The following is a 58193-nucleotide window of genomic DNA, read 5'->3' as shown; positions in this document are numbered from 1 at the left end:
GAAATAGTATGATTAAGCATAAATACTACATTTAGTAGAAATACTATGTTTTAGCACAAATAGTATAAAAAGCAGAAATATTATAATTTAGCACAAATAGTATAAAAAGCAGAAATATTATAATTTAGCACAAATAGTATAAAAAGCAGAAATATTATAATTTAGCACAAATAGTATAAAAAGCAGAAATACTACATTTAGTAGAAATACTATGTTTTAGCACAAATAGTATAAAAAGCAGAAATATTATAATTTAGCACAAATAGTATAAAAAGCAGAAATATTATAATTTAGCACAAATAGTATAAAAAGCAGAAATATTATAATTTAGCACAAATAGTATAAAAAGCAGAAATACTACATTTAGTAGAAATACTATGTTTTAGCACAAATAGTATAAAAAGCAGAAATATTATAATTTAGCACAAATAGTATAAAAAGCAGAAATATTATAATTTAGCACAAATAGTATAAAAAGCAGAAATATTATAATTTAGCACAAATAGTATAAAAAGCAGAAATATTATAATTTAGCACAAATAGTATAAAAAGCAGAAATATTATAATTTAGCACAAATAGTATAAAAAGCAGAAATACTACATTTAGTAGAAATACTATGTTTTAGCACAAATAGTATAAAAAGCAGAAATATTATAATTTAGCACAAATAGTATAAAAAGCAGAAATATTATGATTTAGCACAAATAGTATAAAAAGCAGAAATATTATAATTTAGCACAAATAGTATAAAAAGCAGAAATATTATAATTTAGCACAAATAGTATAAAAAGCAGAAATACTACATTTAGTAGAAATACTATGTTTTAGCACAAATAGTATAATAAAGCAGAAATACTATAATTTAGCAGAAATACTGTATTTAGCACAAGTACCAAAAAGTACCAGAAATACTATGATTTAGCAGAATAACTTACAAAATTACAAATATGGAGGCATATTGAAACAGAAATGCAGAGAGGGACACACAAACACAGGCTCTAATCCAGTCAATCAGTCTAACTATATTCAATTTAAATCCTACAATGACATGCTGCCAAATAAGGGCAGGGTCCTCTCTCTCCCACTAAACACACACACACACACACACACACACACACACACACACACAGAGGGAGAGAGCTGCCGAATTTAAATCCACCAATCAGAGTGGCTGTTTACGTTTTCCCGCCAAAAAAGGTGCATCTTTTTACACACGCAGCAGAGAGAGGCACAGGATTATTGCAGTCTATTTCTCATAGTGACGACTCCCCTCAAACAAATGACCATAATTTCCTAACCGTAGGGGCTAGAACGGTCATTCTTACACCGTTTTGTTCAGAAGACATGGGGGAATCTTCCAGTGTTTACAATTTATCATTAAAATATGAATTATTAAAGATATTTGACTTCTAATGCACCATAACTGAGTAGAGCGAAGCAAAAACTGCCTTGACTTGCCCTCAAACAACGCTTTGTAACTTGAAATCTATTTGGAGTATCGATATCATTCTTTCACCGTAAGAGACAGCAGGCTTTGGTGAACAATCATGGAAATTTTCAGGTCTCTGTGGAAATCCAACAAAAAGTTATGATGAGAGAAAAAAGTGGTTCATTTCCAGACTTTGAAATCTGAAGAAATCTGAGCGAAGGACGAATTTCCTACCCTCAAACAAGTCCAACTCATTTCAGAACGGTAATAGTTGAGAAAGAAATTCTTGAATTGTGAGCGTCAGGAGTGTCTGAAGATATGCCGGGACAAGCCTCATGTCTTAACTTTGCTTCGTTAAGGAGATATGACGATTCGAATATGCCTCTCATTACAGAAATGGAGTGGTGATTTTGAACAAACTCTCCATTGACTTTATATGGAGAGTTTTCTGACCTTGTGTTAGTCTGAGGAGATTTGCGAAAGTTCTATGAATACCACAACAATGATAGTGACATTTTCTGAAAGCCAGAAAAAATACCTACGTTTTGATGTATAATTTGTGGAAGTTGAGTGAATATTGAGCAAGTAGCAAACAGTTGTTCGGACATGAAGAGAAGACTGCAAAAGCTTCAGTGGCACACTGGAAGCCAAGAGCATAGCAACCATAACAACACATGTATTTTGTGAAAAATCACAATTTTGCAACTCAAAACTTTAAGAGGCATAAAAGTAAAACAGTAAAAGATTTGAAAAAGCTGAATCATACCTGAATAGCTCAATAATTTGTGAACATTTTAAAATTTGAATGGTTGTTCTAGGTGAAAGTATGAGGAAGTAGTTAAGTTTCAAAAACAAGCAAATTTTAGCAGAATTGCTGAAGTTTCCCATTCATTTCAATGGGACAAATTAAAGGAAAAAAGTGGAATATTTTAAAAAGTATAATAGTTAAAAATAGCAAAAGTCATAGCCGGAAAGAGCAAAAATAGCTGAATAGTTTAAAATTTGAACGGTGAAAATCGGCTGAAAATTGTGGAAGTAGTTTAACGGCGAAAAGTGTACGGAAGTCCTAAGAATAATAATAATAATAACTAGAAAAATTTGCATTTCCTGCGAAAATGCAGTGTGGATGCTTAAAGCTGAAGCTGTATGCAAAAAGTAGCTGAAAAAGCTGAAAAGTTGCAGAAATTGTAAAAACTTTGCAGAAGCAAAAGAAGTTTGCTAAAATGGAATAACTTAGCAGAACTGCAATATCTTAGAGGAAACATAACACTTGGCAGAAATACAATAGCATAGCAGAATTTAGCAGAAATATTGTAACTTACCAGAAACATGATAACTTCTCAAAAATACAAGAATTTAGGAGAAATAGTATAAGATAACAGAAAGAATATATTTAGCCAAAAATACTTAAACATTACAGAAACACTATGATTTAGAAAAATAGTACAACAGAGCAGAAATATTGTGATTTACCAGAGACACTGTGATGAACTATGAATATTGTAATTTTAAATTAAGACTATGTTTTAGCACAAATATTATAATTTGGCAGAAATACTATAATTTAGCAGAAATACTATATTAAGCACAAATCCTATAAAAAGCAGAAATGGTATGATTAAGCATAAATACTACATTTAGTAGAAATACTTTGTTTTAGCACAAATCCTATGAAAAGCAGAAATACTATATTAAGCACAAATCCTATAAAAGCAGAAATAGTATATTAAGCACAAATCTTATAAAATAGCAGAAATAGTGTGATTTAGCACAATAGTAATAAGTTAAAAAGAAAAATTGGAAAATCAAAATGGACAGCTGAAAAAATGCTGAACATGCTGAGGTTCCCTCAAATATACTTGTTAAATGACAAAAATCAGCAAAACAATTTATGACTGCCACACAATTACAAATATGTACACATGAGGAAACACACATGCACAGAGAGACACACACACAAGATCCAATTCAGTCAACCAGTCTAAATATATTGAATTTGAATCTTACAATGGGATCATCCCATTAAAAGGCTTTCTCTCTCTCTCTGTCACACACACACACAAACACACACACACACACACACACACACACACACACACACACACAGGGAGAGAGAAGTAAGTTTCTAGGTCAGCCTGGGAGCTGGTGAATTTGAATCCACCAATCAGAGAGGCTGTGCACTTTTCCCCACCAAAACAGGTGCATCTGTTTACACACGCAGCAGCACAGAGAGACACAGGATTTTTGCAGTCTATTTCTCATAGTGACGACTCCCCTCAAACAAATGACCGTAATTTCCTAACCGTAGGGGCTAGAACGGTCATTCTTACACCGTTTTGTTCAGAAGAGATGGGGGAATCTTCAAGTGTTGACAATTTAATATTAAAATATGAATTTTTAGAGATATATGACATGGATGACTTGTTGACTTAGAAGCCACGAATTCCCCAATATGCAAATTTGAATGCCTGAGACCACATATGTGATTGGCTGGCTGGGAAGCCGTGCAGGCCCTGATTTGTGGATTTGAATTCCTCAGCCCTCAGATATGATTGGCTGGCTTAGAAGCCACGAAGGCCCCAATATGCAAATTTGAATGCCTCAGGACACTTATTTGATTGGCTGGGAAACTGTGCAGGCCCTGATTTGAAAATTTGAATGTCTCAGTCCTCACAGAGGATTGGCTGCCTGGGGACCTGGCAGAAATATATAGAAATACTATTATTAAGCATAAATACTACATTTAGTAGAAATACTATGTTTTAGCACAAATATTATAAAAAGAAGAAAAACTATAATTTAGCAGAAATACTATATTAAGCACAAATCCTATGAAAAGCAGAAATAGTATGATTTAGCAGAAATACTGTATTTAGCACAAGTACCGAAAAGTACCAGAAATACTATGATTTAGCAGAATAGTAATAACTTATTGAAACACAAATGCACAGAGGGACACACAAACACAGGCTCTAATCCAGTCAACCAGTCTAACTATGTTCAATTTAAATCCTACAATGACATGCTGTCAAATAAGGGCAGGGTCCTCTCTCTCCCACTAAACACACACACACACACACACACACACACACACACACACACACACACACACAGGGAGAGAGGACTAAGTTTCTAGGTCAGCCTGGGAGCTGCTGAATTTGAATCCACCAATCAGAGAGGCTGTTTACGTTTTCCCGCCAAAACAGGTGCATCTTTTTACACACGCAGCACAGAGACATAGACCTGCTTCTTTCAGTTTATTTCACATAGTGAGGATTCCCCTCAAACAAATGACCATAATTTCCTAACCATAGGGGCTAGAGCGGTCATTCTTACACCATTTTGTTCAGAAGAGATGGGGGAATCTTCAAGTGTTGACAATTTATCATTAAAATATGAATTTTTAGAGATATATGACATGGATGACTTGTTGACTTAGAAGCCACGAATTCCCCAATATGCAAATTTGAATACCTGGAGCCCACATACATGATTGGCTGGCTGGGAAGCTGTGCAGGCCCTGATTTGTGGATTTGAATTCCTCAGCCCTCAGATATGATTGGCTGGCTTAGAAGCCATGAAGGCCCCAATATGCAAATTTGAATGCCTCAGGACACATATATGATTGGCTGGGAAGCCGTGCAGGCCCTGATTTGAAAATTTGAATTTCTCAGTCCTCACAGAGGATTGGCTGCCTGGGGACCTGGCAGAAATATATAGAAATACTATGATTAAGCATAAATACTATAAAAAGCAGAAATACTATAATTTAGCAGAAATACTATATTAAGCACAAATCCTATAAAAAGCAGAAATAGGATGATTAAGCATAAACACTACATTTAGTAGAAATACTATGTTTGAGCAAAAATCCTATAAAAAGCAGAAATACTATATTAGGCACAAATCCCATAAAAAGCAGAAATAATATGATTAAGCATAAATACTACATTTAGTAGAAATACTATGTTTTAGCACAAATAGTATAAAAAGCAGAAATATTGTAATTTAGCAGAAATACTATATTAGGCACAAATCTTATAAAATAGCAGAAATAGTATTATTTAGCACAATAGTAATAAGTTAAACAGAAAAATTGGAAAAGCAAAATGGACAGCTGAAAAAATGCTGAACATGCTGAGGGTCCCTCAAATATACTTGTTAAATGAAAAAATCTGCAAAAAAATGCACAGGGAGAGAGAAGTAAGTTTCTAGGTCAGCCTGGGAGCTGCTGAATTTGAATCCACCAATCAGAGAGCCTGTGTACTTTTTCCCGCCAAAACATGTGCCTCTTTTTACACACGCAGCACAGAGAGGCACAGGATTATTGCAGCCTATTTCTCATAGTGAGGACTCCCCTCAAACAAATGACCATAATTTCCAAACCGTAGGGGCTAGAGCGGTCATTCTTACACCGTTTTGTTCAGAAGAGATGGGGGAATCTTCCAGTGTTAACAATTTATCATTAAAATATGAATTATTAAAGATATTTGACTTGTAATGCACCATAACTGAGTAGAGCGAAGCAAAAACTGCCTTGACTTGCCCTCAAACAACGCTTTCTAACTCGAAATCTATTTGGAGTATCGATATCATTCTTTCACCGTAAGAGACAGCAGGGTTTGGTGAACAATCATGGAAATTTTCAGGTCTCTGTGGAATTCCAACAAAAAGTTATGACGAGAGAAAAAAGTGCTTCATTTCCACAGTTTGAAATCTGAAGAAATCTGAGCGAAGGACGAATTTCCTACCCTCAAACAAGTCCAACTCATTTCAGAACGGTAATAGGTGAGAAAGAAATTCTTGAATTGTGAGTGTCAGGGGTGTCTGAAGATATTCGGGGACAAGCCTCATGTCTTAACTTTGCTTCGTTAAGGAGATATGACAATTCGAATATGCCTCTCATTACAGAAATCCAGCGGTGATTTTGAACAAGCTCTCCATTCACTTTATATGGAGAGTTTTCTGACCTTGTGTTAGTCTGAGGAGATTTGCAAAAATTCTATAAATCCCACAACAATGATAGTGACATTTTCTGAAAGCCAGCAAAAATACCTACGTTTTGATGTATAATTTGTGGAAGTTGAGTGAAAATTGAGCAAGTAGCAAGAAGTTGTTCGGACATGAAGTGAAAATTGCAAAACCTTCAGTGGCACACTGGAAGCCAAGAGCATAGCAACCATAACAACACATGTATTTTGTGAAAAATCACAATTTTGCAGCTCAAAACTTTAAGAGGCATAAAAGTAAAACAGTAAAAGATTTGAAAAAGCTGAATCATACCTGAATAGCCCAATAATTTGTGAACATTTTAAAGTTTGAATGGTTGTTCTAGGTGAAAATATGAGGAAGTAGTTAAGTTTCAAAAACAAGCAAATTTTAGCAGAATTGCTGAAGTTTCCCATTCATTTCAATGGGACAAATTAAAGGAAAAAAGTGGAATATTTTAAAAAGTATAATAGTTAAAAATAGCAAAAGTCATAGCCGGCATTAGCAAAAATAGCTGAATAGTTTAAAATTTGAACGGTGAAAATAGCACAAAAATTGTGGAAGTAGTTCCACGGCGAAAAGTGTACGGAAGTCCTAAGAATAATAATAAAGAATAAAGAGAAACAGGAACTCAATAGTGTGGATGCTTAAAGCATCCACACAATAACTAGAAAAATTTGCATTTCCTGCGAAAATGCAGTGTGGATGCTTAAAGCTGAAGCTGTATGCAAAAAGTAGCTGAAAAAGCTGAAAAGTTGCAGAAATTGTAAAAACTTTGCAGAAGCAAAAGAAGTTTGCTAAAATGGAATAACTTAGCAGAACTGCAATATCTTAGAGGAAACATAATACTTGGCAGAAATACAATAGCATAGCAGAATTTAGCAGAAATATTGTAACTTACCAGAAACATGATAACTTCTCAAAAATACAAGAATTTAGGAGAAATAGTATAAGATAACAGAAAGAATATATTTAGCCAAAAATACTTAAACATTACAGAAACACTATGATTTAGAAAAATAGTACAACAGAGCAGAAATATTGTGATTTACCAGAGACACTGTGATGAACTATGAATATTGTAATTTTAAATTAAGACTATGTTTTAGCACAAATATTATAATTTGGCAGAAATACTATAATTTAGCACAAATACTATAAAAAGCAGAAATACTATAATTTAGAAGAAATACTATATTAAGCACAAACCCTATAAAAAGCAGAAATACTGTACTATGATTTGGTAGAAAAAACTATAATTAATCAGAAATACTATATTTGGCAGAAATACGGTATTTGGCACAAATCTTATAAAATAGCAGAAACAGTATGATTTAGCACAATAGTAATAACTTAAACAGAAAAATTGGAAAAGCAAAAATGGACAGCTGAAAAAATGATGAACATGCTGAACGTCCCTCAACTATACTTGTTAAATGAAAAAAATCAGCAAAAAAATCTATAACAGCCACACAATCACAAATATGTACACATGTGGAAACACACATGCACAGAGAGACACACACACAAGATCCAATTCAGTCAACCAGTCTAAATATATTGAATTTGAATCTTAGAATGAGATCATCCCATTAAAAGCCTTTCTCTCTCTCTCTCTCTCTCTCTCTGTCACACACACACACACACACACACACACACACACACACACACACACACAGGGAGAGAGAAGTAAGTTTCTAGGTCAGCCTGGGAGCTGCTGAATTTGAATCCACCAATCAGAGAGCCTGTGTACTTTTTCCCGCCAAAACATGTGCCTCTTTTTACACACGCAGCAGAGAGAGGCACAGGATTATTGCAGCCTATTTCTCATAGTGACGACTCCCCTCAAACAAATGACCGTAATTTCCAAACCGTAGGGGCTAGAACGGTCATTCTTACACCGTTTTGTTCAGAAGAGATGGGGGAATCTTCAAGTGTTGACAATTTAATATTAAAATATGAATTTTTAGAGATATATGACATGGATGACTTGTTGACTTAGAAGCCACGAATTCCCCAATATGCAAATTTGAATGCCTGAGACCACATATGTGATTGGCTGGCTGGGAAGCTGTGCAGGCCCTGATTTGTGGATTTGAATTCCTCAGCCCTCAGATATGATTGGCTGGCTTAGAAGCCACGAAGGCCCCAATATGCAAATTTGAATGCCTCAGGACACTTATTTGATTGGCTGGGAAACTGTGCAGGCCCTGATTTGAAAATTTGAATGTCTCAGTCCTCACAAAGGATTGGCTGCCTGGGGACCTGGCAGAAATATATAGAAATACTATGATTAAGCATAAATACTACATTTAGTAGAAATACCATGTTTTAGCACAAATACTATAAAAAGCAGAAATACTATAATTTAGCAGAAATACTATATTAAGCACAAATCCTATAAAAAGCAGAAATACTATATTAGGTACAAATCCTATAAAAAGCAGAAATACTATATTAAGCACAAATTCTATAAAAAGCAGAAATACTATATTAAGCACAAATTCTATAAAAAGCAGAAATACTATATTAAGCACAAATTCTATAAAAAGCAGAAATACTATAATTTAGCAGAAATACTATATTAAGCACAAATCTTATAAAAAGCAGAAATACTATATTAGGCACAAATCCTATAAAAAGCAGAAATAGTATGATTAAGCATAAATACTACATTTAGTAGAAATACTATGTTTTAGCACAAATAGTATAAAAAGCAGAAATATTATAATTTAGCACAAATAGTATAAAAAGCAGAAATATTATAATTTAGCACAAATAGTATAAAAAGCAGAAATATTATAATTTAGCACAAATAGTATAAAAAGCAGAAATACTACATTTAGTAGAAATACTATGTTTTAGCACAAATAGTATAAAAAGCAGAAATATTATAATTTAGCACAAATAGTATAAAAAGCAGAAATATTATAATTTAGCACAAATAGTATAAAAAGCAGAAATACTACATTTAGTAGAAATACTATGTTTTAGCACAAATAGTATAATAAAGCAGAAACACTATAAATTAGCAGAAATACTGTATTTAGCACAAGTACAGAAAAGTACCAGAAATACTATGATTTAGCAGAATAGCAATAACTTACAAAATTACAAATATGGAGGCATATTGAAACAGAAATGCAGAGAGGGACACACAAACACAGGCTCTAATCCAGTCAATCAGTCTAACTATATTCAATTTAAATCCTACAATGACATGCTGCCAAATAAGGGCAGGGTCCTCTCTCTCCCACTAAACACACACACACACACACACACACACACACACACACACACACACACACACACACACACACACACACACACACACACACAGACAGACACAGAGGGAGAGAGCTGCCGAATTTAAATCCACCAATCAGAGTGGCTGTTTACGTTTTCCCGCCAAAACAGGTGCATCTTTTTACACACGCAGCAGAGAGAGGCACAGGATTATTGCAGTCTATTTCTCATAGTGACGACTCCCCTCAAACAAATGACCATAATTTCCTAACCGTAGGGGCTAGAATGGTCATTCTTACACCGTTTTGTTCAGAAGACATGGGGGAATCTTCCAGTGTTTACAATTTATCATTAAAATATGAATTATTAAAGATATTTGACTTCTAATGCACCATAACTGAGTAGAGCGAAGCAAAAACTGCCTTGACTTGCCCTCAAACAACGCTTTGTAACTTGAAATCTATTTGGAGTATCGATATCATTCTTTCACCGTAAGAGACAGCAGGCTTTGGTGAACAATCATGGAAATTTTCAGGTCTCTGTGGAAATCCAACAAAAAGTTATGACGAGAGAAAAAAGTGGTTCATTTCCAGACTTTGAAATCTGAAGAAATCTGAGCGAAGGACGAATTTCCTACCCTCAAACAAGTCCAACTCATTTCAGAACGGTAATAGTTGAGAAAGAAATTCTTGAATTGTGAGCGTCAGGAGTGTCTGAAGATATGCCGGGACAAGCCTCATGTCTTAACTTTGCTTCGTTAAGGAGATATGACGATTCGAATATGCCTCTCATTCCAGAAATGCAGCGGTGATTTTGAACAAACTCTCCATTGACTTTATATGGAGAGTTTTCTGACCTTGTGTTAGTCTGAGGAGATTTGCGAAAGTTCTATGAATACCACAACAATGATAGTGACATTTTCTGAAAGCCAGCAAAAATACCTACGTTTTGATGTATAATTTGTGGAAGTTGAGTGAAAATTGAGCAAGTAGCAAACAGTTGTTCGGACATGAAGAGAAGACTGCAAAACCTTCAGTGGCACACTGGAAGCCAAGAGCATAGCAACCATAACAACGCATGTATTTTGTGAAAAATCACAATTTTGCAACTCAAAACTTTAAGAGGCATAAAAGTAAAACAGTAAAAGATTTGAAAAAGCTGAATCATACCTGAATAGCCCAATAATTTGAGAACATTTTAAAATTTGAATGGTTGTTCTAGGTGAAAGTATGAGGAAGTAGTTAAGTTTCAAAAACAAGCAAATTTTAGCAGAATTGCTGAAGTTTCCCATTCATTTCAATGGGACAAATTAAAGGAAAAAAGTGGAATATTTTAAAAAGTATAATAGTTAAAAATAGCAAAAGTCATAGCCGGCATTAGCAAAAATAGCTGAATAGTTTAAAATTTGAACGGTGAAAATCGGCTGAAAATTGTGGAAGTAGTTCTACGGCGAAAAGTGTACGGAAGTCCTAAGAATAATAATAATAACTAGAAAAATTTGCATTTCCTGCGAAAATGCAGTGTGGATGCTTAAAGCTGAAGCTGTATGCAAAAAGTAGCTGAAAAAGCTGAAAAGTTGCAGAAATTGTAAAAACTTTGCAGAAGCAAAGGAACTTTGCTAAAATGGAATAACTTAGCAGAACTGCAATCACTTAGAGGAAACTGTAAAGCTGAAGCTGTCTGCTGAAAATAGTTGAAAATAGCTGAAGAAGCTGAAGAAATCAAAGTCAGCGTTTAAAAAGTTGTTGAAATTTTAATAACTTTGCAGAAGAACATCAAGTTAGCAAAAATGTAATAACTTAGCAGAAATGCAATAACTTAGAAGAAACATAACAATTCAGCAGAAATGTTGTAGTTTACCAGAAGCTACAACTTAGCAGAAATGTAATAATTTATTAAAAAATTAATAACTTGGCAGAAATATTACAACTTACCAGAACTGCTATAATTTTGCAGAAATGTAATTATTAGGAAAAAAATGTATACAGATAACAGCTGAAAACGATGACGTAACCTCAAAGTTACTTGTTTAACTGTGAAAAATGACCAGAAACATTAGAAAAGAAAGAAAACCAATTCAATTCAATTTATATAGCAACAAATCACAACAAAAGTCGCCTTAAGGCGCTTCATAGATACAGAGAAAAACCCAACAATCATATGACATATGACCCCCTATGAGCAAGCACTTTGGCGACAGTGGGAAGGAAAAACTCCCTTTTAACAGGAAGAAACCTCCAGCAGAACCAGGCTCAGGGAGGGGCGGCCATCTGCTGCGACCGGTTGGGGTGAGAGAAGGAAGACAGGAATACCAGCCAGCAGATAAACTGATGTGAAACAAAACCAAGGTAAAATTGCAGAATTTACACAGTTGGTGAAAGGTAAAAATGGCAACAAAAAAACCCCAAACAAACAAACAAAAAAAAACAAACAAACAACATTTAGTTAATAAGTGCACAAGATGATTCGATGATAAATATGGTGAATAATAATCACTGCCCTGCGTTAGAGAGTGACTTATGATGATGTATTAATTGGCTTAACTTTACCTCTAACAGCTTTTCACATAGTGCTGTGACCAGGGTGAAATCCATCATAAAGTAACTGTAAACAGTAGAACCATTAGCATGAATGTTATGGTTCTACTCTGATCAAAACTCAAGTCAGCTGTGTGACCTGATATAAAATGATAAAGAGGAACACATATAAATGACCTTTATGAACTTTTCAAAATGACTTTATATGTCTGACCCATTATCTATATATATTAGAGCAGATGTGGAAAACCACTGTTAGACCTACTCTATACTAACACAAACACAGTCAAAAATTCATTGCTAGTGTGACATGTGGTCCTTTTTGCCTTTGACCAATGATATGCTGGTTACTTGGACCAGTTTAGTATTTGCTGTCACAGAGGAATGTTAACCATAAATCCAAAAGACAAAACTGAAAAAATATGTTAATTGCAAACATGTTTTTGCTTAGTAAGAGGATTGAAATTACATGGAAACTGTCACCTTAAAGCCTCATTGTAAATATCATCACAAACAGATGTTTTCCACACGGTTAACAAAGCTCCACCACATCCAATCACTGCATATAAATCTAAAAGAAAACAACAACAAATAAAATGTAATTAACACAAGTGAAGTCTAAGGAGCTTGGAAAGAAAAGCGTCTGGACTTCTTTGAGTTCCTTGAAGACGTTTCACCTCTCATCCGAGAAGCTTCTTCAGTTCTAAGGGTCAATGGTGGAGAGTCCCAGATTTAAACCCAGTGGGAGTTTCCCCCCAAAGAGGGACAAAGAACCCCCTGATGATCCTCTACCTAATCACATGAGCCAAGGTGTGAAAGTGGGTGTGGGTCCCAATCAGCCAGGGTTTCGGGTGAGCTCATTGTGAAACCTGGCCCCACCCTATCATGTGATTTCCCGAGGTCAGGAAATCACCCACGCCCACTCCCAGGATGTGAGTGGACGTTACGGTGTCTGGGGAGGGAACTCAAAACTGGATTATAGATGGCAGACAGTTGGTGTCGTAAACCACCGCCTCTGTTTAAAGATGGTCGCTCACAGTGGACGTAAATGGCTTCTTTCACTCCTCCATCTGTCCAAAATGTGAACATTGGCATCCTCAAAGACTGACCTTTGTCCTTTAGATGCAGATGGACTGCTGAGTCTTGTCCTGTGGAGGTGGCTCTTCTATGTTGTGCCATGTGCTTGTGAAGTGGCTGTTTGGTCTCTCCGATGTAGAAGTCTGGGCATTCCTCGCTGCACTGTACAGCGTACACCACATTGTTAAGTTTGTGTTTAGGAGTTTTGTCTTTCGGGTGAACCAGTTTCTGTCTGAGTGTGTTACTGGGTCTGAAGTACACTGGGATGTCGTATTTGGAGAAAACTCTCCTGAGTTTTTCTGATACACCGGCTACATAGGGGATGACAATGTTGTTGTGTCTGTCTTTCTTATCCTCCCTCGCTGGTGTCTGATGTTCTTTTCTGTGAAGCTGGAATGCAGGCACACTGGACGAGCTTATTCTAAAAAATACAGAAAAAGGAACATTTTAGTTGTGTTAAGGCCTAAAAACTACAAATAAGTTATACAATGAACAATATTGAAATACCTTATAGGTGCTGCAGGCCATATAACCAGAATCCAGAGCAATCTCACACTCACATGATGGTGAGGAAAGACATGAGCTCTGCAGTGAGGTTTGAATGTCTCAGTTGGAACACTGAAGAACTCAGAAGACAGCAATACCTGCACAGAGAGACAGAGTAGAAAAAGCATAGATTTGTAATCCATAATGTGAATTAAAACTCAAAAAGTGTCAACAAGTATAATCATTTGAGTGTGGAATTATTTATGCAATAAACAGGATTTAAATTAATTAATTGAATTAAAAAACACTGACATGTGTCCTAATTACTCCAAGTTTGTGTTCCAGAGGGTGATGGGAGTCAAAGAGGAGGTACTGGTCCGTGTGTGTGGGCTTCCGGTAAACTTCGATGTTGAGTTTGCCGTTCTCTTCAATGTGCATAGCGCAGTCCAGGAAAAGCAAACAGTCGTCCTTTGTGTCTTCCCTGGTGAACTTGATGTTTTTATCCACGGTGTTAATGTGCGCAGTGAAGGATTCCACTTCTTGCCTTTTGATTTTGACCCAGGTGTCATCTACATATCTGTACCAGTGGCTGGGTACTCTTCCTTTGAAAGAGCCAAGAGCCTTCCTTTCCACTTCCTCCATGTAAAGGTTGGCTACAACAGGTGACACAGGGGAACCCATGGCACAGCCATGTTTTTGTCTGTAGAAACCCTCGTTGTATTTGAAATATGTAGTGGTGAGGCAGAGGTCTAACAGTGTGCACATCTGATCGGGTGTGAAGTTGGTCCTGTCTTCCAAGGAGCTGTCTTCTTGCAGTCGTTTTCTGACAGTCTCCACTGCCTCTGTAGTGGGTATGCAAGTGAAGAGAGAGACTACATCAAAGGACATCATGAGAACCTTCACAGACATGACACAAGGGAAGACTTTTGATTTAATAACTAAGCTTAAAACAAGTGTTACCTTTGAATATTTGTGGGAAAAATCTGATGCTAACCCAAGAATACAAAGCCACACTGGAAATGATGACAGGCTTGCAGCCCTCTGTCTTCCTGGAGTGAGGTGCCCGATCAGTAGAAGTGAATTGACAGAAGTCAGTGTCTGTAAGAGTGGCCAAACACTGATACTCTGTCCACTTGCGTAGAGTCTAAGAAGCTGGAATGCAGGCACACTGGACGAGCTTGTTCTAAAAAATACAGAAAAAGGAACATTTTTTTTGTCTGTAGAAACCCTAAAAACTACAAATAAGTTATACAATGAACAATGTTGAAATACCTTATAGGTGCTGCAGGCCACATAACCAGAATCCAGAGCAATCTCACACTCACATGATGGTGAGGAAAGACATGAGCTCTGCAATGAGGTTTGAAGGCCTCAGTTGGGACACGGAAGAACTCAGAAGACAGCAATACCTGCACAGAGAGACAGAGTAGAAAAAGCATAGATTTGTAATCCATAATGTGAATTAAAACTCAAAAAGTGTCAACAAGTATAATCATTTGAGTGTGGAATTATTTATGCAATAAACAGGATTTTAATTAATTAATTGAATTAAAAACACTGACATTTTTTTTTATCAAAGATAAAGAATGATACCTCTCTCTGCTCTGAGGATCACTGAGCATCTCTGACAGGAAATACAGTTTCCTCAGTAGGAGTCATCATTGATGGTCTCAGAGGTGTGTAGTGTGGTAGCATGATGATGGTCTCCAGATCAGGCAGGAGGTCAGGTGATGGGTGTGTCATCTTCTCCATTGAAGACACACTGGTATGGCAATTCATAACACAGCAGTCTCCTTGTGGCATGTAGTTATCTGTGCAGTCCAGCACTGATGGATCAGGTTTGGCTCAGCAGTTCATGAAGATGGTGTCTGAAAAAATATATCTAACAAAACACGTGCTTATAACACCACCCACCCAGCTCAGCCCCCAAGTGTCTATGTAATGCTGGTATGGGGTGTCGGTTACTAAGTCTAATTAGTGCATCAGAAAGCGGGAGCTACACCTAAAGCCCACACTTTTTGATGTCTTTGTTTATTAGCAGCTTTTTCCAGCTGCTCAGAGCATTCTGACTTGGCCTTTATCCACCCAAACCCAAACCCACCCGGATAAAGGCCAAGTCAAACTCACACACCATACCAGCATTACATAGACACTTGGGGGTTGATCTGGGTGGGTGGTGTTAAACTGTAGTCGGGAACTTTCAGAAAACTATCCATTTACTTCTAAATCAGTTTTTATACATATTCTGTAAGCTGTACTAATGTTTTTCTCTACATAATGTATCATTATAGACATCTCTGGTAGCGTAAAGATAGTTTATAACTTTTGACATTTTTTACCTGTAAAACATGATAAGCAAAACCTCATTCATCACAAAAACTTTTGATTCTACAAAAGCTACTATAATCAAGAAAATATAATTGTCTGTATTTATTCATGTGAGCCATAATAAATACCTGCATTTATGTGGGATTTATTTATTTACTATTTCATATTTTCAAGCCCTTGGAGGGGAAGATCTCGTTTGTTGAGCTACATACGTCACAGTAAAAAGATTTAGTCATTTAAAACATGAGAATAAAAGAAATGATGTTGGTTTAATAAATGTTGCAGCACATTTCAGATCAGAGGTGCATGATAGCAGATGTTCTCTGCTCTGCATGAAGTTCAGCAATGATTTGGTGAAATGATTAATAACATTGCAATAAGAAAGGGTCTTCTGACAGACAGAGTAGGGAAGACCCTTTTTTCAATGAAAAATCTTTTTCATGCTCTACAATCAGTAAACTCTGTAACAAACATGATCTGTAATTGTTTCAAAACTCACCAGACGACTTCATGATTGGCTCGAGGACAGGACACAAAAGACAGGGTTGTGGTAACTGTAATATGATCTCAGAACACCTGAATACAGACATTTCTGTGGCTGAGAAATAAAAATGAGGTCAAGCAGGGTGTTCTTGTCTGTAGTGGCAGAAGTGATCAGCTGTGAATACCCTCTCGACTGAAACTGCTCCAGAATCTGTTTTCTTCCACTCTGCAACTGGTTCTCATTAAAATCTCCACACACAATGATTGGGTGACAGTCCATTATTTCAAGTGAATCTAAAAGACTTACCAGGTTTTGCATGAATGGTGTCAAACTGTAGTCAGGGGGTCTGTACACAACAGCAATGAGTACAGGGAATGGAGCCTGAACCTTCAACACTAAAAACTCAAGATCAGTGACATTATGCAGATACTGTTTTACCTGAACCTGAAAATGATTCCTCAAATACACAACAACTCCCCCACCACTTCTGCTGGCCATGTGAGGAAAGTTTGTGTAGGACACATGTCTGTTGCGTTTGAACATGGTGTAGCCGTCCAAATGAAGACTGTCTGCAACAAAGGAGCCTTGAAGGTGAGACTCAGTGAGACACAAAACATCTGCTAAACACATTTCATGATGACTCTTGATGTCACTGATGTGAGATGGCAAACCCTCTGTATTGTGATGGATCAGTGTAAGAGTGTCAAGTCTGCTGGCTGTTTCTCTGACCTGAAGAAGAGGCATCATTTCCTCAACACTGGCTTGTCTCATGGTTTGGAGCGCTGCAGTTACCTCGGGATTGGCGTAAATCTTTTTCTCATCCAAGTCCTGCAAATAGAGTCCACTGAGAGACGTCACCCTGCTGAGAGCAACATAAGCCATACCTGGTTCAAAAATGTTCTTCATTGAAACTACAGCTGTCTGTGTTGTAAGACCCTGAGTTTTGTGAATTGTGCAGGCGAATGCTAGCTTTACAGGAAACTGTCTGCGTACCGCTCCTTTAAACTTCAGACTCTCCTCTGCTCTCTCAATGTAAACAAGATCATCAGATGCTGCATTAGCATTGCGGTTGTGTCTCATAGGCTGCCGGTTGTCCATCCTGAGCCCCAGTTTAATTATGTGTCCATCATTTTCAGATCTCACCACCTTTACCAGTATACCAAAAGCACCGTTGACTAAACCGTTTAGTGTGTCCAAGTTTCTGGTCAGCATGACTCGAGCTCCTTCAGCAACATTCAGAGTGTCAGGTAAATCATTTCTCCCACCTGTAAATGGTTTGTCTCTTCGTTCCATTCTGCCTGTACATTTATCCTTCTGGAAATCGTCTGCATTGATTATTATGATGTTTGAATGAAGCTTCTTCAGGGTATCTATGTTGTGGGATTCCACATTCTTGTTGGTGGCATAAATGTGTAAGACCTCAGTTGGACATTCTTCTGGTGCAGTCACAGCCTGTGACAACAAATCTCTGTCGCACTGAGAAAGCTCATCTGTCTTTTCTTTGACTCTAATCCTGTTCAGCATCTCTGCAAAGGCCACATCATCTTTCTGACGCATGATCTCGGTTAGAGTGATCATCTGAAAATGTTCCTGCCATAGGTCAATCTGTTCTGGATCGTAAACACAGAGAGGTTTAGACTGTCGCACTGGTGGCAGCTGGTAAAAATCTCCAACAGCTAAAACTGACATTCCACCAAAAGGTCTCTGAGTGCCTTTGATTTGTTTCAGTCTTGCATCCACATAAGCAAAAAGGGGTTTTGAAACCATTGAAATCTCATCAATAACAATAATTTCAGCATTCATCAGCTCAGATCTGACTTCATCCAGTTGGTTACCAAGTCCTTGAATGGGTGGTTTCAGACTCCTGGGTAGTTTCAGTAGAGAATGTAACGTAGAGCCACTGATAGAAAAAGCTGCTGTACCGGTAAATGAAGTCAGTAAAACAGTTGGATTTGATATGTCAGCTTCTTCTGCATTAGCAGGCAGTCTGCTCAGGATCTTTGATGCTTCAGAATGAATACACTTAATCAGATGTGACTTTCCAGTTCCTGCACCACCGTTGATATAGAAGAAAAATGGATCTGGGTTCAAACCACAAACTCGCTGAATACACCAGTCTCTTATGGCATAGAACACGCAGGCCTGCTTCTGGTTCAGATTCTGATACATTACACGTACCACGGCTGGATCTACTGCAGATTGTTCTCTGACGGCTCTGATCTTTGTTACAGCATCAGACTGACGACTGTAGTCGGGAACATTCTCCTGTTCGTTCTCATCATCAGAATGTCTCTCAGGAAGATTCTCATCACATTGCAGCCTCACAACTTCAGATTCAGGAGCAAGATTACACCATTCATCAATCACAACATCCCTATTTTGTTCAAACTCTTCCAGTGCACTCTCAATATCCTCAGAGTTCTTCTCATACTTGTCTTTATTTCTTTTCACAACCCTTTTCACAGACTCACTGTGGTCTGAACATGGAAGTCGTACAAAACCTGAGTTGTAGAAGGACTGGTAGGTTTGGAACCCTTGTGGTTTCAGTTCCTGCTCTGATCTGTGTGGAAGGTAAAGTCTCAACAGTCGACCATAATATTGCTCAGGATCTTTTTCCTGTGAACAGTGGTAATACCGGATTATAGCTGGTTTATCATTCTTTCGCCTTTGTACAAATCCAAGCTGGTTTAGAAGAGGAAGCACATCTTTTCCTTCATTTGGACCACTCACCAACCTGCACAAGGCAGCAAAATCAGCCAGTGACATTTCCTCATATTCTGGGGTCTCAGGTCTGCATTTGTATTTATCACTCAAACTTGTCATCCAAATATTACAACTGTCGTGTGTTGTGCTTTCCAGGAAGCTCATGGGCCGACTCATTTTTACTGGGTTATCATCTGTTGGTACAAATACAACACTGCGGGAACATTTTTTCATTTTTAGGCCACAGACTCGAGTCACACACTCCTGTGCGCTGATCTCTCTCTTTTTTGAGTAAGCCTGCATCACAGCTCTCATTTCATCACATTCATTGACAGTGTTCTTATCAGAGTTGTCAATAACTGTCTTCAGGTATTCAGAGAGGCCAGATTCTTTCTTTGTTATATATTTACAGAGGTATTCTATACATGAATAGGCATTCAAAATGAATGAGACATCTAAATTAGAGTTCCAGGCTTCAAGCAGGTCTGGGTTGTAATTGTTGATCCAACACTCATTTGGGTCACGTTTCAGAATCAGAGCTGTTTTCTTGTTTATGTCTTGGAGGCATTGTTCATACTCATTCATTGTCAAGTTGCATCGTGACAGAATCTGCTCTATGGTGAGGGAAGCAGCTTCAGGTTCCTTCAGCAGGTTCAACAAAGGTCTGAGTTTGGCTTTTGCAGCTTCAGTGTCTGAATCCTCATCCTGTCTCACAATCATTGTTCTTGTGGCTGGTGGTTTGGGAAACCCAAATCTACAACCAGAGTTCACACTCTTAAAGCATGTCTTTGTGTGGTTTTTGCTGTGCTTTTGTAGCTCAGTGACTTTTTTGTGCAGTTCAGGTTGTTTTTCTGGATCAGGGAGTTGAGCTGAGATGTATCTGTCCACAAAGTCACAGACAGTTTGGTCATCATCCACATCTGCTTCTACCTTTTCTCGAATCCACAGCAACATGTGTATATGTGGACTACCTCTGTGCTGGAACTCAACTCTGTAAAAGTAATCAATGATCTCACCAAGGGGCTGTGCAGGAGAAAAAAGCAAATCTCTGAACAAAGCCTCAACACGTTTATCAAACATTCGCATGGTGGTTACTGGATTTGATCTTAGAATTTCACACTTTTCTGACCAGTCCAGGGCTTCAAAATCAACCTCTTCACCTTGCTGTCTCTTTATTGCTTGAATCACTTCAGGCCATCTCATCTCAGCAGCAGAGAAAGTGACAAAGAACTGAGGTGTTCCTATTTGGCGAACCATGCTGAATAGATCTCTGGTAGTTTTCTGCCAGTAAGCTGGAGTTCCTCTGAGTGGCTGCATAAATCTGATTGCATCTTTATTTCTTACCAGCTTCTCTACTTCTGTCTTACTTTGTAACATTCCTGATGTGATTTTGCGTCCATCTTTGGTCATAGTTTTACCTTTCCTTAGCTGTATTGTCATGCTGGAATTAGCCAAATGTATTTCAGTGACAAACTGTGAGAAAAACAGGTAATTTGTGTCTTTAGCAAATCTTGCATCAATGTTGAAAAGCCTTGACTTGAAGTAAGCACTTGGTGTGAGCTTGAGACGTCTCTTTTCATCCAGTGTATTCTGACCAGTAGGAAACTGCACAGGAAATGCCATGGCTTCCAAATGAGGAGTTCTGAAGAAGCTAACAGGATTGTTTCTTTCTGCAGGAGCCACACAATATGTGTTATCAGTGAAACAGAGAATCTCTTCTGAAATGTCTACAGGCTGCAGACAACTTTCTAGAGCAAAACCTCCATTGTTCAAATCACTTTCTGGTTCATCTGGATTTTGTTCCTCTGGTTGTTCATCACAGGATTGCATATTAATATCTTGGTCACTTTGAGACTCACTTTCACACAAAAGGGCATCTTTTTCATAGTTGTCAATTTCCATTAAATCTGCTTCATTATAATCATCACTTGCCATGCTGGCTTCATCACTGCTGTCATCATCAGGTAACGTTGGATCACAAAGCAATGCATCATCTCTGATAACAATATCTGTGTACTGTGGATGAATTTGTTTCAGTTTACGCAGAGCTTGAATGAGTTTAGACCAGGTGACAGTCTGGAACAGCTGATGGCCTTTGTAGCACAGTCGTCTTTTCAATTTCACCCTCATGATCTGTGATTGGCTTCTGATCCTCGGTAAACTGTCAACTGTTTGTTGGACCTCAGATGGTACACACACCACATTACCACGTATGAGTCTCTGTCTCCCCTTTGGAAGAGGAATAATCTTAGCAAATGGTATGCATTTGGCAATCAGATGTCTCTCCAAAATGTTGAGATCACAAAGTTCAGCTGGAATATCCTGCAGTTCTAAACCATTAACAGCAGCAAGCCTGGGCATGCATCCACTTTTGAGGGAACTGTGACACGTGTGACAGATATACTCTTTTTTTCTCTCAACAGGAAAGCTGCAGTGATCATTACATGCTTCATCACACACATGAACAAATTTACCAGTTAGACACTGCTGAGCTACAGTCTGGTGTTTTGAGTAATTTTGTCTTTTGCAGATTTTCACCTGATTAGGAAAAGAAGCTTTTAGACAAACAGTACAAACATAAGATGGTGCTGACTTAATGTTTGATCTGAAACGAGATATGGCCTCATTCATTAAAGTGTTCTCTGGATGACACTGTAAAGTCTCAGTTGGTCGATGCATCTGCCGATATTTCCGTTTTATATTCATTGCACATCTGATATTATGCATCTGTCTGAAAGAAAAACCGTTCCAATATTTTACTCTCATTCGTTCTCTCATCTTGTCCTTGTGTTGTTGCTGAAATTGTTTTTCTTCTCCATAACGCTTAGTCATATAAGATCGTTTTTTCTGTTTAAAATCTTCGCTTTTTTTATATAGGTTATATACATATGACCTCATGTAAGCTTTATGTTTCTCTCTGAATCCAGCACAAGTTCTGTATATTCTTCTTATACGCTCTTTCTGCTTATCTCTGAATATAGGAGACTCTCTATACGTTCTTGTTATACGTTCCTTCTGCTTTTCTCTGAATAGGGGATTGTCTCTATATGTCCTTATGACACGTTCTCTTTTTCTCTCTCTAATTTTAGCACTTTCTCTATACATCTTTCTCAAATGTTCTCTGTGTTTCTCCTTATAGGTAGCATTTAATTTATACAGCTCATTTTTGTACAGACTCCTTTTATGTCTGTGATCAGGATCATTACACTTCTTAGTTGAATTTCTTTTCTTTGTCTTGAAGCTTTCATCAAACCTGTACATCTGCCTTTCTTTCGTCTTCTGATTTTCCTTTCGTTGTGGTAGCTTTTGTTGGGCTAATAATCTTCTCCTCATTTTTTGCCTTTCCTGTTTATTACGTTTCAGCAGTTTATCTGAGAGTTCCTCTGTTATCTTAGTTGAACTGGAGGCACTGTTTGAATCATTCTGAGGAACAGAATCTGGTGTTACCGGAGTTTCTCTCACAGAAGATGCAGAGGTTTTCTTTTCAAAATAATCAGAATGATGTTTTTTTCCGGGAGCAGCTGTCTCATTTGAAGAATCAACTCTGGATGACATTACTTCACTGGTTAAATCTTTGGTCACAGGTTTCCGTGTCTGCTCAGTGTATATTTCGGAGTTTAATTCATGAACACGTTCATTTAAAGCTGGTGCTGGTGCACTTGTAGCTGTTTGTCTGTATTCGGTGGTTTGATTAGCATCTCTTTGGTCAGCAGCGTTTTCACTGTGAAACTCGATGGGCTGTAGCTCATAAGTGCAGCTTGGTGCGATGCTAAACATTCTGTACAAACGTTTGATCCTGTCAATCATGTCATTAAGACGTGTGAATTTCAACATAACTGCAGTTCCACCACTTACACTTAGCGACAATGGCATACCAGTAGACTTACGTGGGTGAGGGTCAAAATATGCATATTCACCTGAAGTCAGCCTGCTAACAGCGATGACTGTTCCTCCCATGACTAGCAAAGCGTAGCGAATGTCTGAAGCCAAACACTGTAGTCCCTGTTCAAGGCTCGGAAAGTGATCTGTACCATCAAATGTGCCGTAATGAGCAAACTGAGACATGTCGACTTGATACTCGTGTGTGCGGCTGGTAACAACTGAGGGAAGTTCATCGCAGGCTAGAAACACGCTGTTCACAAACCTCAGTCTGGCATCTGAATAGACGGCATGGCCTTTGTCCAACACACGGTTTAAATCTGCTCTGGTAATAAATTCATCCTCGTGTAAGAATGACAGGAAAACCAAACTGTTAGCCATGCATTGCTGATTCCGGTACTTTCCATACCTAGGAGAAGCCTGGCTTCGGGAAGCACAGACGCTACTCACTCGTGGACTTTCACTGTTTGTAACCTGTACATGAGACTGTCCTGGAGCTTGTCCATCATGCTGTGTTTGTGCAGTTAGCTGGGGTTCAGTCTGGATTACCTGCATAACTTCAGGCTCTGGGACAGACACTGAGGGAACACCTTTCTTTACCACATCTGCATAAGACACTGTGGCTGTCTCTCCATCATGCTGTGTTTGTACAGTTAGCTGGGGTTCAGTCTGGATTACCTGCATAACTTCAGGCTCTGGGACAGACACTGAGTGAACACCTTTCTTTACCACATCTGCATAAGACACTGTGGCTGTCTGAACACTGCTCTGCACTTCTGTGCTGGGAAAAGCTGAAACACACACCTTTACCTGCTCACTGCTCTGAGAAACATTCACCTGTTCTTTCTGCTTTTGCCATCTAAGCTTCTGGGACTGCGACCTTTGACTTTTTCTTGGCATTTTGCTGAAGTACAATCTGGAACTTATATGTGGTTATACACAAATATAAACAAAACTGAACCTTGAAACAGAAAAACTTATAACTCCTCAAGTTACTGTTAAATCTGAGAAATGTACTATTATACTATAAAATGTTTTTATGAATATATGAATAGATGTTAAAAAGCTGATTTGTACTCCAAACTCAAAAAATAAAGGAAATTCAAAGTTCTCTGGAAACAATTTGGTGCGTTTTATTGTACCTCTTTTAGAAACGGGGTTTCTTCAGCTGGATGTTCTGCAGCAGTCAGGAAACAGGAAGTCTGGGTCCTCAGGCACTTCTCGATGACAATACTAACTGAATACTTACACCGAGTGACAAAATGGGTTTGTCCTTAAATAATAGTACTATAAACTTGCAGTCAAATGTTATAGCCAATGAAACAGACTAACAGACTGGATCTAATTTATTATTTATCTGAATGTATGTATTACAAAATAACCAGATTATCTTATTACAAATAAACTTATAAAAAGGTGATATTTTATACAATTGATCAAAGTAAGCCAAACTAGCAGTCCAAACTAAAGTCTAATGCAAAATTAAAATGACAAATGTAGGGCTGTGTAAGTAGTTTCTACTATAAGTTCTACTGTACTGTAATTCTACTACTGTATATTCAACTTGTAATTTCCAGCAAAATGACTGAATGTGAGAGAGTTTAAAGACAGGAAAGAAAGAGCAGTGAGAGCAGAGATCTCTCAGAATTCTGTAACAGATAGATCAAGTTCTGGTAACTTGGATTTCTGAAAATTGGATTCTGAAAGGATTCTCAAAACTTGGATTCTCAAATTAGATAGAGCAGTAGAGATAGAGGGATACAAGATGGAATGGCTTTCAAATTAGATAGAGCGGTAGAGATAGAGGGATACAAGATAGAATGGCTTTCAAATTAGATAGAGCGGTAGAGAGAGGGATACAAGATAGAATGGCTTTCAAATTAGATAGAGCGGTAGAGATAGAGGGATACAAGATAGAATGGCTTTCAAATTAGATAGAGCGGTAGAGAGAGGGATACAAGATAGAATGGCTTTCAAATTAGATAGAGTTGGGAGAGTGATAGGATAGACAGAATTGCTTATAATGATAGAGAGAGAGAGGATCTTCTGCAGCAGGTCACCTGTAAGACACAAAAGGACTGGAATTAGTCGTATTTCCAATATGCTTGGATTTACCATATTCTTCAGACTATATGGCACACCTAAAATCCTGTCATTTTCTCAAAAATATACAATGTGCCTAGTGTATCGATTCTGGTTATGCTTACTGACCTCAAACGGGATTTCTGTGGTACACAGCGCTCAAAATTCTGTCAAATATTTTAGTAATACTTCGGTAAGCTACAAAGCTGCGCTGCTTGATGTATTGTCAGAGCATTATGGCTACCATAGTCAGGACCCTCGCAGAGTAATTCGTACGGTGCTTCAACATAACATTATGGTGTGTGTACAAGGACCTGGCATGTGCTAAGAGACATGCTTATGAAGCAGATTTCAAACTGATCAACCCATGAAGAGTTTGATGGATTTGTAGATGAGGAATGAACTGAAAAAGTGAGTGTATTGTTCTGTATTTTATGTGTTACAACTGAACAGTGTTGAGAGTTGTTGTGAATGACTTGAATAAAGTTGGACTTATCTGACTGTTTGTTCGGCTTAATCTGCCTTAAAAACAGGCTTGTTTATTGACATTATGCCTTATAATCTCAAAAATACAGTACATGTAGGGCTTTAAATACTAAAGAGTTCTACAGTAAATTATTGGAGTGAACAGAATGACAATGTTTAACAAATGATGGTGGAACTGTTATAAGGACATTTTTACATTCTATTAAAACAATAAACTAAGTCTAAACTCAAACCAAGACGTGCTGCTACAGTAACTTACTGTAAATATTATATGGTCCAACAAAACCAACACACTGAGGTTAGAGCAGACAGTTTCAGGCCACTCTGTATGAATTTTGGCAAAATGAGAAATTTGGAGACAGCTAGTTTCTACACAGCAGTTTCTACATATTTCAGTCACATTTGGGGCATGTTTGATACACAGCAATAAGCACTACACTAAATCTATAATAAACGTATCATAGCTGATATAAAGGCCTAATTACCATAATTTAGTATGATGATAATTTCTTTGTAGATCATTTCATGATAAAAAGAACAGAAGTGAGTGCTGTATCTGAGCTGTTGCATGTAAGATCTTTGCTGGAGATTCCCACATTTCTTAAACAAACAAACAAACATGACTTTCAGACAGTTCATCTTTTGTAAATTAGGGCAGGATTATTTTCAAAAAACAGCCTTGATAAAAAATACCAGGCCACTATAAAATGTCTTATGTTTATGTTTTCATCCCACCTATATTTTGCAAGTCATTATGACAAATTACAAAAAGCAGTTTTTAGGCAGTGATTTAAGGGAAGAAGCTTTTGAAATCCACCATGCCCTACCACCAGTGGTCTCAAACTCTGGTCGTTAAGGCCTGGTGTCCAGAAACTTTTCTATGTGTCCCTGTTGCAACACACCTGAATAACATTAGTAGGTCATTAGCAAAACTCAACAGAACGTGACTGCATGCTGAGGTGGTAATTCAGCCATTTGATTCATGTTATAGCAGCTCATGAGTGAATGAACATGATGCAATGAAAGTACTTTTAGAAGTACATTTTTCCAAACACTTAAATTACTTAAATTTGAACAGTCTTCGGGGATGCCACTTCAACACAGTCAAATTCTATACTCTCACTAATGACCTACAAATGTTATTCAGGTGTTTTGTAACAGGGACACGTGGAAAAGCTTCAGGACACCGGCCCTTGAAGAGTGGAGTTTGAGACCCCTGCCCTATGTGAATATTTAATTGTCCCTAAACTGCTAGTCGTGAGCTGCTCTAATGTGAAACAAACACATATAGTTCTGTAAAGGTTTACAAAGAGATTTCTAAGGATCTGGAGACCCCAGAAAACAGAAACCCTCCCAGACGTTGTAGCTGAACAGGCAAAAACAAGTTGCCTAATAATATCTCGATGATAACCAAGAGCTGTGCTGACTAACTGCACTAAACTGAATCATCTATAGTGAGAGAAAAACACCAGCATTAAAGTCAAACATGGTGCTGTTACTGTGATGTCCCAGAGTTCCTTTACTACTTCAGGACCTACATCAACTCATCAGGTCCTGGGCTTAAGTTTAATCACACTTAGGATCTGAAGCACACAAGCAAGTCCAATTGAATGAATGAAACAAAACACTTGGTGTAAACGAATCAGTCTGGACTTTAATGAAATTAAGATACTTGGTATGACTTGAAAACCCTATCCATCCATCCATCCATCCATTCGCTTCCGCTTATCCTTTTCAGGGGGCACTGGAGCCTATCCCACCTGTCATAGGGCGAGAGGCAGGGTACACCCTGGACAGGTCGCCAGTCTGTCGCAGGGCCAACACACAGGGACAGACAACCATTCGCACTCACATTCATTCGCAGATACACACCTAGTGACAATTTGGATTATTCAATTAACCTATCCCCACAAGCTGCATGTCTTTGGACGGTGGGAGGAAGCCGGAGTACCCGGAGGGAACCCACGCAAACACCGGGAGAACATGCAAACTCCACACAGAAAGACCCCGGCCTGATGTTGGAATTAAACTCAGGACCTTCTTGCTGTGCGGCAACAGTGCTAACCACCGTGGTACTTGGTATGACTTGAAAACCCTATAATTAAGACTTTTTTCTTTTCTCTTTTTGCCTGTCCTGTTTGGATCTAATTAAGACAATTCTGAAATTATAGTGGACCAAAATCAACCAGTGATGTAAACCAGTCATTACCAGTTACTGTAAATGCTTGATGGTAATTGTTGCTATCAGGGCATCCACAGCTGGGTATTAGAGACCAATATGTTTTTACATTAGACCAGGTTGTTCTGGTTCAAAAATGAAATCATCACTTTAAAACTGCTTTTTGTATTTATCCAGGTCATCCTTGTTAGATGATTTGAAACATGTGAAAAAAAGCATAAACAAAATAAATCTGCAAGGAAGAAAGACCTTTCTCAGCACTGTACCGCAGACAAAACCTTTACTTACCAGACTTGCGACGATCAGATCAGTATCCTAGAGAAAGGAAACAACACATCAGATCACTGTTTAATGACTTACACTGTTGAACCTCTTCACACACAATCCAATTTACTGTGACATGAAATAACTAGTAAGATCCTCAATTTCTTCAAGCCTTTATGAACTCACTGTAGTCTAAAGAGGACAAACTTTAGTTACAGAGTCTCACATGACGATAACATGTGTAATAAAGGCATGCATACTACAGAAGTGCAAAGAAGAGGCACCAATATTTGTTGGTACAGATTATGGCTTTTTAGCTCCATCATTTTCTATCACAAGTCAGTGCTTAATAAAGTGTGGAAAAACCACAACTGTTAGAATCAACGGAAAACCTCATTAGGTTTTAGTTCTGATCTGAATATGTAAATCCTAAAATACATGTAAATTCTGACATGTTATAGTAACAACAGTGGCACGCCATTTTTGCAATTAATTTCTTAAAAATTATAATAAAAAGTCCTTCCATTGTACCTGTATAAAAACAGTTGTTTGTGTTCAAACATAAAAATCAGACACAAATGGCCTGTTAAACTTCAGGGACAGTCAGAGGTCATGTGTGGGGCCTTTGCTGCTACAAGGTATAAATTCTGACCATTTGTTTTTGCCCATCAGTAAATGGTAATGTCACAAAAACCAAACTACGTTAGGTAAGTTGCTAAACATGTTACACAGTGACAATGTCATATTACTGCAGTTACAATTGCTGCTTACTTACCAACAAAGGCAAAACCGAAGTTCTGTTTCACTCTGTAACAAAAGAACAAAAATACAGAATCAGACAACTGAAATCAGCATCAGAGTCAATACTGCATCACAATCTGTAGTGGGGAAAAAAATCTGTTAAATTCTTTGTTTACAACAGCTTTACTATAAACACCCCATCTTCTCTTTCTGCACCTTATTAACCCTTTAAGACCTACCATAGAACCAAGTTCGCCAGAGCTTATATTATATTTTTACATGCTGTGGAGCCATTTTTGGGAGCATTTCAAGTTGCTATACATCAATACAACCATTATAGCCCAAACTTTAATAATATGTCTGCATTAGGTGCATAGTAATTACATAAATTGCAAAAAAGTGCAATAAACTACAAAAAAATTGAAAATCGTTTTTGTTTTTTTAACATATATTTCTAGTTAGAGAAATTTAAGAGGCTTATCCCTCAAAACTGTAAATACAAAAAAGTTACACAAACTAGTTTCCCACCACAGGAAATTTATTTTGAGTGTCTTCATAGTTTTATTTTTGAAATACACCAATTTTTATATACTGCAGGAAAAACGAAAATAAATATTATAGTGCAAATTTGCAAAATAACAGCATATGCATCAAAATAAACTATTTCCAGCAGTGCAATATGAGTCCTAAGCATCCCAGAAACGACACAGAAAGTCATAAACTCAAACATAACTTTTTAAAACACATAACAAGTAAAACACAAGCTCATAAGGGCCCGATCGTAAAAAACTACATTTCCGCAAAATGACGTCACTTCCGGTTTCGGGCAGGTCATGCGGTCATGTGATAGTTCGCGCTGATGGACGTAGGAAATGTTACAAACAGCTGATGGATCGGCGAAGCGTGTTTCTGGAATATCATGTTTTTGTTCCTGCAAGTGCTTTTTATGCAGTTTTTGCAAAGCTATATGTGGAAGGAAACTGTGACCTAGGACAAGCTGATGGCATAAGATGTAAGTACAACTCCTCCAGTTTCATATGCAAAAAAAATTATTGTGCTAGCTTAAGTGGTTGCAGAGCTACCGGGATTTAAAAATAGTTACGCAAAACAGAGCGTGCCCGCTCCGATCGGCTGTAAAGGGTTAAAGATTTCTGTCTTTATTAAGGTGATGTGTCGTTTTATCCATCTGCAATTCCACAGAAATTCCTCATGAACGTAAAGCTCTAATACTTTGGTGCTATTACATAACACAGCAGATACCACAAGCAATGATTTGCTCGCACTGCACACTTGATCAAATGATAACATCACAGTTTCAAAGCGTGCAACAATCACAAATAATACTTGATACTATAAATGCTTGATGGTAGTTCTTCGTATCAGGGCTTCCACAGCTGGGTATTAGAGACCAGCATGTTCTCACATTAGAACAGATAGCTCTGGTTTGGTTTTCTCTGCTTCATACGTGAAATCATCACTTTAAAATGCTTTTTTGTATTTATTCATATCATCCATGTTAGATGATTTGAAACATGTGACAAAAAAGCATGAACAAAATAAATCTGCAAGGAAGAAAGACTTTTCCCAGCACTGTACCTCAGACAAAATGAACTCACTTTAGTCTAAAGAGGGCAAAATTTAATTGCAGAGTCTCAAATGGCCTTAACATGTGTAATAAAAACAATAATTACTACAGAAATGCTTTGATAAGCCTTTAAAATTAGACATAAATGGCCTATTAAACTTCAGGGACATTTTTAGGGACACTCAGAGATCTAGTGTGGGGGGGGGGGGGGGGGGGCTTTACTGCTTATAAATCCTAAATGTGTTTTTGCCCATGAGCAAATGGCAAGATATCACAAAAAGCCAAACTATTGTATGTAAATTGCTAAAAATGTTACACAATCCCAATTTCATATTGCTTCAGTTACAATCACTGTTTACTTACCAGCAAAGGCAAAACCAAGCTTCTAGTTCACTCTGTGTAACAAAAGACAAAGAGCAAAAATACAGGATCAGAAAACTCAAATCAGCATCAATACTGCATCACTCTCTGTTGTCAAAAAGATTCACTAAACTTCTTTGTTTACTACAGCTGGAATACAAACAACAACTCTCCTCTGTTTTCTTTGGTCTACATCTCATTTAAGATTGCAAAACACTCATACATGAAAAACTGCACGACATATTTTTAAGGCTTTAATATTTGAGGTGGTCTGCATTCAAATTCTACTTCCTAAAATATTACCAACTGCACATAGTATCATAGTAAATATGCTGTAGTTTTAAAATAAATATCTATGTACCATACTAATAATAATATACTGCCATATTTTATTTATGTGAAGGTGGGCTGTTGTTTATTTCATTAATTTCCCACAAAGTGAGAATTTAAACTGTGCTGCAGATTTAGGTTGGCACAAACAAGCCTTTGTTAAACAGTTCTTAAAAATTAAAGTCTACATATTAGGAGTTCTTATTATTCTTGGGCTATGTCCACACGTACACAGGTACTTTTGAAAATGGAGATTTTTCTATGCGTTTGCACCTTTCGTCCACACTTAAACGGCGTTTTCGGTCACTGAAAAACTAAAAACGCTTGCCAGAATATTTTCGAAAACTCCGTTTTTGCATTTATGTGTGGACAGGGAAACGGAGAAAACGCAGCGCCTTTTTTGACGTCACACTGTGCGCCACGTTATTGTTTCGGTGAAATGCATTTCTACAATACGGTTACTGTTAATTGTTCTCTCTGCAGTGTTTAAATGCTTACATATGCGCACACAGTTACTGTCCCCCCACAGATATGACTCGGTTCTGCTTTTATGCCCCATCTTTGTTTGCTATTTCCCACCGAGGCTTCTAGACTTCTGATTGGCCAACATTTCTACACGGTTAGGAATATAGCGCCACCTGCTGCTTTGGCATGTTCCTAGCAGCGTTCTCCTTCATTTCTGCATTTATGTGTGGACGGGATTGTTTTTTAAAACAGAAACGGAAAATCTCCGTTTTCAAAAATACCCGTGTATGTGGGGACATAGCCTATGTTTAATCCTCAGTTTCTCCCCCCCTCCTTTGTCTTAATTAACCCACAAGACCTGCACACACGCGACTCTTTTTCTCCCGTGTTCGGTCAGAGGGGTAAAATGGCTCCTTTGATCTTGCCGACAGCTGACACTGAATCTAAGATGGCGGTTCGTTAAAAACTTTATAGCATAAAGAATGAGGCTGTTTTAACCAACTGATTTGTGAAGAGAACTAACTGCACCTTATGTAACAGACTGACAAACACACCAAATGTAATTAATAAAACAACACAATAACCGTGGTTCACAGTCAAATTTTCATTTCACACTGGGCTCAAAGGAGCGCTAGGCATTAGCATCGGGTTGTTAGCTCATCAAACACTCCTTTTACATACAAAAATGACAAAGTTTCACTAAGAAAAAGCAACCACTGTGTTACTCTAATATGAGTTATACCTCGGTTGGCTTTATAAATCACTAAAAGAACTCGTTAAATCGCACAAACAGACTATAAACATTTAGGAGAGAAGAGGAGAAGCAGAGCAGCAGCACTCACCCAGAGCGGACTCAGCGAAGTGTGCGGAAAGGCGGATGTCCGGCAGTCAGGTAAAAGATGAGGCGTTCACGGGTAGTAGGAAATTCCAGTATTACACACAATAGGCATTGTAAACATCAAAAATGTAGGTGATTTTAAATATTCTATACAATATTTATTTGCTACAGAAAAAACTCGCAGAACTTTAAATCTATAACTTGAATAAATATTATTAGAAGGCTCTACTCCTGAACACCAACACCAATGAGCTGAGTTCACCAGACCTGAAAAAAAAACCAACAACAACCAGTCCAGGAAAGTCAGTCTGCACTGTAAACCCGAACAAGTTGACTGAACTTAAAACTTTTGTGGAAACTGATTACCTCAAAAGATTTAAGTACAAAAACTCATATCTTCTAAGTATGGGGTACTCAAAATTTGTATTTATTGTTAACCTAAAAATTTTAAATTATATTTTATATTTTATTAATTGAGCTTTACTCAAAGACTGTATACTTTAATTTCAATATTTTTGTGTTTCTTGTAGTTTATTATTTTGATGCAACACAATGCAATTATATTACAACCTAAACTCAAATTATCTGATTATTAATTAAAAGATATTTATGTTGTGAGTGTAGACTACTAAAAAAAAAAAAAAGTACAGAAATTCAGTTACTTTACATTTTGTTTATTTAACATTTTTTCATGAAAATTTAAAAACATCACAAATGTTTTTATAAAACAACTAACATGGACATCGGCACCATAAAGTGAGCATTATAAATTCTGTGTAGAACATTTATCTTTTTATAAACTCACAAAGGACGACATCAGTCCTAATTGCATCTTTCTCAAAATACACAAAAATGCAAAACAAAAAGTCAAATACTAATCACTTTTTTTTAAAATAGAAATGAAAAACAATTTTTTAAAATGGGTACAAAGACGATCAGCTTCCAAATAACCAGATAAGGCAGTCAAGTATAGGAAAATTAGGTAAACTGATGGAGTTAAATCCACCCAAAGCCTGTAGTAAACTTAAAGTGCTTAAAGTGCTTCAAACAAAGTGCTCAGTAACAGAGTGCGTGTCCTGACAAACATTGCCTTATATTCCTTAACAGCATGTAGGCAGGGGTTTCAGGGGTTTGCCGTCATCAAGCCCCATGAAGATATTTTGGACTAAGGCAAATGTGTGAACCAGCTTCCTGGGGTAGTCTAAATGCAGAGCATAGATCAAGCCAAACAATAAAGCAAATGCATTTGCAAATCTGGGAATATCACGCATCACCTAGTCGCCTTTCACCAAAACAGCCATGCTTGAGGAAGTAAAATGGACTGGACTGGGAAGCGCCGTCGGTAACCACTGTGAGAAGGGCAACTGGAGTGTCAATGAGGGTCGACTCATCCAATGCGTCCGCCTGGAATAGACACAGTATCAATGGTAAATGGCCTGTATTTGTATAGCGCTTTACACATTCAGTCATCCAGACATTCACACCCATTCACACACTGGTGATGGCAGCTACATTGTAGCCACAGCCACCCTGGGGCGCACTGACAGAGGCGAGGCTGCCGGACACTGGCACCAGCGGGCCCTCTGACCACCACCAGTAGGCAACGGGTGAAGTGTCTTGCCCAAGGACACAACGACCGAGACTGTCGGAGCCAGGGCTCGAACCGGCAACCCTCTGATTACAAGGCAAACTCCCAACTCTTGAGCCACGATCGCCCCAATTAAATAAGTAAGGTTGGTTTGAGAGAATGTGACAAGCATGACCTGTAATCTAGCAAAACATTCAGCAGTGTAGTGGGTTACTTTGTAACGAGTTAGGGTACTCTACTTTTTTTGAAAAATGTACATTAACGTGTTAGCTTCTTGCATTACATAATTTGTATTTTTATTATTTTTCTAAAAAAAAAAAAAGTAATTTTTTATTTCATGACTTTATCTCAAAAAGAAACTAAATCTTGACTTCAGCCTGGTTTTTGGGCCACCTGCAGCATAGCCATAGTGCTGTGATACGCCTGTGCCCTGCTCCTGACCTGTGTGTGTGTGGGTTTTCTACAGAGAGGGTATTTTGTTTGTACAATTTGGTAGCTGCTAGGGTATTAAATTGTATTTAAAAAAATCCATAGCATTTTATCTTACTGGCAGAATTTAAGTAATGCAAAAATACACTTACATTACATGTCTAAAAGAATTCTGGGTCCTCCTCCCGCAGGTATACAGGAAGGGCACGAAGTACTGCAGTGCGTTTCACGTTGATATCAGGCGCCTCCTAAAAAGGGAAAAGAAAAGTTCATTTAACGCAAAGTTTTCAGGTGTCATTCTTTGGGGAGAATACATGTTTATGAAACTGCATGACATCAGACTCTACTAAATTTTGGAGACTTTTCTTTTAAGATACAACCTTTCTGTCTCTTGTGACAGAGAGTATGTTTCTTAATCATTTGACAAAAACCCTACACAGTATTTTAAAATAGTGTTCTCCAGATCAGAGCTGTGATCTATATAGAACATGGGGTTCAAAGCAAGGAAAAATTGTGTGTTTATCAGTGAAACTTTTAATTTGTGTTAATTTTATCATTATCAATATATGAAATCTTCACCTTAAGGGACTTAATGAATGGTTTCTTCAATAGATCTTTCAACTCACCTGTGTTTACTGTCTCCACCTGAAATTAATTGCAGTCTGAATTTTTTTTTCTTCTGTCTTTTTGTCTTTGGCCTTCAGCCTTGGAAGAAAAAATAAAAATATTGAAAACCTTATCAGCACACTAAATATACAACACCTTGCTATATTTCAATTGTTTTAGATAGAAGTTGCCACTGCTAGCTAAGTCACTTTTGAATGCTGCTAATGAGAAGAAAAAAAAACAAAAACCTGCCGAACAATGAGGCTGCTGTTGTAAAAACGCCAACTTTCTTGCGTTGTGTTTTAATCGGTTAAAACTGTAAAACTGACGACATAATCTATGTTTGAAAAAGAGCGCGAACAACCGCGAACAACTATTCACCACCTGGGTCTGTGCTTTTTAACACAACAGCGCATTCGAAAACAAGTTATTGGCTGCAACATATTAATATACTTGCTTTTTTACGGAAAAAATAAACATAACGAAGGTTCCGTTTTACTTACAAGTTTCTCCAAATGTGTTCTCCAGTCGCTCGAGAAGGGCAGCCATATTGAACAGAATTTTCTGTCAACGTCGTTCAGGTTAGAGAGAAGACGTCATGACGTCATGACGTCCACATGCAGAGCTCGGAAAAAAACATTTACTCAAAAATCATAATTAAGAAAGCAGTATTTACTCTTAACTTCTAAGCCATGTACAATTATAACTGTTTGAATCGTTAACCGAACAGAAAAGTTTTAAGTTGTTTCAACTTTGTGAGGAATTTTAATTGTTATATCCACAAACTTTATAAGTCAGGTAGACTGTTGGGGTTTACAGTGTGCAAAGATGTTTTAAAGACAAATATATATATATAAACATTATCCATTAAGGATTCCCCTCAAAACAAATGACTATAATTTCCTAACCGTAAGGGCTAGAACGGTCACTGCACCGTTTTGTTCAGAAGAGATGGGGGAATCTTCAAGTGTTGACAATTTATCATTAAAATGTGAGTTTTTAGAGATATATGACATGGATGACTTGTTGACTTAGAAGCCACGAATTCCCCAATATGCAAATAGTATGATTAAGCATAAATACTACATTTAGTAGAAATACTATGTTTTAGCACAAATAGTATAAAAAGCAGAAATACTGTAATTTAGCAGAAATACTATATTAAAATTAAAAATGCAAAAGACAATAAATGTCCCTAAGGACCTCTGAAGGTTAAACACAAATCCTATAAAAAGCAGAAATACTATATTAGTCACAAATTCTATGAAAAGCAGAAATAGTATGATTTAGCAGAATAGTAATATATAGAAATAGTATGATTAAGCATAAATACTACATTTAGTAGAAATACTATGTTTTAGCACAAATCCTATAAAAAGCAGAAGTACTATAATTTAGCAGAAATACTATATTAAAATTAAAAATGCAAAAGACAATAAATGTCCCTAAGGACCTCTGAAGGTTAAACACAAATCCTATAAAAAGCAGAAATACTATATTAGGCACAAACAGTATAAAAAGCAGAAATACTATAATTTAGCAGAAATACTATGTTAGGCACAAATAGTATAAAAAGCAGAAATACAATTATATAGCAGAAATGCTGTATTTAGAAAGAAAAATATAACATAGTAGAAATAGTATGATTTGGCAGAAATACTATATTTAGCACATATACTGTAACATGACAGAAATTCCTCCAATTAGTAGTAATACTTTAACATAACACAAATGTTATGATTTGGCACAAAAATCATGATTTGGCAAAAATACTATGATTTAGCAGAAATACTATGATTGAGCAGAAGTACTAAGATGTAGTAAAAGTACTTTGATTGAACAGAAATACAATTATGGAGGAGTAATACTTTAAAATGGGAGAAATATTGATACACACACACACACATACACAGAGCCTAAAGGGAAGAGTATTTGTGCCATGGAGTGTTAACAAGAATGTGAGGTCCATATTATCAAAAGCTGGTAAAATCATAAAAGTTTGCAGAATTGTAATAAATGATGAATATGAATTACTGGTCTGTGACAGTGTATTAATTTGTAGGGAAAAAAAACATGTTGACCAAGGTGGAATCGAACCCACGATCTTTGGCTTGCAGAGCCGTGTCATTACCAACTGCGCCACTGGGAAAGAGAGCGGCTGCTTTGGAAAAACAGGCTGATGAGGAGTCAGAATTAGATCGCGGTGAGAGGCGAAAAACACCGTTTTTTGGAGTTACAAAACGTTGTGTAACTCAAAAACTAGGTGGACTAGAAGCATAATTCTTCTACTGGCTGAATCAGCGGACTTTGGTGTACTTTGACTGCGATTTTCATTGCTCTCTGTACATCTGTCGCTGAGATATGACGAGAGAGGAAACGGGAGACCTCAGATATGATTGGCTGGCTGGGAGGCCGTGCAGGCTGTGATCTGTATATGTCTGAGTCCTCACAGAGGATTGGCTGCCTGGGGACCTGGCAGAAATATATAGAAATAGTATGATTAAGCATAAATTCTATAAAAAGCAGAAATAGTATATTAAGCACAAATCCTATAAAAAGCAGAAATAGTATATTAAGCACAAATCCTATAAAAAGCAGAACTAGTATATTAAGCAGAAATCTTATGAAATAGCAGAAATTGTATGATTTAGCACAATAGTAATAAGTTAAACAGAAAAATTGGAAAAGCAAAATGGACAGCTGAAAAAATGCTGAACATGCTGAGGGTCCCTCAAATATACTTGTTAAATGAAACAAATCGGCAAAAAAATATAACAGCCACACAATCACAAATATGGACACATAAGGAAACACACATGCACAGAGAGACACACACACAAGATCCAATTCAGTCAACCAGTCTAAATATATTGATTTTGAATCTTACAATGAGATCATCCCATTAAAAGGCTTTCTCTCTCTCTCTCTCTCTCTCTCTCTGTCACACACACACACACACACACACACACACACACACACACACACACACACACAGAGGGAGAGAGAAGTAAGTTTCTAGGTCAGCCTGGGAGCTGCTGAATTTGAATCCACCAATCAGAGAGGCTGTGCACTTTTCCCCACCAAAACGGGTGCTTCTGTTTACACACGCAGCACAGAGAGAGACACTGGATTATTGCAGTCTATTTCTCATAGTGACGACTCCCCTCAAACAAATGACCATAATTTCCTAACCGTAGGGGCTAGAACGGTCATTCTTACACCGTTTTGTTCAGAAGAGATGGGGGAATCTTCAAGTGTTGACAATTTATCATTAAAATATGAATTTTTAGAGATATATGACATGGATGACTTGTTGACTTAGAAGCCACGAATTCCCCAATATGCAAATTTGAATGCCTGAGGCCACATATATGATTGGCTGGCTGGGAAGCCGTGCAGGCCCTGATTTGTGGATTTGAATTCCTCAGCCCTCAGATATGATTGGCTGGCTTAGAAGCCATGAAGGCCCCAATATGCAAATTTGAATGCCTCAGGACACTTATTTGATTGGCTGGGAAACCGTGCAGGCCCTGATTTGAAAATTTGAATGTCTAAGTCCTCACAGAGGATTGGCTGCCTGGGGACCTGGCAGAAATATATAGAAATACTATGATTAAGCATAAATACTACATTTAGTAGAAATACTATGTTTTAGCACAAATACTATAAAAAGCAGAAATACTATAATTTAGCAGAAATACTATATTAAGCACAAATCCTATAAAAAGCAGAAATACTATATTAAGCACAAATTCTATAAAAAGCAGAAATACTATATTAAGCACAAATTCTATAAAAAGCAGAAATACTATATTAAGCACAAATCCTATTAAAAGCAGAAATACTATATTAAGCACAAATCTTATGAAATAGCAGAAACAGTATGATTTAGCACAATAGTAATAAGTTAAACAGAAAAATTGGAAAAGCAAAATGGACAGCTGAAAAAATGCTGAACATGCTGAGGGTCCCTCAAATATACTTGTTAAATGAAAAAATCAGCAAAAAAATGCACAGGGAGAGAGAAGTAAGTCTCTAGGTCAGCCTGGGAGCTGCTGAATTTAAATCCACCAATCAGAGAGCCTGTGTACTTTTTCCCGCCAAAACAGGTGCATCTTTTTACACACGCAGCAGAGAGAGGCACAGGATTATTGCAGCCTATTTCTCATAGTGAGGACTCCCCTCAAACAAATGACCATAATTTCCAAACCGTAGGGGCTAGAGCGGTCATTCTTACACCGTTTTGTTCAGAAGAGATGGGGGAATCTTCCAGTGTTAACAATTTATCATTAAAATATGAATTTTTAGAGATATATGACATGGATGACTTGTTGACTTAGAAGCCACGAATTCCCCCAATATGCAAATTTGAATGCCTGAGGCCACATATATGATTGGCTGGCTGGGAAGCCGTGCAGGCCCTGATTTGTGGATTTGAATTCCTCAGCCCTCAGATATGATTGGCTGGCTTAGAAGCATGAAGGCCCCAATATGCAAATTTGAATGCCTCAGGACACATATATGATTGGCTGGGAAACCGTGCAGGCCCTGATTTGAAAATTTGAATGTCTAAGTCCTCACAGAGGATTGGCTGCCTGGGGACCTGGCAGAAATATATAGAAATACTATGATTAAGCATAAATACTACATTTAGTAGAAATACTATGTTTTAGCACAAATAGTATAAAAAGCAGAAATATTATAATTTAGCACAAATAGTATAAAAAGCAGAAATATTATAATTTAGCACAAATAGTATAAAAAGCAGAAATACTAAATTTAGTAGAAATACTATGTTTTAGCACAAATAGTATAAAAAGCAGAAATATTATAATTTAGCACAAATAGTATAAAAAGCAGAAATATTATAATTTAGCACAAATAGTATAAAAAGCAGAAATATTATAATTTAGCACAAATAGTATAAAAAGCAGAAATACTACATTTAGTAGAAATACTATGTTTTAGCACAAATAGTATAATAAAGCAGAAATACTATAATTTAGCAGAAATACTGTATTTAGCACAAGTACTGAAAAGTACCAGAAATACTATGATTTAGCAGAATAGTAATAACTTACAAAATTACAAATATGGAGGCATATTGAAACAGAAATGCAGAGAGGGACACACAAACACAGGCTCTAATCCAGTCAATCAGTCTAACTATATTCAATTTAAATCCTACAATGACATGCTGCCAAATAAGGGTAGGGTTCTCTCTCTCCCACTAAACACACACACACACACACACACACACACACACACACACACACACACACACACACACAGACAGACACAGAGGGAGAGAGCTGCCGAATTTAAATCCACCAATCAGAGTGGCTGTTTACGTTTTCCCGCCAAAAAGGTGCATCTTTTTACACACGCAGCAGAGAGAGGCACAGGATTATTGCAGTCTATTTCTCATAGTGACGACTCCCCTCAAACAAATGACCATAATTTCCTAACCGTAGGGGCTAGAACGGTCATTCTTACACCGTTTTGTTCAGAAGACATGGGGGAATCTTCCAGTTTTTACAATTTATCATTAAAATATGAATTATTAAAGATATTTGACTTCTAATGCACCATAACTGAGTAGAGCGAAGCAAAAACTGCCTTGACTTGCCCTCAAACAACGCTTTGTAACTTGAAATCTATTTGGAGTATCGATATCATTCTTTCACCGTAAGAGACAGCAGGCTTTGGTGAACAGTCATGGAAATGTTCAGGTCTCTGTGGAAATCCAAAAAAAAGTTATGACGAGAGAAAAAAGTGGTTCATTTCCAGGGTTTGAAATCTGAAGAAATCTGAGCGAAGGACAAATTTCCTACCCTCAAACAAGTCCAACTGATTTCAGAACGGTAATAGGTGAGAAAGAAATTATTGAATTGTGAGCGTCAGGGGTGTCTGAAGATATTCGGGGACAAGCCTCATGTCTTAACTTTGCTTCGTTAAGGAGATATGACGATTCGAATATGCCTCTCATTACAGAAATGCAGCAGTGATTTTGAACAAACTCTCCATTGACTTTATATGGAGAGTTTTCTGACATTGTGTTAGTCTGAGGAGATTTGCGAAAGTTCTATGAATACCACAACAATGATAGTGACATTTTCTGAAAGCCAGCAAAAATACCTACGTTTTGATGTATAATTTGTGGAAGTTGAGTGAAAATTGAGCAAGTAGCAAACAGTTGTTCGGACATGAAGAGAAGACTGCAAAAGCTTCAGTGTCACACTGGAAGCCAAGAGCATAGCAACCATAACAACGCATGTATTTTGTGAAAAATCACAATTTTGCAACTCAAAACTTTAAGAGGCATAAAAGTAAAACAGTAAAAGATTTGAAAAAGCTGAATCATACCTGAATAGCCCAATAATTTGTGAACATTTTAAAGTTTGAATGGTTGTTCTAGGTGAAAATATGAGGAAGTAGTTAAGTTTCAAAAACAAGCAAATTTTAGCAGAATTGCAGAAGTTTCCCATTCATTTCAATGGGACAAATTAAAGGAAAAAAGTGGAATATTTTAAAAAGTATAATAGTTAAAAATAGCAAAAGTCATAGCCGGCATTAGCAAAAATAGCTGAATAGTTTAAAGTTTGAACGGTGAAAATAGCACAAAAATTGTGGAAGTAGTTCCACGGCGAAAAGTGTACGGAAGTCCTAAGAATAATAATAAAGAACTAGAAAAATTTGCATTTCCTGCGAAAATGCAGTGTGGATGCTTAAAGCTGAAGCTGTATGCAAAAAGTAGCTGAAAAAGCTGAAAAGTTGCAGAAATTGTAAAAACTTTGCAGAAGCAAAAGAAGTTTGCTAAAATGGAATAACTTAGCAGAACTGCAATATCTTAGAGGAAACATAATACTTGGCAGAAATACAATAGCATAGCAGAATTTAGCAGAAATATTGTAACTTACCAGAAACATGATAACTTCTCAAAAATACAAGAATTTAGGAGAAATAGTATAAGATAACAGAAAGAATATATTTAGCCAAAAATACTTAAACATTACAGAAACACTATGATTTAGAAAAATAGTACAACAGAGCAGAAATATTGTGATTTACCAGAGACACTGTGATGAACTATGAATATTGTAATTTTAAATTAAGACTATGTTTTAGCACAAATATTATAATTTGGCAGAAATACTATAATTTAGCACAAATACTATAAAAAGCAGAAATACTGTACTATGATTTGGTAGAAAAAACTATAATTAATCAGAAATACTATATTTGGCAGAAATATGGTATTTGGCACAAATCTTATAAAATAGCAGAAACAGTATGATTTAGCACAATAGTAATAACTTAAACAGAAAAATTGGAAAAGCAAAAATGGACAGCTGAAAAAATGATGAACATGCTGAACGTCCCTCAACTATACTTGTTAAATGAAAAAAATCAGCAAAAAAATCTATAACAGCCACACAATCACAAATATGTACACATGTGGAAACACACATGCACAGAGAGACACACACACAAGATCCAATTCAGTCAACCAGTCTAAATATATTGAATTTGAATCTTAGAATGAGATCATCCCATTAAAAGCCTTTCTCTCTCTCTCTCTCTCTCTCTCTGTCACACACACACACACACACACACACACACACACACACACACACACACACACACACAGGGAGAGAGAAGTAAGTTTCTAGGTCAGCCTGGGAGCTGCTGAATTTGAATCCACCAATCAGAGAGCCTGTGTACTTTTTCCCGCCAAAACATGTGCCTCTTTTTACACACGCAGCACAGAGAGGCACAGGATTATTGCAGCCTATTTCTCATAGTGACGACTCCCCTCAAACAAATGACCATAATTTCCAAACCGTAGGGGCTAGAACGGTCATTCTTACACCGTTTTGTTCAGAAGAGATGGGGGAATCTTCAAGTGTTGACAATTTAATATTAAAATATGAATTTTTAGAGATATATGACATGGATGACTTGTTGACTTAGAAGCCACGAATTCCCCAATATGCAAATTTGAATGCCTGAGACCACATATGTGATTGGCTGGCTGGGAAGCTGTGCAGGCCCTGATTTGTGGATTTGAATTCCTCAGCCCTCAGATATGATTGGCTGGCTTAGAAGCCACGAAGGCCCCAATATGCAAATTTGAATGCCTCAGGACACTTATTTGATTGGCTGGGAAACTGTGCAGGCCCTGATTTGAAAATTTGAATGTCTCAGTCCTCACAGAGGATTGGCTGCCTGGGGACCTGGCAGAAATATATAGAAATACTATGATTAAGCATAAATACTACATTTAGTAGAAATACCATGTTTTAGCACAAATACTATAAAAAGCAGAAATACTATAATTTAGCAGAAATACTATATTAAGCACAAATCCTATAAAAAGCAGAAATACTATATTAGGTACAAATCCTATAAAAAGCAGAAATACTATATTAAGCACAAATTCTATAAAAAGCAGAAATACTATATTAAGCACAAATTCTATAAAAAGCAGAAATACTATATTAAGCACAAATTCTATAAAAAGCAGAAATACTATAATTTAGCAGAAATACTATATTAAGCACAAATCCTATAAAAAGCAGAAATACTATATTAGGCACAAATCCTATAAAAAGCAGAAATAGTATGATTAAGCATAAATACTACATTTAGTAGAAATACTATGTTTTAGCACAAATAGTATAAAAAGCAGAAATATTATAATTTAGCACAAATAGTATAAAAAGCAGAAATATTATAATTTAGCACAAATAGTATAAAAAGCAGAAATATTATAATTTAGCACAAATAGTATAAAAAGCAGAAATACTACATTTAGTAGAAATACTATGTTTTAGCACAAATAGTATAAAAAGCAGAAATATTATAATTTAGCACAAATAGTATAAAAAGCAGAAATATTATAATTTAGCACAAATAGTATAAAAAGCAGAAATACTACATTTAGTAGAAATACTATGTTTTAGCACAAATAGTATAAAAAGCAGAAATATTATAATTTAGCACAAATAGTATAAAAAGCAGAAATATTATAATTTAGCACAAATAGTATAAAAAGCAGAAATATTATAATTTAGCACAAATAGTATAAAAAGCAGAAATACTACATTTAGTAGAAATACTATGTTTTAGCACAAATAGTATAATAAAGCAGAAATACTATAATTTAGCAGAAATACTGTATTTAGCACAAGTACCAAAAACTACCAGAAATACTATGATTTAGCAGAATAGCAATAACTTACAAAATTACAAATATGGAGGCATATTGAAACAGAAATGCAGAGAGGGACACACAAACACAGGCTCTAATCCAGTCAATCAGTCTAACTATATTCAATTTAAATCCTACAATGACATGCTGCCAAATAAGGGCAGGGTCCTCTCTCTCCCACTAAACACACACACACACACACACACACACACACACACACACACACACACACACACACACACAGACAGACACAGAGGGAGAGAGCTGCCGAATTTAAATCCACCAATCAGAGTGGCTGTTTACGTTTTCCCGCCAAAAAAGGTGCATCTTTTTACACACGCAGCAGAGAGAGGCACAGGATTATTGCAGTCTATTTCTCATAGTGACGACTCCCCTCAAACAAATGACCATAATTTCCTAACCGTAGGGGCTAGAACGGTCATTCTTACGCCGTTTTGTTCAGAAGACATGGGGGAATCTTCCAGTGTTTACAATTTATCATTAAAATATGAATTATTAAAGATATTTGACTTCTAATGCACCATAACTGAGTAGAGTGAAGCAAAAACTGCCTTGACTTGCCCTCAAACAACGCTTTGTAACTTGAAATCTATTTGGAGTATCGATATCATTCTTTCACCGTAAGAGACAGCAGGCTTTGGTGAACAATCATGGAAATTTTCAGGTCTCTGTGGAAATCCAACAAAAAGTTATGACGAGAGAAAAAAGTGGTTCATTTCCACAGTTTGAAATCTGAAGAAATCTGAGCGAAGGACGAATTTCCTACCCTCAAACAAGTCCAACTCATTTCAGAACGGTAATAGTTGAGAAAGAAATTCTTGAATTGTGAGCGTCAGGAGTGTCTGAAGATATGCCGGGACAAGCCTCATGTCTTAACTTTGCTTCGTTAAGGAGATATGACGATTCGAATATGCCTCTCATTACAGAAATGCAGCGGTGATTTTGAACAAGCTCTCCATTCACTTTATATGGAGAGTTTTCTGACCTTGTGTTAGTCTGAGGAGATTTGCAAAAATTCTATAAATCCCACAACAATGATGGTGACATTTTCTGAAAGCCAGCAAAAATACCTACGTTTTGATGTATAATTTGTGGAAGTTGAGTGAAAATTGAGCAAGTAGCAGGAAGTTGTTCGGACATGAAGTGAAAATTGCAAAACCTTCAGTGGCACACTGGAAGCCAAGAGCATAGCAACCATAACAACACATGTATTTTGTGAAAAATCACAATTTTGCAACTCAAAACTTTAAGAGGCATAAAAGTAAAACAGTAGAAGATTTGAAAAAGCTGAATCATACCTGAATAGCCCAATAATTTGTGAACATTTTAAAGTTTGAATGGTTGTTCTAGGTGAAAATATGAGGAAGTAGTTAAGTTTCAAAAACAAGCAAATTTTAGCAGAATTGCTGAAGTTTCCCATTCATTTCAATGGGACAAATTAAAGGAAAAAAGTGGAATATTTTAAAAAGTATAATAGTTAAAAATAGCAAAAGTCATAGCCGGAAAGAGCAAAAATAGCTGAATAGTTTAAAATTTGAACGGTGAAAATCGGCTGAAAATTGTGGAAGTAGTTTAACGGCGAAAAGTGTACGGAAGTCCTAAGAATAACTAGAAAAATTTGCATTTCCTGCGAAAATGCAGTGTGGATGCTTAAAGCTGAAGCTGTATGCAAAAACTAGCTGAAAAAGCTGAAAAGTTGCAGAAATTGTAAAAACTTTGCAGAAGCAAAATAAGTTTGCTAAAATGGAATAACTTAGTAGAACTGCAATATCTTAGAGGAAACATAATACTTGGCAGAAATACAATAGCATAGCAGAATTTAGCAGAAATATTGTAACTTACCAGAAACATGATAACTTCTCAAAAATACAAGAATTTAGGAGAAATAGTATAAGATAACAGAAAGAATATATTTAGCCAAAAATACTTAAACATTACAGAAACACTATGATTTAGAAAAATAGTACAACAGAGCAGAAATATTGTGATTTACCAGAGACACTGTGATGAACTATGAATATTGTAATTTTAAATTGAGACTATGTTTTAGCACAAATATTATAATTTGGCAGAAATACTATAATTTAGCAGAAATACTATATTAAGCACAAATCCTATAAAAAGCAGAAATGGTATGATTAAGCACAAATACTATATTTAGTAGAAATACTTTATTTTAGCACAAATCCCATAAAAAGCAGAAATACTGTACTATGATTTAGTAGAAAAACTATAATTAATCAGAAATACTAAATTTAGCAGAAATACTATATTAAGCACAAATACTATGAAAAGCAGAAATAGTATGATTAAGCATAAATACTACATTTAGCAGAAATACTATATTAAGCACAAATCCTATAAAAGCAGAAATAGTATATTAAGCACAAATCTTATAAAATAGCAGAAACAGTATGATTTAGCACAATAGTAATAAGTTAAACAGAAAAATTGGAAAAGCAAAATGGACAGCTGAAAAAATGCTGAACATGCTGAGGGTCCCTCAAATATACTTGTTAAATGACAAAAATCTGCAAAAAAATTTATTACAGCCACACAATCACAAATATGTACACATGAGGAAACACACATGCACAGAGAGACCCACACACAAGATCCAATTCAGTCAACCAGTCTAAATATATTGAATTTAAATCTTAGAATGAGATCATCCCATTAAAAGCCTTTCTCTCTCTCTCTCTCTCTCTCTCTCTCTGTCACACACACACACACACACACACACACACACACACACACACACACACACACACACACACACACACACACACACACACAGGGAGAGAAAAGTGAGTTTCTAGGTCAGCCTGGGAGCTGCTGAATTTGAATCCACCAATCAGAGAGCCTGTGCACTCTTTCCCTCCAAAACAGGTGCATCCTTTTTACACACGCAGCACAGAGAGACACAGGATCATTGCAGTCTATTTCTCATAATGACGACTCCCCTCAAACAAATGACCATAATTTCCTAACCGTAGGAGCTAGAACGGTCATTCTTACACCGTTTTGTTCAGAAGAGATGGGGGAATCTTCAAGTGTTGACAATTTATCATTAAAATATGAATTTTTAGAGATATATGACACGGATGACTTGTTGACTTAGAAGCCACGAATTCCCCAATATGCAAATTTGAATACCTGGAGCCCACATACATGATTGGCTGGCTGGGAAGCTGTGCAGGCCCTGATTTGTGGATTTGAATTCCTCAGCCCTCAGATATGATTGGCTGGCTTAGAAGCCACGAAGGCCCCAATATGCAAATTTGAATGCCTCAGGACACTTATTTGATTGGCTGGGAAACTGTGCAGGCCCTGATTTGAAAATTTGAATGTCTCAGTCCTCACAGAGGATTGGCTGCCTGGGGACCTGGCAGAAATATATAGAAATACTATTATTAAGCATAAATACTACATTTAGTAGAAATACTATGTTTTAGCACAAATACTATAAAAAAAAGAAAAACTATAATTTAGCAGAAATACTATATTAAGCACAAATCCTATAAAAAGCAGAAATACTATAATTTAGAACAAATAGTATAAAAAGCAGAAATACTATAATTTAGCAGAAATACTATGTTAGGCACAAATCCTATAAAAAGCAGAAATACTATAATTTAGCAGAAATACTATGTTAGGCACAAATCCTATAAAAAGCAGAAATACTATAATTTAGCAGAAATACTATATTAGGCATAAATCCTATGAAAAGCAGAAATAGTATGATTTAGCAGAAATACTGTATTTAGCACAAGTACTGAAAAGTACCAGAAATACTATGATTTAGCAGAATAGTAATAACTTATTGAAACACAAATGCACAGAGGGACACACAAACACAGGCTCTAATCCAGTCAACCAGTCTAACTATGTTCAATTTAAATCCTACAATGACATGCTGCCAAATAAGGGCAGGGTCCTCTCTCTCCCACTAAACACACACACACACACACACACACACACACACACACACACACACACACAGGGAGAGAGGACTAAGTTTCTAGGTCAGCCTGGGAGCTGCTGAATTTGAATCCACCAATCAGAGAGGCTGTTTACGTTTTCCCGCCAAAACAGGTGCCTCTTTTTACACACGCAGCACAGAGACATAGACCTGCTTCTTTCAGTTTATTTCACATAGTGAGGATTCCCCTCAAACAAATGACCATAATTTCCTAACCATAGGGGCTAGAGCGGTCATTCTTACACCGTTTTGTTCAGAAGAGATGGGGGAATCTTCAAGTGTTGACAATTTATCATTAAAATATGAATTTTTAGAGATATATGACATGGATGACTTGTTGACTTAGAAGCCACGAATTCCCCAATATGCAAATTTGAATACCTGGAGCCCACATACATGATTGGCTGCCTGGGAAGCCGTGCAGGCCCTGATTTGTGGATTTGAATTCCTCAGCCCTCAGATATGATTGGCTGGCTTAGAAGCCATGAAGGCCCCAATATGCAAATTTGAATGCCTCAGGACACATATATGATTGGCTGGGAAACCGTGCAGGCCCTGATTTGAAAATTTGAATGTCTAAGTCCTCACAGAGGATTGGCTGCCTGGGGACCTGGCAGAAATATATAGAAATACTATGATTAAGCATAAATACTACATTTAGTAGAAATACTATGTTTTAGCACAAATACTATAAAAAGCAGAAATATTATAATTTAGCACAAATAGTATAAAAAGCAGAAATATTATAATTTAGCACAAATACTATAAAAAGCAGAAATATTATAATTTAGCACAAATAGTATAAAAAGCAGAAATACTACATTTAGTAGAAATACTATGTTTTAGCACAAATAGTATAAAAAGCAGAAATATTATAATTTAGCACAAATAGTATAAAAAGCAGAAATATTATAATTTAGCACAAATAGTATAAAAAGCAGAAATACTACATTTAGTAGAAATACTATGTTTTAGCACAAATAGTATAAAAAGCAGAAATATTATAATTTAGCACAAATAGTATAAAAAGCAGAAATATTATAATTTAGCACAAATAGTATAAAAAGCAGAAATATGATAATTTAGCACAAATAGTATAAAAAGCAGAAATACTACATTTAGTAGAAATACTATGTTTTAGCACAAATAGTATAAAAAGCAGAAATATTATAATTTAGCACAAATAGTATAAAAAGCAGAAATATTATAAGTTAGCACAAATAGTATAAAAAGCAGAAATATTATAATTTAGCACAAATAGTATAAAAAGCAGAAATACTACATTTAGTAGAAATACTATGTTTTAGCACAAATAGTATAATAAAGCAGAAATACTATAATTTAGAAGAAATACTGTATTTAGCACAAGTACCAAAAAGTACCAGAAATACTATGATTTAGCAGAATAGCAATAACTTACAAAATTACAAATATGGAGGCATATTGAAACAGAAATGCAGAGAGGGACACACAAACACAGGCTCTAATCCAGTCAATCAGTCTAACTATATTCAATTTAAATCCTACAATGACATGCTGCCAAATAAGGGCAGGGTCCTCTCTCTCCCACTAAACACACACACACACACACACACACACACACACACACACACACACACACACACACACACACACAGACAGACACAGAGGGAGAGAGCTGCCGAATTTAAATCCACCAATCAGAGTGGCTGTTTACGTTTTCCCGCCAAAAAAGGTGCATCTTTTTACACACGCAGCAGAGAGAGGCACAGGATTATTGCAGTCTATTTCTCATAGTGACGACTCCCCTCAAACAAATGACCATAATTTCCTAACCGTAGGGGCTAGAACGGTCATTCTTACACCGTTTTGTTCAGAAGACATGGGGGAATCTTCCAGTGTTTACAATTTATCATTAAAATATGAATTATTAAAGATATTTGACTTCTAATGCACCATAACTGAGTAGAGCGAAGCAAAAACTGCCTTGACTTGCCCTCAAACAACGCTTTGTAACTTGAAATCTATTTGGAGTATCGATATCATTCTTTCACCGTAAGAGACAGCAGGCTTTGGTGAACAATCATGGAAATTTTCAGGTCTCTGTGGAAATCCAACAAAAAGTTATGACGAGAGAAAAAAGTGGTTCATTTCCAGACTTTGAAATCTGAAGAAATCTGAGCGAAGGACGAATTTCCTACCCTCAAACAAGTCCAACTCATTTCAGAACGGTAATAGTTGAGAAAGAAATTCTTGAATTGTGAGCGTCAGGAGTGTCTGAAGATATGCCGGGACAAGCCTCATGTCTTAACTTTGCTTCGTTAAGGAGATATGACGATTCGAATATGCCTCTCATTCCAGAAATGCAGCGGTGATTTTGAACAAACTCTCCATTGACTTTATATGGAGAGTTTTCTGACCTTGTGTTAGTCTGAGGAGATTTGCGAAAGTTCTATGAATACCACAACAATGATAGTGACATTTTCTGAAAGCCAGAAAAAATACCTACGTTTTGATGTATAATTTGTGGAAGTTGAGTGAATATTGAGCAAGTAGCAAACAGTTGTTCGGACATGAAGAGAAGACTGCAAAAGCTTCAGTGGCACACTGGAAGCCAAGAGCATAGCAACCATAACAACGCATGTATTTTGTGAAAAATCACAATTTTGCAACTCAAAACTTTAAGAGGCATAAAAGTAAAACAGTAAAAGATTTGAAAAAGCTGAATCATACCTGAATAGCCCAATAATTTGTGAACATTTTAAAGTTTGAATGGTTGTTCTAGGTGAAAGTATGAGGAAGTAGTTAAGTTTCAAAAACAAGCAAATTTTAGCAGAATTGCTGAAGTTTCCCATTCATTTCAATGGGACAAATTAAAGGAAAAAAGTGGAATATTTTAAAAAGTATAATAGTTAAAAATAGCAAAAGTCATAGCCGGAAAGAGCAAAAATAGCTGAATAGTTTAAAATTTGAACGGCGAAAATCGGCTGAAAATTGTGGAAGTAGTTTAACGGCGAAAAGTGTACGGAAGTCCTAAGAATAATAATAATAATAATAATAAAGAATAAAGAGAAACAGGAACTCAATAGTGTGGATGCTTAAGCATCCACACAATAATAATAATAATAATAATAATAATAAAGAATAAAGAGAAACAGGAACTCTATAGTGTGGATGCTTAAGCATCCACACAATAAAGAGAAACAGGAACTCAATAGTGTGGATGCTTAAAGCATCCACACAACTAGAAAAATTTGCATTTCCTGCGAAAATGCAGTGTGGATGCTTAAAGCTGAAGCTGTATGCAAAAACTAGCTGAAAAAGCTGAAAAGTTGCAGAAATTGTAAAAACTTTGCAGAAGCAAAAGAAGTTTGCTAAAATGGAATAACTTAGCAGAACTGCAATATCTTAGAGGAAACATAATACTTGGCAGAAATACAATAGCATAGCAGAATTTAGCAGAAATATTGTAACTTACCAGAAACATGATAACTTCTCAAAAATACAAGAATTTAGGAGAAATAGTATAAGATAACAGAAAGAATATATTTAGCCAAAAATACTTAAACATTACAGAAACACTATGATTTAGAAAAATAGTACAACAGAGCAGAAATATTGTGATTTACCAGAGACACTGTGATGAACTATGAATATTGTAATTTTAAATTAAGACTATGTTTTAGCACAAATATTATAATTTGGCAGAAATACTATAATTTAGCACAAATACTATAAAAAGCAGAAATACTATAATTTAGCAGAAATACTATATTAAGCACAAACCCTATAAAAAGCAGAAATACTGTACTATGATTTGGTAGAAAAAACTATAATTAATCAGAAATACTATATTTGGCAGAAATACGGTATTTGGCACAAATCTTATAAAATAGCAGAAATAGTATGATTTAGCACAATAGTAATAACTTAAACAGAAAAATTGGAAAAGCAAAAATGGACAGCTGAAAAAATGATGAACATGCTGAAGGTCCCTCAACTATACTTGTTAAATGAAAAAAATCAGCAAAAAAATCTATAACAGCCACACAATCACAAATATGTACACATAAGAAAACACACATGCACAGAGAGACACACACACAAGATCCAATTCAGTCAACCAGTCTAAATATATTGAATTTGAATCTTAGAATGAGATCATCCCATTAAAAGCCTTTCTCTCTCTCTCTCTCTCTCTCTCTGTCACACACACACACACACACACACACACACACACACACACACACACACACACACACACACACACACACAGGGAGAGAAAAGTGAGTTTCTAGGTCAGCCTGGGAGCTGCTGAATTTGAATCCACCAATCAGAGAGCCTGTGCACTCTTTCCCTCCAAAACAGGTGCATCCTTTTTACACACGCAGCACAGAGAGACACAGGATCATTGCAGTCTATTTCTCATAATGACGACTCCCCTCAAACAAATGACCATAATTTCCTAACCGTAGGAGCTAGAACGGTCATTCTTACACCGTTTTGTTCAGAAGAGATGGGGGAATCTTCAAGTGTTGACAATTTATCATTAAAATATGAATTTTTAGAGATATATGACACGGATGACTTGTTGACTTAGAAGCCACGAATTCCCCAATATGCAAATTTGAATACCTGGAGCCCACATACATGATTGGCTGGCTGGGAAGCTGTGCAGGCCCTGATTTGTGGATTTGAATTCCTCAGCCCTCAGATATGATTGGCTGGCTTAGAAGCCATGAAGTCCCCAATATGCAAATTTGAATGCCTCAGGACAAATATATGATTGGCTGGGAAACCGTGCAGGACCTGATTTGAAAATTTGAATGTCTAAGTCCTCACAGAGGATTGGCTGCCTGGGGACCAGGCAGAAATATATAGAAATACTATGATTAAGCATAAATACTACATTTAGTAGAAATACTATGTTTTAGCACAAATCCTATAAAAAGCAGAAATACTATAATTTAGCAGAAATACCATATTAAGCACAAATCATATAAAAAGCAGAAATACTATATTAAGCACAAATTCTATAAAAAGCACAAATACTATATTAAGCACAAATCCTATTAAAAGCAGAAATACTATATTAAGCACAAATCTTATGAAATAGCAGAAACAGTATGATTTAGCACAATAGTAATAAGTTAAACAGAAAAATTGGAAAAGCAAAATGGACAGCTGAAAAAATGCTGAACATGCTGAGGGTCCCTCAAATATACTTGTTAAATGAAAAAATCAGCAAAAAAATGCACAGGGAGAGAGAAGTAAGTTTCTAGGTCAGCCTGGGAGCTGCTGAATTTGAATCCACCAATCAGAGAGCCTGTGTACTTTTTCCCGCCAAAACATGTGCCTCTTTTTACACACGCAGCACAGAGAGGCACAGGATTATTGCAGCCTATTTCTCATAGTGAGGACTCCCCTCAAACAAATGACCATAATTTCCGAACCGTAGGGGCTAGAAGGGTCATTCTTACACCGTTTTGTTCAGAAGAGATGGGGGAATCTTCCAGTGTTAACAATTTATCATTAAAATGTGAATTTTTAGAGATATACGACATGGATGACTTGTTGACTTAGAAGCCACGAATTCCCCCAATATGCAAATTTGAATGCCTGAGGCCACATATATGATTGGCTGCCTGGGAAGCCGTGCAGGCCCTGATTTGTGGATTTGAATTCCTCAGCCCTCAGATATGATTGGCTGGCTTAGAAGCCATGAAGGCCCCAATATGCAAATTTGAATGCCTCAGGACACATATATGATTGGCTGGGAAACCGTGCAGGCCCTGATTTGAAAATTTGAATGTCTAAGTCCTCACAGAGGATTGGCTGCCTGGGGACCTGGCAGAAATATATAGAAATACTATGATTAAGCATAAATACTACATTTAGTAGAAATACTATGTTTTAGCACAAATAGTATAAAAAGCAGAAATATTATAATTTAGCACAAATAGTATAAAAAGCAGAAATATTATAATTTAGCACAAATAGTATAAAAAGCAGAAATACTACATTTAGTAGAAATACTATGTTTTAGCACAAATAGTATAATAAAGCAGAAATACTATAATTTTGCAGAAATACTGTATTTAGCACAAGTACCGAAAAGTACCAGAAATACTATGATTTAGCAGAATAGCAATAACTTACAAAATTACGAATATGGAGGCATATTGAAACAGAAATGCAGAGAGGGACACACAAACACAGGCTCTAATCCAGTCAATCAGTCTAACTATATTCAATTTAAATCCTACAATGACATGCTGCCAAATAAGGGCAGGGTCCTCTCTCTCCCACTAAACACACACACACACACACACACACACACACACACACACACACACACACACACACACACAGAGGGAGAGAGCTGCCGAATTTAAATCCACCAATCAGAGTGGCTGTTTACGTTTTCCCGCCAAAAAAGGTGCATCTTTTTACACACGCAGCAGAGAGAGGCACAGGATTATTGCAGTCTATTTCTCATAGTGACGACTCCCCTCAAACAAATGACCATAATTTCCTAACCGTAGGGGCTAGAACGGTCATTCTTACACCGTTTTGTTCAGAAGACATGGGGGAATCTTCCAGTGTTTACAATTTATCATTAAAATATGAATTATTAAAGATATTTGACTTCTAATGCACCATAACTGAGTAGAGCGAAGCAAAAACTGCCTTGACTTGCCCTTAAACAACGCTTTGTAACTTGAAATCTGTTTGGAGTATCAATATCATTCTTTCACCGTAAGAGACAGCAGGCTTTGGTGAACAATCATGGAAATTTTCAGGTCTCTGTGGAAATCCAACAAAAAGTTATGACGAGAGAAAAAAGTGGTTCATTTCCAGACTTTGAAATCTGAAGAAATCTGAGCGAAGGACGAATTTCCTACCCTCAAACAAGTCCAACTCATTTCAGAACGGTAATAGTTGAGAAAGAAATTCTTGAATTGTGAGCGCCAGGAGTGTCTGAAGATATGCCGGGACAAGCCTCATGTCTTAACTTTGCTTCGTTAAGGAGATATGACGATTCGAATATGCCTCTCATTACAGAAATGCAGCGGTGATTTTGAACAAACTCTCCATTGACTTTATATGGAGAGTTTTCTGACCTTGTGTTAGTCTGAGGAGATTTGCGAAAGTTCTATGAATACCACAACAATGATAGTGACATTTTCTGAAAGCCAGCAAAAATACCTACGTTTTGATGTATAATTTGTGGAAGTTGAGTGAAAATTGAGCAAGTAGCAAACAGTTGTTCGGACATGAAGAGAAGACTGCAAAAGCTTCAGTGGCACACTGGAAGCCAAGAGCATAGCAACCATAACAACGCATGTATTTTGTGAAAAATCACAATTTTGCAACTCAAAACTTTAAGAGGCATAAAAGTAAAACAGTAAAAGATTTGAAAAAGCTGAATCATACCTGAATAGCCCAATAATTTGTGAACATTTTAAAATTTGAATGGTTGTTCTAGGTGAAAGTATGAGGAAGTAGTTAAGTTTCAAAAACAAGCAAATTTTAGCAGAATTGCTGAAGTTTCCCATTCATTTCAATGGGACAAATTAAAGGAAAAAAGTGGAATATTTTAAAAAGTATAATAGTTAAAAATAGCAAAAGTCATAGCCGGAAAGAGCAAAAATAGCTGAATAGTTTAAAATTTGAACGGTGAAAATCGGCTGAAAATTGTGGAAGTAGTTCTACGGCGAAAAGTGTACGGAAGCAACTTGAAGAATAACTAGAAAAATTTGCATTTCCTGCGAAAATGCAGTGTGGATGCTTAAAGCTGAAGCTGTATGCAAAAACTAGCTGAAAAAGCTGAAAAGTTGCAGAAATTGTAAAAACTTTGCAGAAGCAAAAGAAGTTTGCTAAAATGGAATAACTTAGCAGAACTGCAATATCTTAGAGGAAACATAATACTTGGCAGAAATACAATAGCATAGCAGAATTTAGCAGAAATATTGTAACTTACCAGAAACATGATAACTTCTCAAAAATACAAGAATTTAGGAGAAATAGTATAAGATAACAGAAAGAATATATTTAGCCAAAAATACTTAAACATTACAGAAACACTATGATTTAGAAAAATAGTACAACAGAGCAGAAATATTGTGATTTACCAGAGACACTGTGATGAACTATGAATATTGTAATTTTAAATTAAGACTATGTTTTAGCACAAATATTATAATTTGGCAGAAATACTATAATTTAGCACAAATACTATAAAAAGCAGAAATACTATAATTTAGCAGAAATACTATATTAAGCACAAACCCTATAAAAAGCAGAAATACTGTACTATGATTTGGTAGAAAAAACTATAATTAATCAGAAATACTATATTTGGCAGAAATACGGTATTTGGCACAAATCTTATAAAATAGCAGAAATAGTATGATTTAGCACAATAGTAATAACTTAAACAGAAAAATTGGAAAAGCAAAAATGGACAGCTGAAGAAATGATGAACATGCTGAAGGTCCCTCAACTATACTTGTTAAATGAAAAAAATCAGCAAAAAAATCTATAACAGCCACACAATCACAAATATGTACACATAAGAAAACACACATGCACAGAGAGACACACACACAAGATCCAATTCAGTCAACCAGTCTAAATATATTGAATTTGAATCTTAGAATGAGATCATCCCATTAAAAGCCTTTCTCTCTCTCTCTCTCTCTCTCTGTCACACACGCACACACACACACACACACACACACACACACACACACACACACACACACACACACACACACACACAGGGAGAGAAAAGTGAGTTTGTAGGTCAGCCTGGGAGCTGCTGAATTTGAATCCACCAATCAGAGAGCCTGTGCACTCTTTCCCTCCAAAACAGGTGCATCCTTTTTACACACGCAGCACAGAGAGACACAGGATCATTGCAGTCTATTTCTCATAATGACGACTCCCCTCAAACAAATGACCATAATTTCCTAACCGTAGGAGCTAGAACGGTCATTCTTACACCGTTTTGTTCAGAAGAGATGGGGGAATCTTCAAGTGTTGACAATTTATCATTAAAATATGAATTTTTAGAGATATATGACACGGATGACTTGTTGACTTAGAAGCCACGAATTCCCCAATATGCAAATTTGAATACCTGGAGCCCACATACATGATTGGCTGGCTGGGAAGCTGTGCAGGCCCTGATTTGTGGATTTGAATTCCTCAGCCCTCAGATATGATTGGCTGGCTTAGAAGCCATGAAGTCCCCAATATGCAAATTTGAATGCCTCAGGACACATATATGATTGGCTGGGAAACCGTGCAGGACCTGATTTGAAAATTTGAATGTCTAAGTCCTCACAGAGGATTGGCTGCCTGGGGACCAGGCAGAAATATATAGAAATACTATGATTAAGCATAAATACTACATTTAGTAGAAATACTATGTTTTAGCACAAATCCTATAAAAAGCAGAAATACTATAATTTAGCAGAAATACTATATTAAGCACAAATCCTATAAAAAGCAGAAATACTATATTAAGCACAAATCATATAAAAAGCAGAAATACTATATTAAGCACAAATTCTATAAAAAGCAGAAATACTATATTAAGCACAAATTCTATTAAAAGCAGAAATACTATATTAAGCACAAATCCTATAAAAAGCAGAAATAGGATGTTTAAGGCTAAACACTACATTTAGTAGAAATACTATGTTTGAGCAAAAATCCTATAAAAAGCAGAAATACTATATTAGGCACAAATCCCATAAAAAGCAGAAATAGTATGATTAAGCATAAATACTACATTTAGTAGAAATACTATGTTTTAGCACAAATAGTATAAAAAGCAGAAATATTGTAATTTAGCAGAAATACTATAATAGGCAC

The 58193-nt window shown here is 36.5% G+C and overlaps 2 protein-coding genes and 2 long non-coding RNA genes across 5 annotated transcripts; all 4 read right to left on the bottom strand.

Annotated features, from left to right (window-relative positions):
• Nucleotides 1-11398: 11398 nt before the first annotated feature.
• LOC145422341 (uncharacterized) lies at nt 11399-15783 on the bottom strand. 2 transcript variants are annotated; one of them, XM_080293583.1, is made up of 6 exons: nt 15359-15783; nt 15038-15174; nt 14726-14948; nt 14078-14607; nt 13787-13923; nt 11399-13700 (listed from the first exon to the last, which is right to left on the bottom strand). In XM_080293583.1, the coding sequence occupies exons 4-6, from the start codon at nt 14528-14530 to the stop codon at nt 13112-13114; spliced, it is 1179 nt and encodes a 392-aa protein (XP_080149709.1). In that variant the 5' UTR covers nt 14531-14607; nt 14726-14948; nt 15038-15174; nt 15359-15783; the 3' UTR covers nt 11399-13111. The 2 variants fall into 2 exon arrangements, with proteins under 2 accessions (XP_080149709.1, XP_080149710.1); XM_080293584.1 differs by having other exon boundaries at nt 14760-14948.
• Nucleotides 15784-16889: 1106 nt separating this feature from the next.
• LOC145422613 (uncharacterized) lies at nt 16890-23540 on the bottom strand. The gene is made up of 3 exons (XM_080294156.1): nt 23168-23540; nt 17307-21610; nt 16890-17146 (listed from the first exon to the last, which is right to left on the bottom strand). The coding sequence occupies exons 1-3, from the start codon at nt 23538-23540 to the stop codon at nt 17036-17038; spliced, it is 4788 nt and encodes a 1595-aa protein (XP_080150282.1). The 3' UTR covers nt 16890-17035.
• Nucleotides 23541-23979: 439 nt separating this feature from the next.
• Nucleotides 23980-32538, bottom strand: LOC145422342 (uncharacterized). Its single transcript, XR_013903626.1, has 6 exons — nt 32494-32538; nt 30860-30891; nt 28946-28977; nt 28195-28221; nt 24302-25219; nt 23980-24081 (listed from the first exon to the last, which is right to left on the bottom strand). It is a non-coding gene; the product is annotated as an uncharacterized LOC145422342 (long non-coding RNA).
• A 609-nt stretch (nt 32539-33147) lies between these two features.
• Nucleotides 33148-35697, bottom strand: LOC113017466 (uncharacterized). The gene is made up of 4 exons (XR_013903847.1): nt 35616-35697; nt 35133-35211; nt 34659-34754; nt 33148-33893 (listed from the first exon to the last, which is right to left on the bottom strand). It is a non-coding gene; the product is annotated as an uncharacterized LOC113017466 (long non-coding RNA).
• Between the last annotated feature and the right edge of the window lie 22496 nt (nt 35698-58193).

The sequence above is a fragment of the Astatotilapia calliptera genome, chromosome 19, assembly GCF_964374335.1.
Source record: "Astatotilapia calliptera chromosome 19, fAstCal68.1, whole genome shotgun sequence".
Classification (NCBI taxonomy): domain Eukaryota; kingdom Metazoa; phylum Chordata; class Actinopteri; order Cichliformes; family Cichlidae; genus Astatotilapia; species Astatotilapia calliptera.
Note: the sequence above shows the minus strand (reverse complement) of the source record. Positions and strands in the feature narration are given on the sequence as shown.

Excerpts from the sequence above, each read along its gene's own strand:
- LOC145422341 (XM_080293583.1), bottom strand. The coding sequence starts at position 14,530 with ATGTGCACACTGTTAGACCTCTGCCTCACCACTACATATTTCAAATAC. Across the intron at positions 13,924-14,077 it reads TTGGAGTAATTAGGACACAT|GTATTGCTGTCTTCTGAGTT; the intron begins GTCAGTGTTTTT and ends CTCTCTGTGCAG. Across the intron at positions 13,701-13,786 it reads TGGCCTGCAGCACCTATAAG|AATAAGCTCGTCCAGTGTGC; the intron begins GTATTTCAATAT and ends TGTATTTTTTAG.
- LOC145422613 (XM_080294156.1), bottom strand. The coding sequence starts at position 23,540 with ATGGCTAACAGTTTGGTTTTCCTGTCATTCTTACACGAGGATGAATTT. Across the intron at positions 21,611-23,167 it reads ATATTTTGACCCTCACCCAC|AACTGCAGGATATTCCAGCT; the intron begins GTAAGTCTACTG and ends TTAATGGTTTAG. Across the intron at positions 17,147-17,306 it reads AAATGATGCCTCTTCTTCAG|ACAGTCTTCATTTGGACGGC; the intron begins GTCAGAGAAACA and ends CCTTTGTTGCAG.